At 41.3% G+C, this 58,418-nt stretch overlaps 1 protein-coding gene across 4 annotated transcripts; it reads right to left on the bottom strand.

Moving 5' to 3' along the window:
* Positions 1–1,159: 1,159 nt before the first annotated feature.
* On the bottom strand, positions 1,160–55,765 carry LOC113130291 (semaphorin-3F-like). 4 transcript variants are annotated; one of them, XM_026306780.1, is made up of 19 exons: positions 55,359–55,765; positions 53,260–53,426; positions 22,033–22,193; positions 21,642–21,704; positions 20,880–20,999; positions 19,812–19,901; positions 18,011–18,104; positions 15,820–15,939; positions 15,438–15,577; positions 14,194–14,308; positions 9,402–9,471; positions 9,153–9,297; positions 8,707–8,929; positions 7,542–7,630; positions 7,324–7,365; positions 6,253–6,410; positions 5,850–5,932; positions 5,561–5,694; positions 1,160–3,915 (listed from the first exon to the last, which is right to left on the bottom strand). In XM_026306780.1, exons 2-19 carry the CDS (start codon positions 53,375–53,377, stop codon positions 3,463–3,465), a joined length of 2,418 nt encoding a protein of 805 aa, XP_026162565.1. In that variant the 5' UTR covers positions 53,378–53,426; positions 55,359–55,765; the 3' UTR covers positions 1,160–3,462. The 4 variants fall into 4 exon arrangements, with proteins under 4 accessions (XP_026162565.1, XP_026162566.1, XP_026162567.1 ...); XM_026306781.1 differs by having other exon boundaries at positions 5,850–5,917; XM_026306782.1 differs by lacking the exon at positions 19,812–19,901.
* Between the last annotated feature and the right edge of the window lie 2,653 nt (positions 55,766–58,418).

The following is a 58,418-nucleotide window of genomic DNA, read 5'->3' as shown; positions in this document are numbered from 1 at the left end:
AATGAACAGGGAACAACAGCAACAAAGGAACAATCTGTAGATGGGCTGATCTCAGGCACAGTAGACACAACATACCGGTGCAAAATGACAGGTATAAATGCAATCACATGACCAGAACAGGGAAGTAAAGCTAGGGAAACACACTAAGGAGGCCAGAAAAAGCCTCAGAGATGACAGAATAATGACTTGGCCCCATTCCTCACCTGAATTCAACCCTACTGAGAAGTTGTGGGCCCTTCTTGAACATGGGATTTACAGTAAGGGAAGAAAGTACACCTCTTTGAACGCTGGAAGTAATTGAAAAGAAGGCTAGTATACTGGTCACTGGATATTTTTGACATACCAAAACTGTCTGTTCATTTGGAATTGTTTATTTTTTAGGCTTACTCTTAAAATTAAAAATAGACAAGTGAGATGAGAAAACTGCAGCTTTTCATTTAATTTTGCACACTAATAGTTTCCTAATTATTGTGCACACTTACTGTATATATTCCCCTGTGAAATCCAAAACTTACTTTTTTTAAATAATTTTTTTGATATGCTAGGCATAATTTGCATAATATGCAGAAACCTGCATGCATCATTTTCATCATATATTATCCTAAGGCATGATTTTCACCATAAGGATGCACTAATTGGGTTGACACTGGCACATGCACTGCTGTTCTTGTGCTAACTTATTTCATTTCCTGTTGATAACATGCTGTACCTACAAGTTAAAAAAAGATAATATGGCATAATATGTAATGAAAATTCTGACTTGATATTTTAAACTATGACTTTAAACTTGAAAACTATTCCTTAGCATATTATCTCACGAATGTTATGCCTTACTACATACAGTACGTAGTGAAAAGTCTTATTGTACGTCATGAACATAATGTCTTACTATAATGTGAAAAAAATATGACCTAGTATAGCATGTCATGAAATTTATGCATTACTAAAGCCTTTGGTGAAAATGAAATGAAAATATGAGAGGGTGTCTTTTTTAAAGTTACTATAGCACGTATTTGTATATTTAATAGAGATAATCCAGTCCTTTTAGGCCCAAAGGTAAAGAGCTTCATACATGTTCTTGTTACGAGATGTTTTACCTTCCAGTAGTTTCATTATGAACAAAAATGAAATGTATGTTTTACACAAATCGGCATACATATTTCTTTAACAGGTACAACTTTATTCCAAGGATCCAGGGGGTTGTGTGCAGAACATGGAAAACATCCAATATGAAGTCGATCACAATGAAGGGGTGAGGGAGGGGGGTGTTCCATTCTTATAAAATATAGAGCTTTAATTTATTAGTCAGCAACAACAATGGAACGGGAAGATAAGAGTAATTTACACAAGTCATAACATCACCTTTGTGCATTTAGTGTTTTTCTTTTTCATAAAGTCAGATGATGCAAAAAGTACAAAACAAACACTCAAAAACTAAAAGACACATTTTAAAAAAATACCACCAACAAATTGTACAACCTTTCTTTGCCTTTTTCTGCTGTAGAACCCCTGGTCTCATTCAGCGGAGACGATCAGGGGTGGTAGTGGATTCTGGGAATGCAGATAAATCCCAAATTGAGGATCAGACACAGATACCCCTGTATGAATTATGGATGCATCTTCCTAGAGGTGTAATATGGACTTCATATATCCAGAATACAAGCTAGATGAGGTTTATTAAAATCCTCCAAATATCAGAATGATATGAAAATATAGTTTCATTTATTATTTGCATCTCATTATTATGGTCATACAGTGTATTGTTATACAGGAAAACTCCATTAATTTACCTACTGGCATGTAATTGTACTACATTTTAGTAGACTGGTATACATAAAAATTCAAATCAATAGAACACTCACCGACGTTTTAATAACACCCCATCAGTAAATTTAAATTTCCTTTCTCTATGTAATTAACTTTTCAATTATATTCCTTCCCATTATGTGCTATACACACAGGCAAGAAAATTTCACTTTACACTTTGACAAATGTATGCCAGGAAAAAAATGCATCTGCTTTATGCAGGGGTATATTTCTACTAAGGGCATCTTTAAAGCATTTATTTTCCCCATTTTGCCCTCTGATCATACTGTACACCTGTGGAGATGAAAAACAAAGAAAGAAAAAAGACCACACAGTATCTTTTCAGAATTACAGTACAAATACAGGTGCATGCACACAATGAAAGCCAGCTTCCCAATATTTTGGTTAGTGTCACAACATTGTTATAATGCTCTGTATATGAGCATTTTTTTTCCACATATTAATGTCAAAGGAAGAAAGAACCAAAGCTAATAACTGCTGCCTGATCTGGGCACGTCTTTCATCTTAAACTGGATGTGTCGATTATACCTCGCCTGAGCGTGCTTGCTGCATTTGGCCCAGGCCAAATGCCCCTTGAAAGTGAAAGAATAATGCCCTTTGTGCAAGACCATGACCTGTTAGTGCACCTCACTCTCAGCTCTCTGGATGTTTGAAAAGGAGACAACTGTTATATTTTCTCACAGATGTCATTAAAAAAACTGGTCTGATAATTGCTTCTTTCATTTATGTCTCATTTTTAAACTTGAGTTCAGGGCCAAGAAGAAGATGGTGCCACTGAGAATTTTGTTATTCTTTTCCAAATCAACCATAAATAGAGAATTAGTGTCTGGACAGAAAAAAATAGCAAAGACGTTGCATCATTTCACAATCAATCCACCTATTAAGAAGGAAATAAAGGAAAAGAATAAAGGACAAGCACCAGTTTCCTGTTAAAAGGCCAATTACAACAGTGAGAATAATAACTGAAGAGTCATCTGTACGTCTGGGTTCCCATGGAGAGAGAACGCTTTCCACACAATAACTGGAACCATATGTCGATGTTCCCCCTGCAATAGAAAGTCTCTGTCCGTATGCAGCCATGTTGCATCACTGGCGTTTCTGGAGTGTCCAGAAATAAATGTGTCCTGGCATTGAGTCAAAGCAAGCAAGAAACAACAGAGATCCCATCACCCCTTATCAACAACTCATTTGCCCGTATGAGAGCTTCCTGTAGCTCACTGCTAACAGCTTACATGCCGGATAACACATTCCAGACATTCGCCAAGGTCATTTTATGCTGACAGAAGAGTTTTGTTATGACAGTAACAACAACAATAAAATTAACATCAATAATAACAATCATATTTGCCCCAAATGTACCTATACACAAAGAGCATGTTTTTTTCTGTAAGTACAAAGAAATCCACAGAATGATACTATATACAACCTACAATAAATACTGTGTATCATATATCTTACTGCTCGAGAGGATGTATGTGGGGTTTTGTTTGTAAGCCTCTTTTTTCTCAGTTTGTTTTTTTTTTTCCGGTTTGTGGAATTTTTTCATGTTGCTACTCTCATTTAGTCTCTCCCAGTTTTCACAGGGTGGGGGCATGGAAGGTGGTTGAGGGCGTTTCAAAGAGAAAACTGGGATCCTCATGTCTCTGCGTCCTCCTGCTCCTCATTCTCTTCCCCATCCCCGTGATGCCGGCGGTTGCGGGGCTTCTTCTGCTCCTTGAGCTCCTTCAGGTCTTTGGCCTTGATGGCACCCAGCAGTGGGTCTCCAAACTGCCAGTAGTCCTGGCAGTACTGATTGATCAGACTCATCTCTGGCTGGCTCAAGATGGTCAGCAGGTCCTTGTACTGGCCTGTGCTGGGGGTCCACTGGGTGCTGCTGGAGTGGAGAGAAGAGGGCACAAGTCCTCCCCCACCCTCCACCAGCAAGTTGTTGACAGCCCGGCTCGACAACACCACCAACTGCAGCTTTACCAATGTGTGTTTAAAGTTCTTCTCTGTGGCTGTGCATTGGTACATGCCAGAATCAGAGGGCTGCAGGGACCGCAGAAGCAGACCTTGCTCTGTCTTCAAAACCCGGCCATCAGATCGCATCTGCGGACAGAGAGGAGAAAAAAGCTTATGAACTGCTGCTGCCATGCTGGTGTAATGAAAAGTTACTATCTCTCTTTATATTTGACTAATTCATAAGTATATATGTATTTGTATCTGCATGTAGATTTATATGGATATGGACATGACCACTAAAATCATCTGCACTGTTAAATCACTTTCTACTGACATTAATACTCCTTTTAAGTATATTTTCCAAATACACTGACCACAAAATAAACAAAACAACATTTATAACATAATATTGGATTCATGATGTCCCACTGTCATATCTTGTATTTTGTGCCTTATAATGGGAGGAAGTCAAGATGAAATAATAATCTGGGCCTGCTAAAATAACGAAAAAGCATTTAACAAAGGTTGGGCCATATTACCATATTACTGCACGTAATATGGTAATATGTAACCAATCTATCCTTCAAAAAGAGAACACAAAATTAAACTGGTTTGAAAAAAAGAGGGAAAACTATTGACCAAAATCTCAAATGCTGTTTTGACCATTATGCATGTAGATTTGGAGACAGCGCCTTAGTTCAGCCCATCTACCAATAAGGTGCACAATGAGCCAGCTTCATTATCAGATCATAAGATAAAAATAACAGCTCTGAAATATCAATCGACTACATCAAAAACATGAAAGTTACTGATGAACCTCACTGAAGGAACCACAGCACTGCATCTTAGCCCACACCCTGCTTACACTTTGACAAATCTGTATCAGCTAGAGACAGTTTGTGTTCAAACTTTCATACTGAGGACAAAGTCTGAATCTGAAGTTATGAGGCATACCTTTTTCTGTAATTTCTAAATATAAAGATATCAGCAGTCCTGTGTGTAGGGCCTCTGGGTCTTTGATTTACAAAGAAGCAGTGTGATGTTTTTGTAGAAGATTATCATTTGAATGGTCAGTGGGACTAGGGCAGAAAAAATATTCTCACATATCTGTCTCCATTAATATCTAAAAAATATATTTGTATTAATTTACATCCCTTCTGTCATGGCCTACACTTTTCATATACTTTATTTAGAAAAAAGCTGATCACTTCAAATTGAATCAAACACTAACTGGTGACTAATGTGTGAGTCTGATGTGTAAGGCAGCAGGACAATCACCTCTGCCTATAGGAATAGAGACCATTGAATAGAACAGTCAATAAAAGCGAGATGGCAACACTACATAGCTTCACAATAAAACTTTAACTAGTGCCTCAGGGTTATATATTAAAGCAGAGGACTTTTTCACAGCTCCCCTTTATGTGTCCTTCCCCTGGGCCTGCGGACAGTAGGAGGTCTGTGTAAGAAATCAGGCATCATTCAGTCAGAGCCTGAATTACTTAATCATTTTAACAGATAATCAGAAAAAACTACACTGGGGTCATTTTTCAAATGTGTCATACTGCATATACATTGCTAACAAAGTAAGAAAATTAAATTAAATACTGTGGAGTATGTTGTCAAAATCAATTCTGAATTCTCATCTGTGGAAAGATTCATTTCTCACTACCCCATGGGAGGAAGGTTCAAGCTAATTCAATATTTCAGTATGTTTATGTGGGATAGCTATGCAATTGATAAAAAATGTTGATACAACCAGAAACTCTGAGAAATACACAGCGTGGTGGCTCACCTCTTTCCTGCGGTCGCTGTTATCTCTCTGCAGATGCCATTTGATGACGGCATGTGGAGAGCGGGCCTGACACTCCAGGAAGGTACTGCTTCCCTCCACCCCATACTGCACCATCTCCAGAGTGTTCTTATTGGCTGCAAGGCAGAGACACAGGGATTTCCATGGCAACCAAAACACTTACTGCTCTGACCTCCTTAGGACCAATGTGATGGTCCTTATTTCCAACCAGGTGAGCTAATCAATAAACAATAGAAGCAAAACTCAGGGGATAAAGGTTCACAGGTCTTACTGTTAGAATTGAAGCCTCTGCACTGGCGGATGGGGTTCCCGTACTTAACGTCCTGCCTCCGGCTACGTCTAAAGGGGTCAGACCAGTATTGCCGAATAAGGAGAGAAAAAATCATAAAGCAACTGCAAGCCATTCAAAGCCATTCAACAATATATAAAGCCATTTAAGTCTTAAATTCAAACCACCACCCAATTATGCCATTATGTCATTGCAACAAGTATATAATTATTAGTGTAGCATTAACCACAGCGTACCCAAACACCATGACGACCATATTAAAACAGGGTGCCATTAAAACAGCCATTCAGCCATCCAGGCAGACTGAACTTAACATAATTGAACACACCCAATGAGTCAGTCAGTTAGTTCTTGAGTTAGTTCTAACACTGCTGTTGGTGCTTACCTCTTCTGAGAGGCAGAGTAACGGGAGCACGACTTGCCATCCCAGGCACAGTATGGGTCTCTGGCCAGACAGCAGTCAGCACAGGCCTCCCCGTACACATCACACCGGTGAAGAGGCAGTTGGGTCAGTCCTACCACAGATGACACAAACAGCTGTTGCTGTTGAGAGAGGAGATGAGAGGATGGAAAATCGTGTTAACCACAACTTTGGGCTTAAATTACACTTAAATTGAAATAAGGAAAAGACTAGAGCCAAAGACATAGAGGCAAATAATAGGAGATAATAGAAATTTTGTCTTCAAAACACACATAAATGCGAAATACTCAAAATGGATATTGAAATTGCTATAATTTAACAGGATGAATTTGGATTTAAATACATCAAGTCAAAAGTCAAAATGGCTCAGGCACAAAAAATTAAACAGTAAGATTCAAACATCAGGGATCAATCGAGTCTATATACAGGAATTTTCGATTTGAATTTGTTATCCATAAAACATGCATATACTGGAAATAAAGCTTTTTGAAATTCCACAACGATGCATCGAGATGGTTTTAAAGTAAACTATTTCAGTGCTATAAATTCAGTGACATTTAAATTTGAAGTTTAAATAATCAGATTCAAATCTTTATGGCCTTTATTTTGCTTCCATACAAAGATTCCACAAACCAGCATGGATGTAATAAGTTAAGTGTAAAATCTAGCACTACATTGCACTGTTCTGAAACACATCTGGTGTAATATTGAGCTCATGTCTATCATGTTGCCATCATAATTTATGATCAGCTGTTTAAAATTCATCTGTCTGGCAGGCTGTGTGTAAAACTAACACTGTGTCTGCAGAATGATATCATGACCTATAGAGGAAGCCAAGTATTCCATCACTTTGAAAGACAACACTAAACTTTGATGTCTTTTCCATATTTCTTTTTCAGTGTCCTCTCTAGACATGCATGTGTTATAAGAATTATAAAGGAAAACACACTTCTATCATTGTAGTTTGTGACATTTTATTAATTTCCATTCATTGTGAACAAAATATGAGAAAATCTGCTGGGTAGACATGCTTACCCTTTTAGATGAGATCTTCATTGTTGTGATTGGAGTAGGGACCTAGAAACAGAAAATAATTTGGTATGAGCACAGTGTGTATCTTTAATGCAGATAAACCAACACATTTATTAAGGGGGAGTGTAGAACAAGCAAAATAGAGGAAAAAATATGGCAGTGGACAGAGTTAAGATTAAATATATGTAGAAGAAGATGAGGCAACAGAGAAAAGTGCCCACCTTAAACACCTCTACCTCCTCCAAGACAAGCTCCTCGGTTTGTAGGTCATCTCGGGGTAGGACTATGACTTTCTGAACTGTCCCTTTGTCTGTGGAGCACAGCACACACACCTGTCAACTATGTACATTTCTACAACCTCACACCTCCTCCACTTGTCAGCAGCCCCTTAGATTCCCATTTTCTCAGCCATATCCAACAAGGGGTAATCCTCAAATCAACAGGCGGCACTGGACTCTTCACCTCCGTCACGTGTTTCTCCTCAGTTTAACCTTTACTCTGTGACGTGAGGTTTAGTGTACTCACTGTCACCAACCATGAAAAACCTCTTCTGTCATTCTCAGCCTCATTCTTACCTTGTCATAAGACATTCCCTGGCCTTATCTGGGCATGTTTCATTTCTGTACTGGGTTGGGCATTCAAAAATGAGATTTATTATGACTTCTGCATTGAACTGCATAGCTGAATGGCTGCCATTGACAACATAAAAGAATACACATTCCTCCACACTGGACACAAACATATTAATTGCCCTCCACAAAATGCACAGATTAACAAAGTCAGTTGAACAGTTGTCATATGCAACATGAGAGGGCTGCATACAATGCAGTGGCCGTCATATCAGGGCCTAGTTAAAAGATAAAAGTTCAAGGCATGCAGTCAAATGGATAATCACTCCTAAGCTAATGGGAAAGATTAAGTTGATGGATATACTAACTGCACCCACCCCCTTAACTCCTCCTTCTTTTCTTATCCCCCATTTCTTTTTTCTCCCTCCTGCTTCTGATCCACCCCTGCCCTCCAGGTACAAACCTTCTTGTTTACTTCATGTGAATAGAGTGAGGTACAAGACCTTTCATTGGTTATGTTTCCACTCAAGCACCAAAGGCAAGAATGCTTTTCTGTTAGTGATAAATGACTGCAGTGGCGACAAACCCTCCACTTACATGGGATTTATTTCCAGAGCTTTTTTGTTACCCTCCATTATTTAACTTACCACTGACACTGTCACTCACTGCTCTGATTCTGATCAAAGGGTTCACAGGTTCAGACTAACGTCAAGTACATGTTAACCAATTAAAAATAACCATAAAAAAGCTGTGATGATTTTATAAGCAAAGAGAAAGTTCATATTTGGTGTATTTGCTCGTTTCACAAAACACTCACCAGTTCCTAGGAAGAGCACTTCATAGTTTCCATCTGCAGCTGTCACCTGGTCCACTGTGATGGTGGTGAACTCATAGTCCACGTTGGTCCGGACCACCAGGGGGCGCTTGTGTACTGGGTACACGGCATTGTACATGACAGGGTGATTCCTCATAAAATTAATCACTTCATCTGGGTAGTCCTTAGTGGACTTCATGTTGGGGGTGAATGTACCTCCAGGGCACTGAGAGAGAATCAGAAGTATTAACATACCATGAATTTAAAACCAATCACACATAATGTGAATGAAACACATATGTGAAAGGCTTGCTTGCAGCTGAGCTGATGCAATAATTTTCTTCAGATGTTTTTTTTTTTATTATTTGAGCTGAAAGTCAAGCAGAAGTCCCTGTTATGCCAGCTTGCTGTGGGAGTCATGTGCGGGGTCGGTACGAGGTGAGGCTCACCGTGCCGGGGCGGGGGTAGGGAATCTTCCCAGTGTAGGCCACCCACTGGTAATTGGGACCCTCCTTGTGGGCAAAGGGTCCATTGAAGACCATGCGGATGTCAGCCATGGAGTAGACACAAACTGCTGAGCCTTTGAAGACAGAGCTGAGAGGTGGAATAAGAGGAGACAGAAAAGCAAATCAGAAAGATTTACCTCACAGAGGAACAGAAACAGCTAACATTGTACAGTATGTTTGTAGTTCACTAACCCAGAGACAGAGAAGACTCCATATATCACAGGATTTTTTGTGTCCTGTGTTGGTTGTATGTAAACATCTCCTGTAATAGATAAGAGAGAAATCACATCAGAATAAAGAGGACGGGTGAAGGAAACATCACACTGCACAACCCTTATAAATCTTTACACACACAATCTCACTGCTCTAAACTAGAAAGCTGAATAGGCTACACCTACCCAGAAGGAGTGATGCACTAACACGGAAGCTGAACCTTCATTTTAGCTAAAAACACACAGTAGGATACCCAGTACTGCATTTTAACAAAGAGCAAAAGTGGGATGTGGGGTTGTGTCTTCACAATATTGTGAGTCTCTCAAATCCATAATTACTGTATACCAGAAAACTAAAGTCCTGGGGTTCACGTCAGAGTTTCTGTGCTGTTCATTAAGTGTTAGTGTTAATGTGTGTCTAGTTTAGCCACAGCTAAACCCAATGCTATTAAATGAAATTCTAATGTCAGTAATATTTTCATAATGACAATGCTAACATACAGAAGTTTTCCATGTTAACCATCATAGTTTATTGAGTTTGAGTTCCCCAGGCGTTGAAGTCTCTCCAGAAGAGAGGCTCATTATTTCTGTAGAAATAAGGTTTTTACAGGGATGGGCAGCTCACCCAACACCCAACCCTTTGCAAACAGCACCTGGTATTTTGAGGTGGTGTCCCATCCAGGTACTACCCAGGCCCGACCCCGCCTGCCCCCCAAGGACCGACAACATCGACTGTGGGCCTCATAGTTTAGCATTCTCAATTATTGTAAAAAGGGAGGTGCATGAAGTGCAAGACTAGCTAAGTGGCTAGAGCCATGCCAGACATTCTGTGTGGCTGTGTTTGAGAACAGTCCAACTCTACACCTCACATGTGGGGGCGCCCAGGGCTGCAAAGCAGTGGGAGGGGACTTAGCTGAATAAAAACTATAAAATCAAACACATTTATGGTTAATTTTAATACTATAAAACATAACTATAACTGTAACTATATACTCTTTGTAAAAATACTCTATAGCATGAATGAGATCACTTCTGTTAAAATGGCTTTTAGAGATGTTCCCCACATCTGCCTTCCCAGTCTAATAGAAATAACAATAGGAAGTCTATAGGTCTATCAGACAGCCCTCTTTTCTTTCCCATAGCCTGCTGACGGAAACTGTAGGTGTGAATGACCTCAGGGAGGATACATGAGGTAAAAGACTTTATTGACAAGACAAAAACACTTGAGAGTCTAATCCAAGCATCCTAAACCAATAAACCCACCTGAAGCACCAACTACACAACAATGATATTTAACAGTAGGGCTGTCCATGCAAACAGTCTGGATTTCTACAGTCTAGACTGGACCAATGCGACTGCTGAACTATCTGAGACTTCTCCTGATGAGACCAAAAAACATGATGTGAAGGGATTCTCCGTCTCACAGTTTATGTCTTCCACTTAGAGGGAAAGAAAACATTGCTCCTCTCCCAAAGGAGAACTGAATCATGTACTCTTATGCCAGTTCTGGAGGTCCGTAAATCATGATAGTCACATATTGTGTCCTACAGAGCTCAGACATCAGACACTTCCTGATTTAGATCACCCTTTTCTCGATACAAATGAAAGGTCCACTGCAACAAATAAAGAAGAGCTAAACACGTGATAGGTGATAAGTCTCTCTCCTGTTCAGTACCTGACCTAAATACTATTCTCAGGAGGCATGTTCACTGCCTACAATAGAACAAAAGCCTTCGGCAGAAAACAGAGAATCACTGGCTGTGCACAGGGAGATCACCGTGGAACACAGACACAGACACAATTGGTTTGAAAGTCAAGAAGTGAGAGATAGACAAAGAAAAGTTAAAAATGACTATTCATGCTTGGGAAGTGTGGAAACAGAAGGAGAACTTATCAGACGCAAAACACCGCAAATATCCCAGTGTCAGATTTATGTGCTCGCAGTCCCATATAGAGCAGCATGAGAAATGAGCTGCCGGGCAGATAGAAGGATACATGAATGGCGTAAGCATTGTTTCTGAATCTGCTCTGATATCATTGCCAAAGAAAAGGATAACGTTAAAGAATGATAGCAGGTACAATGTGCTTCTTTCACACCCTCACACACATAAGACACTCACACCACAATGCCATCTTCCACAGCTGTCACAGCCAAAGTAGTGGAATGGTCATGGGTTAGCGTGCACGCAGCAGGACAGCCTATCATGGGTGTCACGCAACAAATGATCCTTGTCATGACATCCAGCTGTTACGCTGAAGATATGAGTGATGTGCACCCAATAAGAAGTGCACAAGTGAGCACGTGTATAGAAAAAAATACTGCTGAGGCTCAGATGTCGTGCCATGGATGGCCTCTCACATAGTCATGAGAAACATGTCACAGCTTTAGGGAGACATGGGGAAAATAAATGGTTGCTAAATTATTTGCAGTAAACACCATCCTGACAAGGAAGTGGTGACTTAGCTCCAGGGAAACTAGTGTGTTAATGAAAGTGAGGAAGGGATCCAGACTCCACAACCACCTTTCCCAGGTTTGTATGACAATAAAGTCTCAGAAGACATACAGCCCATTTCTTTGAAAAATGTCCATTTCTGCTGGATCAACTTTTGGGTTGCTCACATTTATCTATGTATGTAAGTTAATTTTACATTAGCGTTGTTTTGAAACGTCACTTTATGCATGAATAAAAGCAAGATAATGACCTTCCAGGTGCTGGGAAGTGGATTATGTTTTCAAAGCCTGGATAGTTGTTCCATCCAGTTTCCAGTCATCACCCTAAACCAAGATCACTGGCTGCTAGCTGAGATGGTTATAAGAGAAGTATCAGTCTTCTCTCATGTAACTCTCAATAAAAACAGCAAATAAGTGTCTTGGCAAATTGGTAAAACTATTCATTTGATGTCCTGCATTAATGTGCCCATTTATCCTTGTGAAACCCTAAAATCTCTACTTTCCCGTGTATAGACAAACTCTCCAGCCACAGAGCTTTATAAACATTTACACACGACAGTAAATGTGAAGCTATTAGCACAAAACTCAATCATAGCCAATTTACTGTGCCCTCTAGGAGTCCTTGGCAGGGACAGCTACTCCGCAAACTGTCGTGTGCATATGTCGTTCCTTCTCTATGGGCATGTCTGTGCTGTCATGCCATGTCCTTGTTCATTCACCAGCCTGCTCCGCTACACGTTTACAGCCTTGTTCAAGCAATATCCTGAAAATCATCATCAGCGCCAAGCAGTGACAACTCTCCAATCCTCTCACAGAACCACTCTGCATGCCTGTGTCAACACTGAGCTGACCAGTAAACACAGAACACTCATTTGAAAAGGCGAAGCAAGCCCATTCCCACTCAGAACTACTTTCACGTCATTTAGCTGAAGTGGCTGCACACACGAAAAGGCCGGAGTTTTCAAGTGTGTGTCACCTTTGCAGTTGTTCTAAGAGGGATAAAATAAATTTCACCTGTAAAAACAAAAGAGCTTTTAGAAGTGCAGGCAGGTTGAGATAAACGTAAGGAATGTGTCAGTGAGATAAAGACATACACACAAGAAAAACGATCATTGGATTTAACAGGCATAGCACTTTTCATTCTTGAGATTAGTTCAAGAGCAACAGTAGTCTCACGCATCAGCCCCCTATCACTCTGTGGATCTATTTTAAAGCAGTGAGACAGAAAGAGACAGAGTTTCCCCTGGAGAGACTAATCGTCTCACAGTCACAGTTTGGTGATCTGATCTGCCTTTCATTAGCCGCACTGTCCCCACACACAATAACGAAAATAAAAAAAAAAAACAACTACAGTGGAGAGATTGTGTGTGCCATTCACATTACAGTATTACTGCATGGGCTATATAATGGGAGAAGGCTGCCATATGGGCCAAGGAATGAGCTCTGATGTGTGTGTGTGTGTGTGTGTGTGTGTTTGCACAAGTATGCTCTTGCCAGGTGCTGCAGTAGAAACAGATTGCAGTGACTTTTCTATACTTTATATTTCAGATGTGATCATACATGACAGGAACCTGAAAATGAATATATCTGAAATAAATTCAGTCGTGTCATTTTTGTCATTTTCTTTGCCATTCGATACCCACTGTCAAAATGATTAACTGCACAACGAAGCGACTTGGTTTTCTTTGAAAAGAGCAGCGTGTAACAAAGCTTCATGGCTGTGTTAGTAATACTAGTCTTTTCAGAGAAAGTGGTGTTTCCATGTTAAAAGGTACAATTTAACTATTCTGTTTGTGTCTGCAATATATATGTAGAAGCTCTTTCATTAGTATTTCTGAACAGAAAGAAAATGATTTGTAAACAATTTTCATAATCAATTAGTTGTCGGGTTCTGCCTTCTCCAGTATGAGCAATAGATTATGCTTTTTTAGTCATATACGGTAACATAAAATATGTAATTAGACGAAAAGGAATTAAAATGGCCATTGTTTAATTATTTCTTGACATTTTTTGACCAAATGATTGATCATTAATAATGTCAATAGTCTGTAGTTTAATCAATAGTGATAAAAATCATTTGCTGCAGCCATAGTTGTGTGGGATGTAATCTGGCAGAAAACAGTAATAGCGACCTTGGCCGAACTGGCAAAGAAAGCACCACCTACAGAAAAATCAAAGGAAACAGGTTTGATTGACAAAGAAATCTATACAACACCCCCCACCCACACCAAGTAGCCTAGATATTACAATTCCAACTGAGCACAGTGAGAGAAACCACAGAATGATCTCAGTTTTCAGGTGCAGATGTCTTTGCACTCACGGAGCTCATCGAAGTGTGTCTCCATGCCGTCGGCCCCCGGCACCGAGCAGATGAGCCTGGCCTTCAGGAAGGTGCTCCACTTGTTTACCAGACAGCAGTGGCCTCCGTCATCATTCTGTATTTGAGAGGGTGGAGCAGACACACAACAGATTGTCCATCATTCACTCGTACTCAAATCCTCCTCTGTCCTTCCACTAAAAACAAATCCAGGTGGAGCCACCCACACAACCCACCACACACACACACACACACGCGCACACGCACACGCACACGCACACACACACACGGTCCATGTTGATTGCAAAGCCAGGAAGCTAAAAGGAAGGAATGGGGAAGGAGATGGTAAACATTGTCTCCTCCTATTTAGACACTTCCATCTGTGGTGGACTGAGGCCAGAATCAATCCCAGTAAGGAAGAGATAAAACCAGTATGTGCTTCCAGAACCAGCATCTTTAGAGAACGTCACAATTTGATGCAATAAATGTGTATTTTAGGATTTGTTTTTAAAGGGTGGTTGGTGTATTTTGGTTGTGGAATTGTAGTATATGGATGAGTGAATGTTTGTTGGTGTGCAGGGTGCAGAGAAGAGCAGTGAGAGTATCCAGATGTATGTTGGCATAAGAATGACAGGACTGGGTCTCTGGAGGCCAATGGCAGAGCTCACCGAGAGGGGGATGAGTGTTTGTGTGTCAGCTCAGCGCCTCACCCCCTCAAATAAATACAACGGTGAACAGCTGAGGCAACGAGGACACATACGGCACATTTTCTCACTCATACCTGTACTCATACACCCACTGTAATGACTTCACATGCATGCAAACCCATAAGAGAACACATACATTCACATTGCATAAACACCAAAGGCTCAGAAAGATGCCCTACAAGTCAATCATTTTTTTTTTTTTTAAAGGTAGTGAGTTACTCATTGCCATGTACACTAAAGGGTTCAAAAGTGTTTCAGGACTACCGGAGGACTACCGGGGTGAAGAGGTCAGGAGATCACAGGGTCAGAGGTCAGAGGGTAACCTCACAGACAGGGATGTATTGTAGACAAAAAGGTTAAAGACACATGTGGATTCCAGCACATCAGCGTTGGCCAAATACTTATTGCTGTGCCCGTAAACATTCAAACGCAGTGGGCGACTTGCCTTGGGAGACTCAAGCCTGTTTTTCATATGGATACAGGTTTTCTTTTCATTATGTTTACACCCTAAAATAAACACGCTTCTCACTGTGTACACACCAGGCAGATGCGTCCTATACGTGACTGGGTCACAGGACTCTGGCCCATCTCGGAGGACTTCTCCCGGAAGAAGAAATACAGCTTGTCGTCATTTCTTTCCGCACTGTCTGGGATAAGGTGTACATGGATGAAAGTGGGGTCTGTGTGGAGAAGATAGGGAGATGTTTAGGTGGAGGGAGAAAAACATCTGGTTGAAATCTTTTATAAACTTTTAGTACTTCCTGTTTATAACTTGTTGAATGACTCTAAACATTTGCGAACATCTGAATTTTTACTTTTCAACAATACATTTGGAATCCTGTTTAGACTGTATAATGAAAAGTCATACAAGAAAACTGTATAAACTGGATGAAACCTCTTATAGGCGAAGTAGAACATTTACCATTCAACCATCTGGAGTTATACTGGTCTGTTCGCATGGCAGTCTTTGTCCCCAAAGTACGGAAAATGGCAGAGTCTGTTCCCATAAAGTCAACATAAACTCCAGCATATAGTTCGCCATCTAAGAGAGAAAAAATGTTGGGTTTAGTGAAATTCCTTGAGTCTGACATTATACCAGCACCACCCTTGGCACAAAGAACCAGGAGCTTTTATTTCGAAAAGTATATTTAGAACCAAATATTTCTGGATTCTTCATTCCCCAGTATAGCAGCTCAGCATATACACATTTATTTTCATTTAGACATAAAGTCTAACAATACCATAACTCAAGATGCAAGTAATTAAACCACAAAAAGCTGCAACGCAGGATAATACTTTATTACACGAAATATGATAGGTATTGTAACTTTTGTAAGACAATACTACATTATTAGTACAGTATTAGGAAGGCTAACATGCTAACTTAAATTAGGAGCATTTTATAATCAGTTCTTTACACTTTGCTGGAGCACTGTTAATGTTATTAATCCTACCTGTGGATTTTCTGCTCAGTTTCATAATATTATGCTTCCAATAATAAATGACTATTTTATTGAGATAAGATGTTATTAGTTTTTTTTCTGTTATTAAGGTATTAGCATTTCCCCCTGTGGAACTCAGCAAAAACTTGTGAACTGGATGTGTTCTTTAAAATCAAATCAAATCAAATAAAAATGTTATATTTTTAGTTTTATTTTTTATGCAACTAGTCTGAATGTATGTAGTTCTTTCAGGGAAATGTCAGAAGAAATTGTTTAAAGACAAAAAAAAAACAGAACCAAACTTCCTTAAACAGCCTTCACACACTCTCCATAAAGCCATAAATTATGAGCAAATCCACATATGCAGACTGACTAATGTATGCAACAGCCTTGTTAAGGCACAGGAAGACAAAGTGTTGGTCTTCAAGCTGCTGTAAGGGCCCCACTGGAGAACAGGTGTGACTGTCAGAGTGGGGTAGAGCAGAGGAAACAAAAATCACTGTCCGATCATCAATATATTCAATGTCATGGCCCTTGGCAGTGTCATACGGAGATTTATGGTACATCATTAAAATGTCCATGCATGGTAGGATGTCTAATGTGGTGGAGAGCTGAGTCTTTAGTGGTCAATAGTAAATCTATTGCTGTGGTAAAGGACTCTTAATCCTTATCAGCACTAACAACAGTGTCCCTTGTATAATGCTAACTGGTGGAGGTGGGAGGTAAATCCATCTTGGATGACAGCACTGGTTCCATACTGCTCAGCTGGCACTGTGCTAATGTGGGAAAGCAGTGCCAGTGATTTACACTCACTGTCTCACCCTGCAGAGTAAAGATCACCTTTCACTGGTGGCAACTGTGTGGTCTGGACCTGTCTTAGTGACCTTGGGCAAAGGGACAGAGGACACTGCCATCATGAGTGCTACAAAAGATAATGGGTTACAGTACCCAGACTGAACCATGTTCAGAGAAATTGTGAAACTGTTCACAAATTCACTCTACTACAGTAAAGGAGATGATCATTTTTATTGTTGATATTGTAGTCCACTGAGTTTATGGGACACTGAGTATGTGTCAATTCTTTCAAAAGGCCAGCTGGGTTAAGATCTGATACCTGACCTTAATGGAAGTATCTACTGTGATTTTCCACTTAATTAATTTGTCATTAATTATAGTTTGTAGGTTTGTGAAAACAAACTTCTGGCTGCAAGTGATGTAAGATTGCATGGCCTCTGTTAAATAAGGAAATAAAGTACATTTTCAAATGTTAATATAATCACTGCAAATTTTTCCCAACATGTCATAAATACTTAGATTGGAAATCATTCATTCCCCAATGAGGGATTCACATATTAATAGGCACATATTTCTGTGCCCATCACTAACAAGGAAAAAACCCTTAGGGTTTAATGATTAGACTGATTACACTGAGTGTGGGAAATGGCACAGAGTGAAAAAGAATACTTGGCTTGGCCTTTCTGGGCATCAATGGCAGATGATAAATATGTTCTGTTTGTCAAAAACATAAACTAGGAGCAGAGAGAAGGACATATAAAGAAACAGGAGAAAAAAGACGAAGAATCCATATTGGATGAGACTAAAAGTAGCTGGACTGGACTGTACCCATGCCTATGTCCTCATGTGACCAAACTCACCCCAAATGATACTCACTGATCAAAGCTGACACGCTGTTGAGCTTCGGGTCATAGGCGCACTTTCCCTTCCCAGATTCTATTTTGCCTGGTTCCAAATGGAAGATTTCTTCCTGAAATGGAAAAATCATATGGAGACAGCAATAAATTCAGCATTCTCCATCTTGTCACTGTTATTCCCTAGTGTAGGGAAAATGAGGCAGCGTACATGCTCCCTCTGACTCCTGTGGGACCTATATGGCCTGTTGGAAGATGAAGTCTTAGAATAATGAGCATGTGTTCGTACAGAAAAATACACGCGGAGAAAGCGAGGAATTTCTAATCCATCTCCATGCCCCTCTACTGTGGAAAACAATGTGTCATAGGCTGCACCTCTTGGCATAATAAGGTGCATGCCAGATATCTCTCAGCTTTTTGGTGCCTATGGGTGTGCAGGCCTACTGCTGACACCTGTAATCCGGCACAGTGAAAACAAGCCTGGGATGGAGGCTGAATGACTGATGCTCACAACACTTGGCATCCCTACACGCAAGCACTGAAAGGTGATTGGCAGGAATTTGCTTTTGAAAATTGGGGAAAATGAATCAGTGGCATGTGGTGGCATGTCCTGTAGCCATGCCTCACAGAACAGGGCATGTCCAACCCCCATTTTTCACTCCCAAAGGCGACAGAGATGGAGACATCGCTGCCATTGTCCATCAGCACTAAAGCAGGGGAGTAAATATGGCAGTTTGCCAAACTCACTTCACTGGATCACACATGCCCCCCTTTGCAATTCGCTACTCATTTTTGATTAAAATCACCACATGCAAATGAGAAGGTGCTGGCAGCTCACTCCCAGTCTTGCCAGATGTGGACATGTAGAGTAAGGTCACAAACATTTATGTGTACCAGAGGGAAACTGTGGCCTGAACATGTTTTTATAACCCTGCTGTAAAATATAACCCTTCAGAAAAGTTTTTGAAAAAAAAAAAAAGTCTGTCTAGGAAAAAATGCTGCGACATTTTCAAAGTGTCCCACTTCACCTAAAGCCCTTGTGTCCTTCAAAAGTCCATTTCTGTGTTTCAAGTGCTTGGAGAGCTCAAACAGTGCAGACATTTTAAAGTATGCGGCTCTTTTCTTTCCTTTGCTGCACAGCTAGTTGGCTACAGATGGCTGGTGTTTGCTCTAGGCTAACAGAGCTTGCTGAGGGAGTGGGATAGATGCTGACTAGTCTTGCCGCCTCTGTGGGAGAGACTGCACCACATTCCTACAGAAGCTGGAGAGCTCAGTGGGGTGAAGGACTGATGGGTGGGACATCCTGCATTGTCAGAGATAAGTGGGATGAATGACTGGGCTGTCTGTTGTTAATGGGCGCTGATAAATATATGCTAAATAAAAATGAGTATGCCATGCGCTGAAAAGGAGTGAAAGCCTGTTTAATTAAATGTGTGCAATAGTCAACAGATTTTTTTAGCAGCCTGAGAAGCCATTTCCACTTGCTATCCCAGCTCTCATGCAAAATATGGCATTTTGTGCAAAAAGGACAATTATGGACAAGAAAGGGTGATCAGACAATGAGGCTCACACAAAGAAAATGAGTGAAACATGGCAACAATATGACATCAAATTAATTACGTTTCGACATTACACAAAACTTGAAGATTGTGCACGAACTGGAAAAAATGCATGCGAAATGTTACTGAGATATACAGATGATGATCACATTAAAGACGATGTTTACAAAATGCGCTCAGACGCAAAGAGAGTGAGCATGCTGCTGGTGACCACGAGCCCAGGTAGTATGCAGGGCTGTGGTGCAGACAGGGCCCACATCGCACCTTCAATCCAAGTGTCTCGTGCACCGCGCTGGGTTCAGCTGCGCGACTAGCCCTTCCTCTGGCCTGGGCCATCTGCAGATACATGGACGTCTAAAACAGGAGACAGCAACACAGTCTGGATGTTATGCCACTGATGAGGAAGAAGTAAGGACCATCTTGATCTCCTATCTCGACCAGATAGGACCAAAAACTCTCCAAACCAATACGATGCAAGTGCATGAGGTAAATAAAGGTGTGTGTGCAACACTGTGCAGGGAATGTGTGCAGGTTTATTTAACCAGATGCATTGTCATGGATGTGTGTTCATGTTACTGCAGTCATAGCAGAGAAAGATACCCATGGGGGGACAACACAGACCTGTCTTCCAGCATGACAAAAGAAAATAACAGCCTTCTCTTTAATGGACTAAAGCTGGAACATTCCACTAGCACCCCATAATGGGAGCTCCCACTTCCAATTACCCACCATCTTTCATGGTAGAGGCTGGCCCATGGCCTGGATGTATGTACAAAAGAATGTATGGATAGGTCAGCGAATGGATTGAAGCCCTTCATTAGTAAGGGCTCACGATATGCAGTGTGGGACTCATGCAAGTGCTGCAGTGGCTGGTGATCATGAGGGAGAGTCCAGTGGGAAATTTCTTTTTTATTTACCCTCTTTTTTAAAACTCCCCTGGTCATCATTAGGAAACAAGTGTGATATTTAAAGAAAAGTGAAGTGTTAAAGGGGAGTATGGCGAGGTAGTGATGCCTGGCTTGGTTTAGGAAATTCAAGAGGTCCCATTAAAGGCTGAGACTTAAACAGAATGGCTTTAACAGCTCACTGGGGACAACAGCTGTGTGCTGGTGAAGCTGTGCTGGTTGCTGTGCTGGTTGCTGTGCCAAACATGGACACATTGTACTTTAATAGATGAGAAAACTCATCAAAACCTAGAGTAAGGTCGATGGAGAGACGTTTGTAAGAGAACATGAGATGCCGGTCTATGGTGGTCACTGTGGAAATGGAGAAAGCTGTTGATAAACAGAGCGATCACCTTCTTGGCCTCTATTTTCATTCTTTAAACCTAACCTGAGGTTTGCGTCCACGGTTGACAAAGGTGCAGACTGGATTGTAAGCTCCCGTCCCACAGACATACAGTTGTGTCCGGTTCCATGGTTCAATCAGACGAATGAAGTTTGCACACTCCTCCTGGAAACCCAAAACACCACACATGAGCAGGAATTAGGGGCGTAAATAGATAGGTACATTTACACAGCTACTCTATTTAATTACAATTCAGAATTAGCTGGAGTTTGTTCAATTATTTTCATTTTTTCCTTAATGTTATATATGTACTCCTCAACATCAGTATATTACAGAAAGAAATACTACTGTTTATTCCTCTACATTTAGGAGTCAACATGACTGCAATACATATTCACATGAAAAGCAATTCATAGATGTATTTTACTAGTACACTTCCTGAAGATTTACAGTATGCTAAATGTGAATGACTCTCATTTTAAAACATACAGTATCAATGTGCTTCTATATATATTTGGACAATATTTCAAACTATCAACCAGTAGTGTTGTGTTCCAGACTCTGAACCGGCTAAGTGGGGAGCAGACTGACTGGGGTTCTTTGCTCCAAACCATGTCTGTCTTCTTGGCCAGACAGAGGGGAACCAGCTTTTTTACTGGGCCAAGTCTGAACTCCACAGGTGAGTGCCATTTTAACAGGTTCCTTACATTAAAACCAATAGGCATAATAGAGGGAGGCATATGCTTTCAATGCAAAGAATTAAAAACTCGTGCTGAGGCTGTGTGTGCTGTCAACACGTTTACTTACATTGGCGTCCTTCCCACTCACAAGGCACTCCATCCTTCTTCGTTCTGACACTGGCCAATGAATCTGTGAGGGGTGGGGGGCAGAAGACATTTTATAGTCACAGTCCAACGTGTTATACATCACTGGCATTTATGAGATTCTGAGGCTAAATATGCAAAAGGAATATCCACCCATGCTAATATTAGTGCAGCTGGGACTGCCAAACAGCAGAAAAACTGCAATTCAACAAAAACTAGATCTGAGCTAACCAAAATGGCTACTGCTAATGTTTTGCCCTTAGGGAAGTTGCTATGGGTGCCGAGGTAAAGACGCTCCCTTTAACCCAGTGTAACTGCTTATTTGAGGTGCCAAAGTTGGGGAGATGAGAGATGTAGCATGGGAATGGTCTTACGATATGTGGGTCGTTGTTGATGTCATGGAGATCCAGGGACAGGATGTGGTCCTTGCTGCCGACATACATGCGGTCATGGTCCTCATCCATACGGAGGATCCGGTAGTCAGATGTGTTGAGGGGGTAGGAAAAGTGATGAGCAGTACCGGTCGATCTCAATTCTGTTTGGAGACAGAAACATATACACCAGTGACTGTTGTGCACATGCACATTTTGCACACATAAAGCGACAGATTCCCTGTGCACCTCCTGCATACCTGTGTAGAGTTATCTGATTGTTTTCCACCAACACTGTTGTAACTTAACACTGCACATTAGAGACAAGTGCTAGTGAGTGTGTGTCTCACTGTGTTGATGGCTTAATACCTCCTGAGTGGATCAGGAGATCTAGTAAGTCTTACTGGCTGTGTGTGGCACCCAGTCAGAAGTCAGAAGAGACAGACTAAGTAGTTTGAAAGTTATAAATGATATTTAGTGCACATTTATACCATATATAATGTAGGAGAAGATGGATATATTGAGTGTCAGTGGGTTTAAATTCCTACATCTCATTCTGGACACCACTCTCTGATGGTCAGATAAGTGTGCCTTTGGTAATGCAGTGTAGTCAACACGTCCCCTCATGTCAAGGGTAACCCAATCTTCTTTCAGCTCTGTGCTGGGAGCATTTGTTTGATATGTTCTTCTAGGTTCAGCAACCATGTATAGGCAGGGCAGAGAGGCCACTGCTAAGACAGCAAAGGCCCCATGCCACACCATAGACAAACATTCTCCCTCACAATCTGTAGGGAAGAGGCATCCGAGGGTGGCTCTCACATATTGTTAAGACAGAGGTTTCACTCTAACAGCAGGAAAGGCCTGTTTCACTGTTTAGCTTTATTCTACAAGCAGCAGACCACAGGAGAGCTGAAACAGAGAACCTTGCTTTAAGCTGAAAACTGAGGTGTTGATTTAACCGCCAAAATATGGTGGCGGGAAACCAGAATAAACTGTCATACATAGTTGGCTGGGTTTGACTGTTTATATATGATATACCAGAACAGAGATGTGCCAGTGTATAATTGAAGGAAGGAAGTGGGACCTGCAGTCAAGACGGGGTGTCAACTCACTAGACTTAAAAAACAGAAATCATTTCAAGGTTTGAAAATGTTTTAGACTTAACATAATTTTTGTATGTTCTGTGCAGTCATGTACGCCATGTTTGAGGTTACTGAGAAACAATGTGGTGAAGTAAGGTGGTTCTGAGGAAGCATGCGAAGCCATCAGCATGCCCACCATTCAGCCTTAAAATAAACACCCAACTAGAGACCTTTTTAAACAGACTCCCTGTGGAATCTGATATTACCAGTCTTTCCAGCCAGATCTAAATTTAACACCGGGTTACATCAATAAGCAAAGATTAATAGCATTAGATTTGCTATATTTGTACAGTTTGATTTAATAACTTTGCCCACCTAAGGAATGTTTACGGGGTCAGGAAGGTGATTGACAGCTGTCAGAGCCCTGCCCAGAAACGCTGCAACATATGGTCAGACCCTGTGATTATTTGTGTTGGACACCCAAGTTGAATGATGAGTCCCCATACACTAACTGTGCGGGTAGAGTGAAACACACCGGATAAGAACGCATTGTATACACTTGCACACACATTCTGCAGACCAGCCGAAGCCCTTCCTGAAGCAGGTTGTCAGCGACTCTTCAGTGTGTGTTTGTTGTTAGAGAGTAGATGGACGGGACTGTCTGTCAGCTGAGGAGGGAATGTGAGCTGTGCATAGCAACAACACACATTATAAAGAGCGGCATGTTAAGAAACAAACATATGAAATGTAATCTCACAATTGCCTGATAAATATGGCCTGCTATAACGAACTCTAATGGAACGTCTATCATCACACCTTATCCTCCATATCTAATTGTAACATAGGCTACACCACAGAGAGTGACTCTTATAACATGATGGTGCTCTTGAAGAAATTACAGCCAGCAGAAACCTCCTTGTCTTTTATTATGACTGAAGTGCTGAGTCTGAAGTTAAATCTGCTGTACTCGATAGGGTTAATACTATACAGCATTACATTTGGAGGTAATGCTAAAGCCTGAAGGCCATTTCTCAGAGCAAACAAATGAAACTGTTGAAACTTCAAAAGTTAAAAAATGAAAAAAAGAAGAAAAAAAGAAAAAGAGACAAAAACGAATGAAGTCATTCCAGCTACTAGACATTATTCGCTGTTCTGTCAGGCTTTCTCAGCACAGGCCCAAAGACAACCTTCGCCCCAGGCAGGGACACATGGTATTGTGTTCATGTGAAATGTTGATATAATGGTAGCAGACTGAGCTTGGTTGCAGTAGTGCTCCAGAGGTCAGGCCACCTGTGGAAACAAGCCCAGGAGGTCCCTGGACTGAGTTTGGTGCAGGGCAAATACCCAGTCATAATCAGCTTGGGAAGACATGCAGAGAGAGGCTTTTACACAGTGTCTGTAGAAGGAGCATGTTTTTACTGCATTAATAACAAACCTGAAGAACTGGTATTAAGCTATATTTCAAATGACAAACGTAAGAGTCATGTGGAAAAGATCCCTGATCTGTTCAACCAGTTACATTTTATTTAGCTTAGATATATTCAATGGCATGCTCAAATGTTTCCCAGACACAACTACATACTCACAGTAGGAGATTACAATTTCAAACCGGAAAGGCTCAGAGAGGCTGAACCACTGCGCTCTTTGTCAGCCACATTAGGGCATGACAGAATTTTCTTTACACACAGACTTATCCAGGAGATTTAGATACTAGGAATAGTGTACAAGTGTGTCCAAGAGAGCCAGATAAACTCTTAAAGAAGCCCATTACTGCGTGAATGGGTTAGCTTCACTCAGGGGGGTCTCCACGCACACAGCAAGGGCTTTGTTTAAGGACTGCTTCCTCTGTTTGGAATGGCAGTAACTCTATTACAGGTGAAAGTAAGATGGTGAGGGAACCTGATCCTCATACTCAGGGTCAATCTGTTACGTAGTGGCATGCTTGCACATGCACACAAACAACCAATCAGCTGATTGGAACCTTTCATTTTTGAAATCTTTCTTTTTTTTTTCTCACATTCATTCTTTCTCCATCATGTGCACAAGCAGTGGGTGATTAATCAGGAGTGGGTGCTCAGAACTCTGAGTCCACTAGTGAGAGGTAAGGCGGTCCACTTTCCTCAGTCTGCTGATCACAAATAATCCTCTCCTCTCTCCCAGCATCCCAAGGTGATGCTAGCTGACACAGCCCGCCACCAGTTCCCATAACACAACACTCTGTCCTGGCTGTAACAAAGGTCTTTGGTGTCTGCTGTGTGAGGGAGCTAAGTAAGATGAGATAGAAAAACATATTTTGATGTTTATTTTGATGCTAGAATTAATGCCAACACCAAAACAAAAAAAAAATCATTACACAAAGCTGTGTGAGAGAACACATGATCATGATGTGTTGCATAGTTGCAGGAATTAGGGGCAGAAATAGATAGGTACATTTACACAGCTACTCTATTTAATTACAATTCAGAATTAGCTGGAGTTTGTTCAATTATTTTCATTTTTTTCCTTAATGTTATATATGTACTCCTCAACATCAGTATATTACAGAAAGAAATACTACTGTTTATTCCTCTACATTTAGGTTGCACTTATAGTTTCGCTTCTTAAACCTCTTAGATGGTTTTATTTGAATAAAAGGTTTGAAACAGTGTGCTGCGACTGGGCATTTGAGTTTATTCACTGTACAGAACAAACACTGTCCTTCAGTACATACTGGCTACATATACGTTTGCAGCTTTGTGCAAGAATGTTTTAGCTCAGCTACTGCAGTGGAGCTGGTCAGTTTGTAATACAATACAGTGGTTGTACTGGGAACTGCTGGATGTGGTCCACCATCCATAGTCAGACCATTATAAATGAGAATAGACTCTTGTAAGCTTGCCTGGTAAAAATGAAGTATAGACATATAGAAGAGAGACATGGCTCTCCTCCTCCTGTGAGAATACTTGGCTGCTGATGGTGATCTCTGGGGCAGCAGGCCTGCAAGTTATAGCATATCTCTCCATCTTAGATTAATAGCCAACGGGGCTGAGTTTACTTTGGAAATATGTTTAGACAGGAAAAGTTCACTGGCATGCAGCACAGTCTCAAGATCTCCAGAAATAAGAAAGCTCACGGGTTAATGCTGTTTTATATGAAACGGTTTCCAACCATGCTGTCACACAAGAGAAAATGAAGGCTGGGTTTTATGTATCATATTCAGCTGTTAATGCATCCTACTCCATCCCATGTGTTTTGGTAACATTATGGAATGATTACTGCATCCTTAACTTAACTTAACAGTACACAGCCCACCCTACTCGTAAGTTTCCTGGCAAATTCACAAGAAGCATTGGGTAAGTGATTGGATTGTGGAAAACTTCAGCATGTGTGTTTAAACAAAACAGAAAGAGTGAATTGAGAGGGATAAAGTACATGTCCTGGCACTTGACAGCATAGTGCACACTCACCTCATGACACTGATATGGGTGTTCAACCCCACTGCATATTTCTCTGGTTTCAAATTGGGGAAATTAAAAGCGCAGGCTGCTGCCAGCGACAGTACAGAACATGTTGCCGCTTGAATGCCGCTTCGGTAGAGAACCAGTGAAGGTAAAGAGGAGGATGGGGGATGGTGATGGTGATGAAGTTTGCAGTCCGTTGCTTCGACATTGAACAGGAAGGCAGTGACAGGTAATGTGTAGAAATCACCAGCTCAATTCACGGGTCTCTTGGAACATGTGGCTCATAATCAGAACGTGCAACCGGTGCACCAACCCATCCTATTGACTAAGGAGCACCGCAAGATCCGAGTGATCATTAGAGCTGGAACACACATGCTATGATGCATGAAACTAAACTGAAAATTGCAGTGTTAAATAAAGTTTGATTTAATGTTTTTAGGTAGTGTAATAAAAGGACAGAAATATCCCTGTAGCCCCTGGCACTTCACAAACAAGCTACACTACCTGAGCAGTGCCTTGAGGCAGTTTCCAACTCATCAGAAAAAGGTGTGTTAGTTCACACACATCAGAGTGGCAGGAGTGATAATTAGGGTGTTTAAGAGGGGGCGGGAGAGGTGGCATGCTCTCACACATCAAAGGCAGCACTTGTCAGGAATCCTGGCCAAATATTTTGATTGCTGTCAATGGAGAGGAGGAAAACTCCAGTTAAGACAGTCTTATTACACTTCACAAGGCTTCATTTCACCTGCACTGATGGAGCTCTGCACAAAACAGTTTCAGTTTTCTTTTTTTTTTTTTTGGGAAAATGAATGCAAAGTTGCCTAGTTGGCAGTTGGGTCTTTTTTTAACTTTTAACAAGGTGCAGTAATGCGTTGAGGCACCACAGGCAACAGTACTGCAGGTTTAAGAGACTTGCTCAACAGGACAGGCTTTCTCATTTACCTGTATGTGTCTGAGTCGCTAAAATATTCATAAGTGTCTGTTGCCAGTGTCCCTGTATAAAGGTGCATTTGTTCTCTTGGGAAGAACTAGTGTTTGTTATGTTTGCCAAGAAAGTGGAGACAGAATCAGGGTGAGACTGAGCACATGGACACTTGCTATCTGCTGCGTGACCTAGGACAAATGTGTCAGTCTGTCTTCATCCTACTGATCATGCCAGTTATTGGCAGGCAGAGAAAATCCCTGGCTTTTATGTGGGTGATGTTTTGGTTTGATTACAACAAGTTATACGCTATTTAGTAACCACAGTTTTTTTTTTTTGGAGCAATTAGCTCTTTAAGTTTCAACTTACATGTTTAAGCATTGACATGCTGTGTGGTATTTAACTGCTTGGTGTAAATGAATTCACGCCTTCTTACAATATGTCCTCACAAAACTGTGAAAAGCATAAAAAGTACAAGTGTGTTCTTGTACACAAGCTTCATCTTTGTACATTTCACAGAATGTGACAAAGCGTTTTTCAGACGAGTTCTTTGTATATTGTGTTACATATAAAATCAGAGGCTTTACTGATTTTACACAGTAGGAGTGGAGTTGGCTTATGTCCAGACGCCTGTATTTGAAGTGGGCTGTGGTTCTCTCTTATCTTAATCTAGCTCAACTTTCTCACAGTGATTTCCTGTATCTGTAGGATAAGGAAGTGCCTGATATAGGGGCAATCACTGAGCTTACAAAGATGAAGATTAAAGCCCTCTCCTGAATTTGGACAAATGTGTGGCCGCTGGAAGGATGAACTGGCACCTGCCCTGCTATCTTGTTTGCAGTCACTTCTAATCAGTGACTCTCATGGGCCCACAGTGCGTTCCTTCTCTCTCCTTCAGCATCCTCTTTCAACACAACTTGTCCTCATGTCAAACATTTACATGAGTTATTTGGGTTTGTGTAAGCTGCACGCTTCAGAGCCAGTAGAGAAGTGACACAGTTGTTGAAGAATGCCTGTATGATTACTGGAGAGTGGGTATGAAGTTAGCTGTGCTGCTAAATGAAAAGGAATGAAAACAGCATGTGAACGCAGCAGCTGCACGGCTTAGTCACTCTCTGGGATTGAGGAGAATAAAAGTGGCCAGAGGGTCGGTCTCTGTGTCACATCAGATAGGACGCATCATTCAGCAGATAATAAATATGCAATGGCACCGGATCAGGCGATATGATCTGACCCACCGGTAATGCCAAAGAGCCAGGCCCAGAGAGGAATGGCAATCTTTTGTGTTGTGCTCTCAGCGATGTGGTCAAGCTTCACTGCATCCTCTGTATGTGTGTGTCAGTGTGCTGGTGGAGAGACAAACTCTGCAGCTTGCTTTGAGGAGAGAAAACAGATTTAACAGGCCTATACAAACACCTGCCTCATACATGAAAAGCATCAACAGCTACCTTTGCTTCCCTTCGTCTTACTTCAAACTTGATGAAATTAATAGGGCGTGAAACCAAGCATGGTATTACAACATAAGTTTAACTTTATTTTCCCATGATCAATATTACAGCTCATGACTAAACCTCAATTTAAGAACAACAGAATTTATCAAATTTCAACAATATATGTCTTGAGCACTGTAGTTACTACCTTAAAGGTCAGGGTATGCACAGAATGAACCAAGTGTTGATCGACTACACCTAAAGGCAGGAGTTTACATAGGTTTTTGGGACAGGTACACAAGAGTGTGTGGCTAAAGGTCTGCCATCATGCAGACAGTCAAAATGGGCCAAAGCAAAAGCATAATGGTCATAGTTGCACACATTAATGAACAAATTACTTCAAAAGCATTCTGAAGCAGACTGAAGCCTGATCAGACTATATCCCTGTGTGTTGTCGGGTTAAGCATGGCAGTTGAGAATCCACACTTAGGACCTAAAACTAAAAGGAGTTCCATGTTAAGACTTTCCAAGGGTTCACTTTGATTCCAATTGAGTCTTTACCAGCAATTAAACCACAATAAAGTGAAGCTACTTGACTATTCTTGTCATGTTGTTTGTATTCTGTTGCTGTGAGAACCCTCACAAGGGAAAAGGTGTGACCCTCTCTTGTCTCAGCACATGTTGAATGTGATCCATTATAATGGATACACACTAAAAGTCTTCTCATGTCTAATTATTTATAGCTCCTGATCTCAGAGTATCCACAAGTTGCAGCATGATGATCTGTGTGTGTGTGTGTGTGTGTGATGTGACACCTTACAGTTTACCGCCATCACCACCTTGTTACCACTGCAGTCCCCCCCCCCCAACCCCCTGACATCCCCCAACTCCCTACCTACCTACCTGGGGGGTTCATCCACTCTATAATTAAGAGCCAGGGTAGTGCCCCACCCCTCCTCTATCCTCCCACCCCTCCTCTTGCTAATGGTACCAATTTGTATTCACTGTCAGTTCTGATGAGCTCTCATGCAGAGAAATGGCCTTATCACAGCCTCTGGCTCCTATCACCTAAGCCCCTGTTCTGTTGCCTGCCAAGCCCAGCGCATTGATGGACAGGCAGAGAGGGTGAGGGGGTTGGGGTGGCTGTGGAGGAGAGGTCCATATTTGTCTCAATTTTCATGTAAACTCTTGTAACAGACACATTTGCTCTGGTACAGAGTGTCAAACAACACATGCAAGAAGCAATGAAGAAGCTCAGAATAAAACCTGCAGCACTCATACTATCGCTGCCTCTTCTTTGAATCTCCAACACATTTGCCCTGATGCATTTTAAGCTGATAATTTACTCTGGTTGATCTGCAGTGCATCCTCTTTCTAAACACATTAGCACCTTTTCTCTGAGTCTAGTAGAAACATATAAACATGGAGTTCCAGCTGGAGGCTGCAAAATATGGAGAACTAGTAGGGAAGGAGATCCTCCCAAGAGAGGTTTGATCTAATCGTACACATCTGCACAAACATGGCTCTGTTTTAACGGACATGTGTTTTATTAATAGTCAACAGTGACACATCTTGTCCCATTCCCATCCCACATGTCAACTCCTGCAATCCCGCTGCAGTCTCCATGCACTGATTGTTATTGTGACTAAAATGGTTCCTGTTTTGAGTCAGAGAAGGCTCTTCCAAAAGGTGACTGGTTGTTACGTCTGTCTAAAGCAATCTGAGCTCTGTGGATAATTTTAAATGGCACAAATGTCCTAACTTGCTCTGGTCTGTGCTTAGACAAATCCTGCTGGTCAGCAGGGCTGCTGTGGCCTGAGCCAGGAGACACACAGAGGTCAGAGGTCGCTGGGCAGCACTTGCAGTGCTTTATGCTCTGGTTTAATCTGGGATTAGCTCAGGGTCAGGGTTATCTCTCCTCAGCCTGAGAGGAATCAGGAAACAGGGATTGCCTGGGGTAAAGTGGCATTACTGGATGGCCTGTCCAGAATTGCAATGAGCCTGTGTTCAACAGGGTTGAAAGAGAGAGGGAGAGTGTATGTTGAGCATATCTCACTGGGCTCTGGGTTATAACCTCTCTGCCATCACTCTAACACTTCCAAGCTCTGAGTTCCAGGTCAGCGGAGACCCACATGCGTTACGAGTATGAATTACTACACCCTGTAAACCAATGAATCAGGGGTATGCGGTATCTGTCTAGCCACAGTTATGCGCATACCTCCTGGTTTCCTGACTACATTTAGCATGGTAAATTCATTTTAATGCTGATTTAGTACAGTAAGTGAGAGGAGGCAGCAGACAAGCATGCACTCATGTGTTTGGATCAGAAGAACAAAGACACCGCACTTCAGAATTAGCAGAAAAACTTTTAGAGTATACAAAGCCTGAGCATAAAGTCCTGTCTAAAAGAGCCCTGCTACCTTTAGCCTTCCTTATCCTACCCTGGCACGTCTCAGCTTCATGTCCAACCTTAATCCCTGCACACTCTAAGGCAGACACTCTTCTCTCTGGTTCCAGCAGGCGTTTGCACCTGGAAAACTATGAGACCAGAACAGTTTTGGTTGTAATGATGATGAATCTCCCTCAGTCTCCCACTCCCTGTGAAATATTGAAGCTAAAAAAAATGGAGAGGTTTTAAACTGGGGCTCTATCTGTATTTGAGACAATGCTATGCTTAACTAAAAACAGAAGTAGGAAAATTCTAAAAAAACCCCACCAAAAATATGTCTTAGAATCACAAATTCAGATGCAACTGGATTTAGACTTACTGAAAGCTACTGTCACATTTCGAAGACAAAATGATTTGTAAAAAGCTGTACTACAGTGAAACTGTCACTTCTATGAGAATCTGCTCAAGGGGTTCCATTAAAAATATTTACTTCCATCGTGAATGACACTCCAGCTCATAAATATTAATTGTTTGTGAAATTTCTGGTATGGTAGAGAAACTTTGGTTAATGTTAACTTCCAGACACAACAACATTCCTCAAAAGACATCAAAAAGGCGAGTTTAAGCTAAGACAAGCTGACCTCCAGCTGAGGTTTCCAGTATTCTTTTTTTCATTAACTTCATGTCAGCTGTTTTCCATGTTGTGCTTTGGTAAAATAAGGCTGCATCCTCTGCAGTTCAAGTAGGTTACATCCAAAGGGTGGTAACGTCTTCTGCTTGAAAAGTGTGAATTTGAAGGAAATTTCTTTGTTGGCAGTGGGAATCCACCACTGGGAAAACTATGTCAGGCACCGCTGAAAAAATGTCTCACACTGACAATATATCTCTAGGTCTCTCAGGTGCATCCTGACAGATCAGTGGAAGATTTACAATTGAGCAGACACAGGATATAGCAACCTAATGTATGTGACACCGGCGACACACTATCATGCCCTGTGGCTATGAATGCCTGATTTGTTGAGCCGGTGTGGGGTCACAGCGCGGGGGGCCAGTTGTTCCAACCCCTTCCTGAGAATGAGAGGAACACAGAATGGATTGTGACAGCAGCCATTGTGACTCTGCTTCAGGTCTCTTCCTCCCACCAGTCTCCCACTGCTCCTTCACCCTGGGTAAGTGCACATGATGCCACATCAGCGCTTATCTTTCTGTTACTTGGGTGGCGGTGGGGGGTAGGGTGAAGTAGAAGCTGTGGGCTGGGGTAGAAAGGCCTTAGCCAATTTTTTTTGCCATGTGGAGCTTCTTTGGCTAATAATATGTGATGTGAGGCAGATGAGGCGTATGACAGCAGTAGGCTGATGGGACATCCCTCTCATTCATCCCCTCTTTCAACAGAGGCAGATTTCCGATGCACCCCTGATTCCCAGGCTTTGGGGACAGGAAATGGGATTAGAGGACAAATCCCATTTTTCAGCAGCATCATTGCATTTTGCCTCACCACTTACTTTCTCTATTCAAAGAGCACTCATCTGAAATGAAGATGATTAGCCTTTATTGAAGACCTTTGTGTTTTTCAGCTGCTGCTACCTCACTAGGCCCAGTCAGCCAGGGTACACAGAAATTAACTGAAACCATAATACATGTGAAAAGAGTGTGACAGACCTAAAACATCCAGTGTGATTCTTCACAAGTGCTTGATGAATGGTCAAATAACATTGAAAAACCCCTCCATCCGATACCTTACTGACTATCGAATATGGGGTCTTTGTTGGACCATTTCGGTCACTTTCCAAGGGCTATGATCCAACATTCACACCCACTCTGTTGGATGATGTGCAGATGTGCAGAAGTGACAAAAGAGCCAGGGTTTGAACTTCTGTCTTCAGCTTTTTTTCTTGGCATCAATATACATGTGAATTGTCTGAAAATGCTGAATGATATCCCCATATTTAAATGATACTGCCTTGCTGCCTTTATGATGGGCAGCTTTTTAGTGGCTTTTTAGAACAGCAATTAATAATAATTAATAATTTGATTTCTGGCATACAGTATCCTAACCCTCTTCTGAACCAGTACAGTTCAGCAGCCATGATATAAGACCCGTCCAGAGGGTAGAAGACAGCAAAGAGCAAGCATCACTGACTCCATGTAAGCCTGCTCGTTGTAAACCGTGGTAGTTTTAAAGGGCCTTCCAAGGCTCGGCCCTCTTATCCTCTTTCTGAGCTAGAACGAGATAATAGCTTCCCTTAAGACATGAGAAATCAATCTTGTGGGAGATGTCCCCAGCTGACCAATTTATCTTTCTGCATAATTTCAGCAGTTCTATTTTGGTTGTTGTCAAAACATAGTTTAACAGTACATATTTATATTTACATGTTTGACATACCCCAACTCCCTAACCCTTGCCCATGTTTAGAAGTGGCTATCAACAAAGTCCATTTCATTTCAACTATTCATCAAAGTAATTTCCCCTGTATGGGGGAATAATATAGTCTGATTGGGTGTTTTTTGGGTGTTCTTTGTTAAAATTCAGTCTTCATCTAGATTCTTCCTCAGAGCATTATCTGTGTTAAGATTGTTATTTTGGAAGACCAGACTCTATAGCCATGTAAGGTGGTGTTAAGAAGATAGTGGCTCAGGAGGGGGTGGTTTGCGGGGTCAGTGCATTTACCGAGCGGATTTAGCCATCCCAGTTTGTCATTGGTAATCTCCTGCTGCTAACAGGCTGGCAAAATCAGACTGATAACTGCAGGAGATGGAGAGACAGCAAAGCAGACAGAGTGGGTGAGAGAGACGTGTGTATGTGTGCATGTCTTCTTGGCAATCATCCCTGCCTCTGTCTGTCTCTCTCTCTCTCACACACACACACACTGATATTATGTATAGCACATGTACACATGTCAGTTAAGTACCCATTCACAAAGTGTGACCCCATATGGTTCAGACATGCAGCAGCTGGAAAAATTTAAACACAATGTAGTCATTAACTGCAACATTGCTGCAAAGGACACAAACTAGAAGCGCCCATTACACATGTAATACCAGCAGGGAAACTGAGTAGAAATGAGGTAAGTCCAGATGGAAGGTTCAGAAGAAGAGAAAGCAAGAAGCGTGTGAAAGGTTCACATTGGTTCCTCTGAGGTGGAGTATGGAGGTGTTTGTTTTGGCAGTGCTGACCTAAACCTCAGCCCTTTGAGAGACAGACAGCCAAAGCATCCCTGTTCTCTTCCCTCAAACACCCTGACTATGGCCTCACTATGGCCCCAGCATCACTTTAGATCTTCCCCCAAATCAAGCAATATGCTTTCTAAATCAGGGGGAGAATTCTCTCTTTTCCTCACTTTCCGAGCCCAGGTGAACCCTTTATGAACAGAACTCCGCTTCATATAACAGGAAGAAAACGGAAATGTAATCTTTAAATAAGGAACTCATAAGTGGTGACGGGGCTTACGTTTCACTAACAGCCCAGTAGGACATCATTTAGCTACCAGCTTTAATTTCAACACATTACAAGGAAATGTGCGTGTCAAAATGTATTTAGTGACTTCAAGTACCAGGTTTAACCAGGTTAAACAGTGACAAGTAGTACAGTTTGTGGGCAACATTTAACTCTACAGGTGTCTTGGCTAGAACTCTACTTAGCTATAAATGCAATGCAGGACTCAAATGACTAAGCATAACATACTCAAATGTATAATTTACACATTTAGACTGAATTTAACTGCACAAAAAGTTCTTTATAGCTGTGTCCCAGTTGAGCTGTAATGGCAGACTGAAACAGTCTGTCCAAGCAGCATTACCTTTAGCTGGGTGCAGATATGCCAGTGGCATAAAGCTCAATTTTCACAGTCTCTTCATTCAGCCATGTTCTTTCCTACTCTTGGAAGTGAGGAACAGCTGTGATTGAAAGTCATTCTCTCAGCTTGACCTTCCTCTGGTACTTCAAAATTTAAAGAGCCCAAACAAGCCCTCTGTCTCACTCATCACTTGATTGCCCTGCAACTCTGCTATGCACTGAAATTGGCAAAGTGACCTTGATGAGAGAAATATCCAACTGTCAATCATTGATTGCCAGGACTTTTTACACATTCACTTAAGGGCTCCCCTTTCACATTAGATCAATATCAGTCAAAATGCAGTCAGAGTAACACAGGGGAGTGGCTATTAAGGGTAGCCTCAGGGACTGGGCAGTCAATCCAGGAGAACTGGACAAGGGAGGGGTCTCAGTACACACAGCATGACAAGATCCACCACCGGATTCCTAATAAAAACACATTTTGAGTGTCTATCTTTCCTGTTTCAGCCCTAAACAATGAAGCAACACCAGAAGAGGTCAACAATGGTCTACCAGTATGTCGTACCGCAGGCAGAGCTTGATTAAGGACAGCTTCAGTTTATTACAATTTATAGGTTTAGATTTGTAAAACGTGTTGCAGCAATGTTGTTAAAAAGAAGAGAGGCAAAATGCGGGAAGCCAGGCAGTCACATTTGCGTTAAACAAACTCTAAACTCAGCCAAACTTATTTAGAAAGGAAATAAAACATAGGGTAAAATTATTCCAAACACTGAGCTACATTAGTCACACTATAGACTGTTAAGACTACTCTTGAATTTTCTTTGCAATAAGGGATTATTGCCAATATTGTGCGTGGACCCACAATCTGTTCTACCCCCTTAACTGGTTGGGATTATGTATCTACACTGTTACAGCTTGTCTGACGAGGCTAACTATTCATTTCCTACTGTCAAATGTTGTCAAAACCCTTCTCCCGGATCTCAGCAATTACTTGAGCAAAATGTCATCATAACTTACAGCAATGAAACTATGAAGATAAGATCTAAGTAGTAATAAACCAGAATTATCCTATAAAACCTTTTAAACAGTGTTCTCTGCTGGGTGAAAAGACCTGTTAAGCACCAGCTACTTTTCTTTTCAATAGAAACTAAATCCTCTTTTCAAATGAAAGAACACCTGAGACCAGGGGGGGAAAGAAGAGAGCCAATCCTTACATGCAACCACTGCATTCCACAGAAAAACAGAATCCATAAATGGGCAGTAAAGTAAACCACATCAGGGCACATAAACCTACTGACTATTCTGGCAGTCTGCAAAGTGTCAGGTGAAAAGGTTGCTGCCCCGTCCCATTTATTCCTGGATAGCATATTTGACATGGACTCAACTGTTAATCCAGACAAAATCCTACTGGGTTTCTCTACCAGGATGGACTTAGTTGACTGGAGGCGGCTGAGGGATTGCAGGGCTACGTTGCCGCTTAGCCACGACTGTAAGCATCACGCTCTGGTTGCGTTTTCTGCCAGAGCTCTGCACTCCCCATAATGACTCATTGATCTGAGCTTCTCAATCTCTGCCCGTCTTATCTCAGCTAATGGGGCGGCATCATGGTCTGTCACCATCTGCAGTCTCTCTGACTGAGTGCACTTAGAGGTCAACGCTGTTGCTCTCAAACAGCGCTGCACTACAATCAGGCAAAAGAAAGCTCTATGTATCTCTCTATCTCTCGCCCTTTTTTGACACTCCCTCTGACAACCTATGGGGCTGTTTTTTTGGAGTGCTGTGATATAGTTACTTTCCTCCAGGACTTCCTTTTATCATTTCAATAACAAACTCACACTTCACACATCCATAATTCTTCTCAGTGCATGATAGCCTTGCTTTGACCCCAAACATATCAAGCTCACAAAGGGCCTCCTCTGCACATACCCATGAAAGGCTCTCGAACCCACAGTCATCTGTAACTTTTGAGGCTGGCACGACAGCAGAATGCAGCAGGGAGTACATTGGGAGGGGAGGAGAGGGCAGATGGGAAGTAGAGACTAAATAAAAAGTCTGAATTGTACAAACAAGTTCACTGTACAACAATGCACGTCCCTCAGCAGGCGCACTCACTCTGCTTTCCCTGTTGGCCAGTATTACTGAAGTTATGAGAAGAAAGAATTTTTACAAAGAAATGCAACTGCAAAAAACTTTAGTCCATGTTATGTGGGTTTTCATTAAAAATCTGCCCTACAGTGAGGGAGATTTTTCAACCAGTTTAATGCCACCTAAATCACTCTGATCTTCTGTTTTCTATATCCCTGACTGAGAAGAGGAGGTGTGTAGCCACACCATGAATTTCCTTGAAAACCATCCTAAATCATTTTGTGGATTTAATATGGGGGAGGAAATTGTACATTTAATCAAATTCTTCTGCTCCCATCCACTGGACACAATATTAATCCCATATGACCTGGGGTCATTTCTCTGGGACACAAGCCGGCAAGAGTCTACAAAAAGAAAACACTTTCAGAAAAGAAGAGCTCATCCCATCTAGCCCACACATCCTAATCTGTCCCCCCATCATCTCTCTTCCTCATTAACCAAGAGGAAACCTGCCTCTCTTGACTCGGCCATGCCTGAGGTGACAGCCACACATGACAGCAGACATACAGGCAGCTTGACAGCCGTGGAAATAACCCGAGCTTTGGCAAAAATATAAACTCGGCCTCCCTGCGAGATTTTAATGACCAGTCAGTCTTTCCCCACTTGGGTTTAAATTCACCACGGCGAGACACACCTCACAGCCCTGACATTTGACTGACAGGCAGGATATCCTACTCTGTGACCCTGTAGCCCTCTGCTTCAGCAGTTCTGGCAGTAGGTAATGAGCTATGGAGGAGGTCGGAAGTATGGATTGCAAAGTGGCTATAAGAACAGCTTTTGTTTTGAGTAAATTCCAAGCTGGTAAAGACTAAAAAACAGCAGGGAGGAGGCATCTCAGGCCTAAAAGACTTTCACTGACTTTCTCACTGCTATACAGTGAAGGCTGTACAACACTGGAAATTATTTATCCATTTATCAAGTGAGCCACAAATGATAGACAAATAAGGGCTAGAAGAAGACAATCGAGAAATATCAGGAGAGGGAATAAGCTGAACTTTATACCAGCTTTTGAAAATGTCCACCTTTAATGGACCTTTACGGCTCCTCTTTGGAGTTTAGTTCTTTAGTGGGTGTTCAGACCAAAAAACAACATTAGCATGAAAAGACTGTTGGTGAGGCTGTGTTGCTACATATACAAAGAAGGTTATATATGATCTAAGAAGTTCAGATTGAAGCATCATGGCCAAAAACCCTTTTGTGGCTTAGGCCAGTTGGCCACTACGTCCCACTTAAGGAATGCAAGAGATGCAGTAACCAGGTTATGGAAAGTTATCCATTCAGTTTACCATCCATCATGATGTACTTAAGTGGACAACACAGTGTGCTGCTGTGTCTCAGCAGAAGTTCAGCCAGGTTAAACATTTTTGGTGGACGACCCTGTGCTTTCCTGTATCGTGCTTTAATTATATTCCTTCAGAAACTGTGTTTGTATTCTTTCAATATTTTCTGACAGGAGTGTCAGACTTGTTTTATTACAAAATATAAGAATATTCCCTAATCATTTTTAAGTTACGGTTTATTTATTCTGATAGGGAATGATTGCAGTGAGCAGGAGGTTTGCAGGAAATGTGGCATTACTAGTTGTGTGTTTCTTATTAGAAGAATGTAATGGTGCCTTTTTAAAAACAGCTCTGGAGCTACTCCATAACCCTCTACAAGCAAATTTAAATCGTTTCTTTTTTACCAACAGCAAACTGTGGACAGAACAGTCTCATTCTCACACTCTTTCATGGCCCTGCAGCACCCAGCAATTAACTGTCAATTTTATATGAAACCCAGCATGCACTGAGCCTTTCATGTCCCAAAAGACAACATTATTCAATTTCTTACACTTTGCCAAGCTCAGTTCTAATGTGTTAGCAGTTAACATGGCATGTTATCTTTGGCTGCACATATGCACAGTAGATACAGCCGTGGTGATAACATTAACTTTTTTCATGTAATTTGTAATAAGAAAGCTTCAACTTAGATTGGGAAGGCAACTACCAAATACTTTCTTTCTAATTAAGTGACTTCATCTGTTCGTTTCATTATCAACTTGACAAAAATGGTTCTATTACAAACATTTTCATGACCATAGATCTACACTCTGTAAATCAGGATGACATGCAGCTGTAAGCTTTATCTCGGACTGTATACACTTTGCATTTAAATCTTGATAAAGCTGCCTCTCGGTTACTGCTATCTCAGAGTTATATGTTAATCTGATCTGGAAAGGAACACACACCTAACGCCATATTTTGGCTGCACCCCAACCTTTCTTTCTCTTACTCTCTCTGTATCAACACTGCAGGCACTGCACAGCTGTGAACATGACAGAGCCTCTTGCCCCACCTGCATGATGTTTCTGAAAAACATCTTAATTGACACAGCAATTAAGCTAGACAAGTCAAAACAGAGCTCTTCTGGAAACACCTTGTGAGGAGAGAGTAATCTGCCTCCCAGGGCAAGTTTATATTGAGTACGTGGAGTGTTCATCAGAGATGTATGGCTTGTATCTCAGCCACAGAGAGTTCACTGCAAAGAAAATATTTGGGAATAACATGTGATTAATTGCAGTATGTCAGCACTGGGAACGGTGGGAGATTAATTGGTGTACATCGTCATTAAAGGGTCACGTATGAGCCCATTTACAACTGATTATGTATGTGTTAGATAACTGCCAATGTTCCAATCCACAAACAGGTTATTAGATTTCTGTATCCTGTTTGTCTCCTTCTAAGAAGGTTTGTATTAAACTGAAATTAAACAAACTAAATCGGATAGCCTCTTGCAGTAAAATGGTTGCTTTTACTAGTTAACCTATATCTGTCAAATGTTTTTACATGCAATGATCATTTTGATCAAAATCAAAGCTAATGTGACCTGTTTCCGGGTTGTGCAAGTTGATTTTCATACCACACTAATGCTGGTCTGACAGGTACATCATTACAAACACATTCAGAACTATGGTTTGGATTATGGTCAGCAATAATGTGCATGCAATTTATAGTTAAGGGAGCAAGACCGACTATAAAGGACTGGTGCTTTAAAGACATTAGCAGTATAATGTTTCACTGGGTGTATAAATCACTCCTGGTTTGGCAGCAGTACAATGTGGGTGAGCTGCTATGTACAAGCAAACAAAAGACCTAGAAATACCCTTAGTATTATCATGCAAACAATTAGTGCAAAACATCCCTATGTGTTCTTATTGTTATATATTCACTTTACTCTTGTGTTGTAGATTAGAAAGTGCAAAGCTTTTGTAGCAGCAGTTTTATCAAGTGGTTTGCCTGATATGAAGGAGAGATAAGTCCTAAATATCCTCCTCACTGCACAGCCTGGTGAGGTTAACAGTGATGTATTGCTGGCAAGGTCTCATTTTTCAAATGATATTCATCACAATCAACCTCCAAGGCCTTTTAATTTCCGAATGAGCATGTGAAAGATGAAGTTGGAACCAAGCTTTAGGTTCCATGAAAAAAAAAAAAAAAAGCATTTAACAGTAGCACTTCTCTTGATAATATTTATCACTTGCCACTCCTAAATTCTGACGGAATCAATTGTATGCCACATTAAAGAAAGTAAGGATGAAATGCAATACTGGCACAGGCTGGTATCTTACACCTGTGGAAATAGCATTTAATTGGACTGGATTACTTTGTAAATATTAGTTACAAAGGACCTCGTGTGAGACACAAAGCATTGAACAAAAGTATGACCATATCCACAGGCATATCAACACACATTTAAAATCACATGAAAGCATCCATCACAACAAATTCACAAATTATAATAGAAGATTAAAAAGGAGAGGAAACAAGTTGACAGGTAAACTACCAGGTGTGTCAGATGCTGTCCATGGTCGTGACAGCTGTTTTCATGGGTGGATCAGACTTCCCCTCTGATTAACGCATATAAGTGAGTTTCTTGACATCTCAAGAGGCAACAATTGAGAAGCAGTTGAGGCATGTTGCTGAGAGAGACAGAACTGGTCACGTTACAGTAACAAAAATGAAAAGACCCTAGCTGAAAAAAACAAAAAAACAAAACAAAAAAACACATCACTGCAATTGTTAGTAGGAGGCCATGGACACATATGGGACAGTTATCACATCAGTAGTATTCACACAGCAGCTTCACCTCTCTGTATAACCTGACCATACACACTCCACACACACAAATTGCATTCAATTTCATGTCCAATGCAGCACTCCACCTATGAAAAAAACACATTTGGAAACTAAGTGCGGCTCCAAAACAGCTCAGAAGTTATGTCGTAATTTGCGAATAATTTCCACCCACTCTCCAGTGAAGCCAGTGAGTCTTATGGTGCCCTGGAGATTAACCCACAAACACAAACACATGACTGAGCTTCACCGTGGGCGCGCAACCTCGAGAGAATGAAGAGTTAATTCCACTGTGCATTCCATCCTCTCGGTGTGTCATTAAAAGCGGCACATCTCACCTAACCATCGTTTATCTCTCTACTGATAATTAGTTCAGATCAATTACCCTTACTCAGTGCCGCTTCCACATTAAGAAAGCAGGAAGGGCCACTTATTCATTACTGCTCTTTTTGCCAGTCTTTTAAATACTCCCACGGGTTGGTTCCACTAGCGTTTTTTTTTTTTTTCCTGCTGGAAGGCCTCCATTAAAAAACCATCGTTCACCACAGGGTCCAGCGCGTGACAGAGGTGGGCGCTGGGACCCCCTGGAAACCCCTCTCTGGTTGCACACTGTGGCAGAAAACGGAGGTTAACTGGCTTAATTACAGGCTTTAAAACAGCAAACACTTGTCACAGTTGAGTTGCATTACTGAGCTCGGTCCGACAGAGTTATGAGCAGAAACAGAGAAACACTGCAAAGGTGTGTGATGACATCAATCATTACCCACCTGAAGTGGAGTTAGGAAGTTTGCTCTAGTCGTGAAGGCGGCAGAAATACAACCACAGCGGTGACAAATGTATGGATGATTGCCTGATAACACACCAGCGGAGCTGAATTCCACTTAAGTGAGAGAATATGGGCACATCCAACAGTCCACAATTACTGACTTTCTGTGGGCGCAACTTTGTACCCTGGAAAGTTCATCCAACAAAATTCTACACTTTCTGCAACTCTATTCCTCACTGAGTATCCTGGCTGGCTGTCTTGTATTTCAACCCTGCATGAAAAAACATAAGCATGTCAAAACTGGAAGGGCGGGAGAAGGCAAGTGAGGGTAAAACCTGATCCACATTGTAGCCCATGAGAGAGACTTTGGCCTGATTCAGAACTTGGAGGGAAAGAAGTAGGAGTGAAATCCTATCCTGCACTCTGCCTGCCTCTCTTCCTCCTCTTCCTCCTCTTCCTCCTCTTTCCTCTGTCTCGCCCTCCCTCTCTCAGAGAGCTTCATCTTGGACTCCAGGCCTGTTTGTCTTTTCACAGAAAGGAAATGCAAAGTAGGCTGCACCGAAACTCTGGGAAACACCACAGGACGTCCCTAGGGGGGAAATTAAATACAGCCACTAAGATCCACACAGTAAAGTGGCAATAAAGTATTCATTAACCCTCCATTGAAGGGTAAGCAGGGAAACAAGCAAATGAGTTAAGAAGTCAAACAGGGACTTAGAGCACACAGCAACACCACCCCCTCTCATCTGAAGATTTACAAAACAATGACAGGACTTGCAGAGCTCAAGAGCATGTACACGCCGCTCAGACAAGCAGGGTGATCAGAGAATCAATTGAGTTAGAGAACAAAGTGAGCAAAATCACCATAGTTTCACAAACTTTCCCCCACCCGATACTTAGAATCCTCTGTGATTTTATATTGCAACATTTCGCCCACTGTGGGTTTGGCAAAGCGCCTGGCTGGAGTGGAGGATGTAAACAATCCCTTTTGCTCCTCTTGATGTTCATTTTCCCTCCAATTTAAAGACCTCATTTTTCATCTCCATTCTAAACTGCTGTCCGCTCTCCACAGAGCCGCTCCTTGGACCTGGACTGAGGAATCTATAGGCAGCGGAGAGAAAGGCATGCGGGATGCTGTGCGTTGTATTCATTGACAGAAAAGGCCTGATGCCAGTTTGACACCCACCCCCAGGTCTCCCAGAATGTGAATGAACTTCTGTGAATAAGAGGCAAACCTACACAGACGCCCCTGCAGCTATAGGACCATCAGCGAGAGAAGAGTGTGTGGGCGATGCCAAACAACAACAACAACAACAAGAGGAGCTGCATGCTAGGGTTCCTCTTTTAACACTTCTTCACCAATAAAGAGGAGGCACCAGCACTGTAGGGTGCCTGAAAGGATGTGTCGTTGACAAAAACAGCCTGTCGGAGGGTCACCGCTGGCCCCGGCCCAGCCTCAATGGATGTGATCAAGACTCCGTCCCTACACGTTGCAATTAACACCTACTCCACCAACATGCAGGAGGCAGCAATAGGGAAATCTCCACATCAGCATTTCAAAACCATGGCACTACAAAAGCATCAAAGTGCATGCATTCTATTATCCCTGAGTGCTCTTGTGAGCTAAACTCTTTAGTGTGTCTTCCAAACAGCCTCAGTTCCCCTTTCCAAAGTCAAATACTGTATGACCTCATCACTGACAAGATGAGGAGGTAGGAGGCAGTGAGCAAACATGCTGAAAGGACTGGATGGGAGGTTTGGGTGAAATGCTGACTACAATTTACTCTCAACATGCTTGAGTGAACTTGAAAACAATGATCAATATGGAAGCCTGTTTCTGCAAACTAATTTCACTCTGACTTGCTAACAAAATGGCCTGATACTGAGTGGAAGAGGTCCATAATATAAAACCAAATTAAAGCAGCCAAATTCCAGTCAGCCCCTGTTTGATCTTTTGATCTGATACCTAACTCAATCTAATCAGTGCAGCCATCTTCGCTGATTAACCACTGATTAACAGCAACCACACACATCATACTTGGAGAACACGGTGCATTTGAAGAGTTTAGTTAACTTATTCATGGCTTCTATTCTTGCACACTAGGCATTCATAGCTCTTAATGTTAAACACACTCAGCCATTTTAATATGTACTCAATCCCAGTGTCAGCAAACCACTGCACCATCATTGGTATGACGTAATGTTTATATAACTTTTGTAATGAGTAGTTCTGCAACCACTAGCAAGATTATCACGAAACAAAGATGATGTGCCAATGAAGTGAAATCAGTTTATTTACAAGCTTTTTTTCCCAGTGCATGCCTGAGAACCTATGTCTCTTTCTTTTCAAGCCCGCCCATTACTCTAGCTATGACTGAATTCACGTGTTACATAGTATATTATGCAGTGGTGGAGAGTAACTAGATACATTTGTTCTTCTGTTGTACTGTTCTTAAGCACAAACTTGATGTACTTCTGTTTGCAGGAGTAAATATATAAGAATTTATATTTATATGTGAGAATTTGCTATTTTCTTTAATTAGTCCAACAATTGTAATTTAGTTGAATAATTCTGCATTGTTTGGATTGTTGGTTGGTCAAAATCAGCACTGTGAAAATGTTACTTTGTGCATTTGTCACTATTTTATAATACTATACTACTATAATACTTTTTTTTTTTTGCTAATTTATTCATGCCCAACATGTCAGCTGTACATGTCATGTTCTGATCTGTACATGACACACAATTGTGATCTGCTTCATTTTAGCGTTATAGTGCAATGCACTCTCCCAGTCACGGTGTATTTACTGTATAGCTCAGAGAAGAGAGGTCACATCAGGGGTTACAAATTTCAGCACAGAGGAAATGATACACATGTGAAAGTCAAACTGCTACTGACAGAGGGTGAGAAATTATGTAGAGCTTGAAGTTCAGGAGGGGAGGAGGTGAGTCACAGTGGCCTTGACCTGCCCAGTCAGGGTCACGCTCTCCCACTTGACCTTTCTGAGAAACTCCCATATACTTAATGTCATCAGAGAATAACACATGTATTGAGGCTTTAAGAAAACATTTGTTAGGACTCCTATTGATACACCATCCAAAGGCAAGATGCCTATAATTGATATATCATACAGTACAATATGTGCTATGCCAAGATCATAAAAACTGCAGCCAACAAGTGGTAAAAACCGTAACAATCTGATGTCTGAAATCTGACCAAAAGACACAGAAACAAAACCTTCCAGAGCAACTAGTTGAGCAAAAGAGAGTGGCTGTGATTCAGCGATTTCAGGGTGATATGAGGTGCTTCTTAACAATGTATTTAAAGCCTGTGACAGCAAAAAGGGCGTGACTCTGTGAGGTAACCATTTGGAAGCAATAAGGAATGAACAAGATTGAACAAGTAATGGTGTTTAGTAGCAAAAAGCAAGCCATGCATCTTTTTGCATCTTAGCACAGAGCAGGGACAGGACATGTTGTGTGCAGGGCTGCAGCCACAGGCACTGGGGTTCGCATCCCAAAGGCTGGTTTGACAGCACTTGGCTTCAAACTAGATAAGCGTAATGACAGACAAGAAGACAGAGAGGTGGAGGAAGGCAATATGGGAGAATTTGCAGAGGCCAAAGACGAGGTCATGTGCAGCATTCTCAATGAGTTGTACAGCAGCGGAAAGAAGTACCTGGATAGACTCCAAGGGAACTGCTGAAACCCAGACAATGGATGACTAAAATCTGAGTATCACCTACATTTCATGCACCATATATAAATAGCAATGTCTTGTCTGCTGATCTAAGATAAAACAGTTCGTCAGTGAGCTGTAAAGGGAGTCAACCATGTCTGTGTAAAGATGACCAGATAAAGAACCACTTCACAATAATAAATGAATTTAGAGTTGTTCACCTGTGTGGCAGTTGAATTCATTTTCCCTCACATGTTCTTACCAAACTTTTACTACTTTCTTATCTTATTTTGCACCTGATTCACAGGGTATCAACATGTCATTGTGAACCCTTTGTGGAACTTGGGTCCAGTTTTGAGCTATATCCATGAAAGCATGTAAATCCACTGAACCATTACTCTACCTGACACCTTAATCTGCCACAAGACAAACACTAGTGCTAAGAATATACAGTCCCAGCGGCAGCTCAAAGACAAAGCCAGTCTGAGCCCTCAACCTGTTTATCCAGTCTCCACCAATGTCCTGTTTTCATGGGTGAGAAAAGACACCAAATCCCTCAGGAAGTCTTTATTATGCCACCTAGAAAAGAGGACCAACCATGAAGTTTGGCAGGTGTGCCCAGTACCTGGTCGTAGACTCAGGTGAACCTGGGCTGAGTGCATGGTTATACTAATACATCAAGCCAAAGAACAATACGTCATTATCTGTTAGCAAATTCCTCAACAAAGGGGTACAACAAAAACAAAACATAATGACTGACAAGTTTCTTCACATCACTGAATATTTGAGCAGGGCTCTCACGAAGTGACTGACTGAGAGAAAAACCTTGCTCTGACAGCTTTTGTAATTGCAGGAAATAACCAAACACTGTCTTTACATATGGAACTATTTACAGCTCCAACATGACAGCCCATATTCTGCATAGGTATAAAACACATAATTGCATGACCTCTCATCTGTTTGTAATGGTTGCTCTAATTCTGTATTTCTGGCTATATAATGAAATGTTGAGGGGAACAATAGTTATATGAACAAAAAAACACATGGCAGATGATGCTGCACTGCTGGAAAGAAATTGATTCACAGTATTTGGAGAATTTTTGGTGCTGTTTTCCAGTCTGATGAGGAGGTGTCAGGGGTGGGGGAAACAGATGCAACAACATGTCCATGAAAGACAAGACAGACCGACAACGCTAGGTCCTCCATCTGAGAGACGATATTAGTTTCACAGGAGGCGAGGCACTGACAGAGCCTGCAACCCGACTCAGGAGGCATTCCCATGCCAGGGGAAGAAAAATGAGTAGGAAAGGGAAGACAGACAAAACTGCAGCAGGAAACCAAGCATTCACCAATGAGGTAGACTATATTTAGATGCCACTCTGTCACCTTCAGCTTCCCCTGCCCACAAGAATCCCCTGGAGATGTATGAGAGCCTTGTTACCTCCTAGGAGTTCACTGCACACACACAATGCATCCAGCAACCACTGGTCAGATGTTGGAGAAATAGAATCCAAGCACTGATATCATTCCTTCTTTTATCATTAACATTAGGACCACCCAAGCAGCCTGCACTATACTTTACAAGCTTGCTGGGATATTGCATGAGAATCAAGTAGAGCAAGGTGCCAAGTGGCCATATTCTAAGACATTCAAATACAATGACTCAATTCATGGAGCATCATAAAGAAAGGCCTGTGTGTGTTTAACAAAAAGAGAATATAACAGATATTCCAGGGACTGCAGTGTCATCACTGGGTGGGAGGTGCAGACAGTGCTGACGGTTGGCTATGAGATGACATTGTGACCGCAATTTTATTTGCAGTGGGAAATTGGCACCAAGACTACTGCTGGATTCAGGGGCAATGTGCTGAAAGCTGCCAACAGACTCATCTTGTTGTGAAGACTATCACACATCTGTCCCACACATACACCTGCTAAGAAGTAGGTGAAAATGGTACAGGACCATTTTCTATAATTCTAATGCACATTAACCAACAAATGTAATAGTTTAGGTTAAGTGCAAAGCTTAATGGGGATTAAACTGTGCCACATTTAAATGCAATCATGCAATATACACATAACATTCATTTTAATCACTGAGGTGTATAAAACTAATTGATAATTGATCATTAATTTATTCATCAAGATACCAAAAAAAATCCAGCTTCTAAATCATGAGAATAAATTGCTTTTTATTCTCCTAAACTGTAGTAAATTGGATATCCTTGGGTTTAAAACATCTGATGCAATCAGGCTATTGATGCAGTTTTACCTTTAATTTAATGTGTTACACACCAAACAGCTAATGTATACCAACAAAGGTGTGCCTTCAAGGCAATTAATGCAGAATTTGAAAATATGCCATATGAGCCATATGAAAATCAAACAGAAATATATTTATTGTGTGCCTCTGGTGCTGTGTTGTAAATCTGACTAAACCCTATACAAAGTGCCCTGTTACTATTGTTCTCCAGCTGTCACCATCATGTTCACTGCATTCCAATGAAAGTGATGTAGCAACTGATCCAGAAATAAAGTGTAATCACGGTCCTATCAGTCATGCACCAAATAGGGGGCTTAGTTCAGGTTATAGCAGCTCACTGACAGGCATCTAATCGATCCCTGATTCCTGACCTGTCAGGGCATTAGACATATATACCATTTAACGATTACCTTCTAAGAGATAATCACCTGGGCTTCAAGTTAAGATGAGGACTGTGACTGGCCAGCTGTCGCATTTTATTTTATCAAAATTGCTGCGTTACCTTTATATAACACATTACTTTTTAATTCTTAGAAAAAATCCTCACGAATTCAAAAACAGAGATAAAGTGTTGTGAAGTCTATATATGAACACACAAACACACACACACCCCCACACACACCTTAGGTAGCAGGAATTCTTCAGTCATGTGCACCACAGTGGAGGATTAACACAGTTTCTGGAACACTGTGCTCAGACCAGACCTCAACATGCACTCAATCAAATTTCAAATGCTTTGCACCGTTAAGAATGGCTTTTTGCCAAACAGGACCTAACAATTAAGTGATGCTTCTGACAGCTGGATCACAGCAGAGGCCAAGCATGGCCGGATCAAGCTGCGTTTGCACTTAGACCACCGTCACCACCCTGCCGACTGTGTTCAATGGTTAACCATGGTGCTACGAATGACTGCTGTGTGTAGAGGGGAGTTTTACACTAAATATAACCTGGCTTAGCTGCTGTGGAGACAAGCTGAGGTCTGGGACATGGCCAAAGTAATAGTGGTTTTCATTGCTTTGTCAGTCCTTACTTTGCTGCCGTGGGGATATATGGACTCAGCCCTCACAAACAGTAATTAGAGATCACAGCCAAACATCAGCAGCAGTGCCAGACTACTGGGGCAGTGGTTTCATGGTTTTTACATGTGGTTTAACAATACTGCAATATTACAGTTAGGATGAAGGTGTGCCAATGTGCTTGAGGTATCCTGAAAATTAAATTGGCAAAAGAAACGGCAAGAGGCAGCTGAACAGGAAGTTATCAGCAATAATCCCCTTGAGCTAATATACCAGTCACACTGCATTTACTTCATAATGCAGGAAAGTGGAATTTGCATCCAATTATGCCAAAGAAATTAAACTTTCGTCAAATACTGAATAGTGAATAAACACTCAGCTCCAACCCTTAAAATGCATTAAGACCTAGTGATAAAGGCATGAGATGTTTTGGACCACTACAGCTGTGAACAGTTTAAACATTTACTAGTGTAAGTGAGAGGGTAGCAGTAAAAAGGGCAAGCCCAGAAATGAACTGATAGCAAACTGTTGACTTATCAAAAACAACTATTCGCTGTAAAGATAAGCTGCTTTCTAGCTCACGTTTTCAGATTTAACGCTTACCACTGTTTATTCTCAGGCAACCATCAGGTCATGCATTAGATACATAACTAAGGCGTAACAAGGGCCGACACATACCACAATGCCTGGCATTTAACCCCAAAGGAGAGTTTCTAACCCTTCACACCGCCACCCACCCACACAGACACTCACACCCGATATAGACTAAAGATTTTGCTGAGGAGTAAAAATAGGAGCCTGCTGTTAGCTGTTCACAGCAAAGTATGTAGGGAAATATTTGGAATAATGAGGAGCCAGAGCTGCCTGCTTTTACTGCCACCTGCATTGCCAGCGGTGAGTGTGTGTTGTGGAAATGTTGACCCACATTCTGGTGTCATCCCTGTGGATTTGGCCTTGTGTGCACTCAGAGGACGGGGATGGGTGGGGGTGGGGGTGGGGGTGCTGTAATCCTCATGATGTTATGGTATTTAAAGGACTTTTCCTTTGTAGAGTCAGAGTATAACTCCATTGCTGTAGTTTTCAGAGCAGCCGTTACAAATTTCATTAACACCATCAGAGGAAAGGTGAGAGTGGCACTGTGTTAATTCTCACATGCTCTTTTTGGTGCATGACACGGCTCCACCCTTGGCAGCGCATTACAACTACACAGCCTTTCAAAGTGGAAATTTAGAATAATGGTGATTCTTGACCCTGTGACTCTGTTTATTCTGATCTAATGTTTACCACAGTCTGTTCATCCAAGCAGACTGACAAAGCTCTTTAAAACAGTACTAAAGGCTTTTAGTCACCAGTTACACCTTCTATGTAAACAACAGCATATAAAACTTAGACTGTGCCTTTCTTTGATTTAGCACAGACTGTGAAATGTTGCTTTGTGACTGAATGAAGCTGTGGCAGCCCAGATTTATGTGCGCTGCAAGGTCTGAAACATGCGGAGACATAAGCATGGATTTAGATTTGTATCTGCACGAACTCAAATATGGGAATGTCGACTCACAGCAGTAATGTTACGTTCTTTGCGAAGCATGGCACAGGGAAAGCTCCCTAAGGCACTCTGCCCATTCAGAAAATCTAGTGTTTTCTGTACATCGCAGTCTAAAAAAAAAACTGCACATATAAATCAGCTGACCTCTTAATGGATTTACGGCCATGACTCACAGAGAGGCGACGCTCTCACACAATCCTTTCACATGTTAATTCAGTAGTTCACTTCAGCGATGGGTAGCTTTACAAAATGGGTGATTTAACTGCGATAGATTCTAATAAATCTAGAGTGATGATGTCACCGTACAAAAACTCCACAACTCAAGAAGACAAAGGTAGTCACTAAATTAAAAATTACATGGCTCCTAAGAACTAACAGTAGTAAATAAACTTCAAAAGACGACTGATTTAGTGAAATTTAGTGAGCTCCACAAATGTCAGCAACAGAAAATGCTAAAAAAAAAAAAAAAATTTGAGTTTGTACTTGATCCCCGTAAGATCAATAATTATAGTTGACTGTATCAGGATAAACAGCCAGAAGTACCAGATCAGTGCCATTAAACTATTACAGAAGAAGATGATCACCAGTGAAATTTCAAATTGGTGGAAAACAAAGTAAAAAGCAAGAGGTAAATGTGAAATTTATGTTTGTTTCATGTATTTAACTTAGGAAAGATGCAGTCTGCTCCAGGCTAAGATTTAACAAAGCATGCTTCCAAGGTTTATTGCTTTATAAACTCTAATTTGACTAAAATGTGCATAAGTAGGTACACATTCTGTCGTCTGGGCATTTTGAGACTGTTTTGGCTGTATTCACTACCAAAAAAGGTGCTCGCCCTTTCATAAAAAATGCTGTGCACATTACATGAAGCCAAAGCTAAGCGATTAGGTCCCATGATTTATTCAACCTGCTTTTAATAGGGAAGTGAGGGCCTCCCAGTCTGATGGAGGTCATGGTTCTTAACCTCGCTCCTCAGCTACTGAGTTAATAAGTTTGGAACATGTGTTTAGTTCAGCACAAAGCAAAAGATTCAGTTTTATAGCTGCAATTTGAGCTCTTTTCACAGTGCGACACACTGCTATAATCATCAACAATTATAAACAGGGAACTGATAATTAACATGCTCTTTTCCTTTGACCCATACTAAAAAACGGCATAATGTCCACACTTTCGGTTCTGTTGTGTTCCATTAAAGTTGCTGCTCAGAGGCAAACTGCCTTTCCAAACAGCTCAAGCAAAAACTTAACACATCACGATGCATCAGGGGAAGTGCAGCCAGCTTGCCAAGGTAAGGACTACATGGGCCTCTCAAAAAGCAATTAAGGGCGAGAGTCATAATATTGAATAGAGAGGGGGGTGCATTCCTCTGAGAGAGGCAGCAGCAGTAGACTGTGAAATTCATATTGACTGGAGAGGCAAACACACACACAGGTAAGCAGGAGAGCTGAGCATTTTCCATCCAGCTTGTCAGCCAAAGAACAGTGCCTGTATTCTACTGCTTTCAAACATGAGTGAGTTCAGCCATCTAAAGATGCACCTACACAAAAGCTTGTCTGCTCACAGAAAAACCTGCATAGCAAAAAAAAAAAAAAAACCAAACACACAATTTAGAAAGTTTTCTAAAAACAACAAACCCTCTGTGTAAAGTAGAGTTTAAAATGATATTTGGAAAATGAAGAAATTGCTGAGCTCTGGATGTGTGCTCACTGATGTGTTAAATCCTACTTGATTAAAGCAGGAAAACGCCTTCAACAATGAACTGTGCCAGTCCACTTAATTAAGTCAACTTGTAGTATGGAGCGCTGGGAAATGGAAAGCAAAGCAAACAGGGGCGCTGCTGCTTGCTCCTTCGTCTTTTCTCTGGATGCTAATCAAAGGCTTGATCTCTGAGCAGGACAGGCCTCAGGGACGTTGCTCTGCTTGGCTGATCCTGGCAATTTGCCCTTGATAATACCCACGCTCTCTCTTTCTGCACCCCTCAGAACCCAGCAACCCATCTCAGCTAATCTGTACAGCTGCTGAAACACACAAACACAGTCGCCTAAAGTACACATCTACCTCACCAGGGAATAATCACATAATAGCCACAGGGTTATTACATGCTCCTTATGATCCTGTCTCCCTTTGTGGCTCCAATTTAGGGATTCCATAATAAAGATGATTGAAGATAAAGACGTTGCATTTGATTGACTAAAACAATCATCATGTATATTATTTCAAAATGCAAATGAACAAAGCATACATTATGAATATGTGCATCTGCCCACTCAGTGTTTGTGTTTTTAATTGTTTGTACAGCATAAGCTGGTGGAATCATCTGGTGGTTATTACAGTGCCTGGAGGTTTGAGGAGGGGGCAGCAAATGAGAGCTGCATGATTTGTTTGCGGTCTGCTCTGCGGTGTAACATGAGCGTCTGGTGATGCTGTAGGTTCTTCCTCTGTAAAAACCTTCAGCACTTACCAGAGCTACAGTCGCTCTGATTGTACAACTATCTTGTCTTCTGTCAGACAATGAGCAAACACATGGCAGAGTTTAAGAAACCAGCACAGAATGAGAAGCGTCTGAAATATTATGACGCCAGCTGCAAACCAGGAAAGAGAAGCAGGTGTGGACGGGAGGGTGGAGGATGAGTTTCAGGTTCCTACCTTTGAAGGAGATGAAAACGCGAGGTGCAGCCAGCAGGTCACTGCTCACTGGGTTCCCGAGAGCGAAGCTGGACAGTGCCAGGAGGGCGTGGACTGTCCACAGACCGTCCAGCTGCATGGTCGACCAGCCTCCAGCAGCACGCAAAGTGTTTCTAGGAAGAAAATCTCTGCAGAGACAAAAAGAAACATGTTAGAAGAGAAGATGCATTCACAACTATACACAGCAAAAAAAAAAAAAAAAAAAAAAAAGCATAAATTAATACATTTCAAAAATGATGCTGCAATAACTGCTTTTGGTTATTAATTTATATGACATGTCAAATATATTGCTCCTAAGGGCCTGCATGTTTTGGCGACACAGAATCGAAGTGTGGAGCTTACACCCAGATCTCTGCGAGCATCACTAAACTGATGAGTCCTGATGGGGATGAGCCAAGCTTTTACAGATGTGTGTACCCACTTCCATTTGGTAAAAATTATGGTTGTTTTTCAGTGTGTGATGAACTGATGGGAAGATCATGCTGTCTGCAGTCAGAGACGCTTGTCCTCTGCTGTTCTTCAAGCACCCAAAACACATTCCTGCTTCATGACACCATATGTGTCTGCTGCTCTCTAATTATGGCTTCACCTAACACCAGGTTATACCACATCCTCACACTCATTATTGAAACAGATATAATTTGTGGTGTCTAAAATAAAATTTTGCTAAAAACCTTGCTAACGGGGTTACAAATGATCACTGGAACAGTTTCACAAGCACTCCCCCCAAATAATATTGGTGGTGGCCATCTAATAAGACTGCAGCTCATTAATAGACGACACCAGGGAGCAACCACAGTGATCCGTTCAGTCATATATCAGGGATCATCAGAAACACCTAACAGCACATCCTTTGCCACCACTTTCCATTTAATGGTGGTGTGTCTGCATTCTGACGAGGTCCAGTCAAATCTTTTCTCACCACACTCATTTTCCAGAACAAAATCCAGAGCTCACTCCCTTCATGTTCACAGCGAGATCACTTCAATCTCTGAATCTCATCTGCCCATGTTTTTATTTCAGACACTGCACCAGATCACCATCTCATGCACACCTTCTGAAACATCAGAGGAGCCGAAGAGTCCTCAGGCTGCACGGCTGGAGTGCATTTATGAGCATAAGCAGCTGTTTAAACCTCGGCTGTTTACTGACAATTTGTTAACCATCCAGCTGTTTATTCTGAGACAGAGGCCAAGTCCTTCACACAAGCAGATGAACTCAAACAGGACGCTGCTCACAAATGAGACTGGAATTGTGGGGCACACACACACACTCACACATTATATTATAGAGCTAAATATATCCACATACGTTCAAGTTTACAAAAGGAGGGTTTATGAAAGCATACAACTGTCCATCACACTGGCCCACATAGATTGAAGAATCACATCCACTGATGCTTTCAGCTTCTACATTGTTTATGTCTGCAAGTTATTAACTGCCATATGCTGGACAAATGCAATACCATTCACTATTACAGCTTACACAGCAGTCAATAAACACAAGTTGGCTTAGGGCTCAGTGAGTAAAGTGACAACATAACCCACATCCTCAATCCCGCTGGTTTATTCAGAGAAGGTCATTACAGAAACATTTTCATATTTCACCATAATAAAAAAAAAACTTATTCTCCACTATGAACGATAAAGAATATGGCAAAATAAAGAATATTAAAGTTTATTCATATAAATTGTTATTCTTCGGCAAGGAGGACTACAAAATATATGCAAGAAACGACAATGTTGATGAAACATGAAATAGAGTAAGATCTGCATGTAACAGACGGGCAGCCTTGGCTACACATGGACGACAAAACTGTAAACAGTCTGGTGTGGTATTAGAGCGCACAGTAAACTGAACAGCAATTAAATAAAATAAATACGTCATTAAAAAGAATTAAGATTATAATCAGTCGGAAATCTGATATAAAAGTATAGCCCTAACCACTATAATAACACACACACACACATATATGTATATATATATATATATATATATATATATATATATATATATATATATATATAATAATGCAATAAAACGTTCTAAATCAGGCTTACCTTATTAATACAGCGTTCCGCCTATAACTCCAGATCCAACCTTGTAAGTCATTAAAGAAACCTATTCCAACAGATCGGTCACTTTCGCCTCCAACTTGGAATTAAAAACAACAACATTAATAATAATAATGAAAATCCCGAAAGTCCCTGTTCAGGAGAGCGGTCTATACCTGTGCGCACTGCGCGGTTATTGGCCCCGGAGTTTTAAGTGCACAGTATAATAAAATGTCAGTTTAAAAAAAAAAAAAGAGGAGAAAATATTTCTCTAGTTTAATCGTGTGCGAGACCGCGAGGCGAGAAGATGTTGTCGCTGCACGACCACAATCAACATCTCGTGGGAAAAAGCAGCTGGAAACAAAGTCCCCGTGGTGTAGAGAGGTCCAGGCACGCACCGAGTGCTCCTCAGGAAAGTTGGGCGCTCCTGTCTGTAGGGAGGCAGGGCGCTAGCAGGTGGATGCAGAGGCCCATTTGCCTTAAACACACCCACAGGGCGGGCAGCGCCGCCCATCAGCCTGCTTGGAGGGGAGACATGATTTACTACCGTATTACACCACAGTGTGCAGTCAGAGAAGCTGTGGCTGGCACGAAGGATGTTCACTACTCATCCGATTTTTTTTTTTTCATAATCTTTGTTATACTGTGTGCAAAAAGTGTCTACCTTTATGAACCAGCCTTTCTGGGTTTATAAGATGTTTAACTAGTGCCTATATAATTTTTAAGGCATTATTGAGAACAAAAAGTGGTGTTGCCAAACTAGTTGATGTTAAAAAGTAAGAAACTGGTTTGATTGGTTTCTCATTTTGTAATAAGTCATGGGGTTCTAAAAGAAGAAAATCATTAAATAAAGGGCTTTAATAACAATGTTTACAGCTGTAAATGTTAAAATATATTCAATGAAATATTACTGTCAGAAGCACTTTTCCAGTGATAATAGTCCAGCCCATGAATAGGATGTTTTCACAACCTGACAACCCAAAGGTTATTCTTAACTGATCTATACAGCATGACTAAATACTTTATGTGGAAAGTCAATGCGGTGTTTTCAATCCTTCTGCAACTTCTTGAGCTTCTTTCACAACAGACATGTTTGCTGGTTTTGAGTCAGTCATCTGTAGCTCTGTCTTCTTTTGCTGTGCCACCCACACGAGGCGTGGAGGGAAAACATTCAACAAGATTTAGCTATAGATCTTTTTGATACTTTTACCTTTACCTATACTTTTAAACGTGTGTGTTATAAAGGGAGAAACAACTTATATTAACTTTACCATTCGCTGGGAAAAAGTTTCCTTCCTTCATCCAAGTTTCCTACACAGTTACTCTGACTTTATTCGACTGGATATTTGACCTGCCAAGTCAATTTTAGACTTAGAGCACAGCCAATTTAATGACTGTTAGCTCCAACTTATCAGAAATTAAAAGCCTTATCTTGGTTATGTACCCGACGATTTGAAAAAGGCTGAGAAATGTAATTCATTTGATGGTACACAGAAAATGACGATTAAAATGCTTAATTTGTTCGCCTATTCAAACACTCAAAGTCAGTGAGTTACTGCCTGGGACGATTTTCTAAAGCTCATTGAGAAAATTAAACATTTTCCCATTTTTAATCATATTCCATTTAGTCGCCTTTCACACCTGCATTATCTGCCCCTCATTCAAAGCTTTAAATTGCGTGCACTGGAATCACCATTAAGCTTGTGGAGGACTTAGACAGAAAGTTTGTAAGGTGTTCATCCGTCTGCTCAATGGAGTCAAAAGAAGCTGTCCCGCTCAACTTTTTCTTCCAAATGAAGCCAGGACGTTGGCTCTGTAGCCTTCACTCCAAGCTCTGACCAAAATAATGGTTCTTTTTTAAAGTGACTTGGCAGAGGTCAAATAGAAAAGAATCAGTCTGAAGAATCCAAGCAGACTTCTTCCTCCTGAAGACAACTTATCTATTCAATGAAGACACGGCAGATTTTCTGAGATGCTGGGCCTTCAGCTTCTCCAAAGCCACATCGATACACATTGCTCACCCAGTCAGTTTTCTGAAAGCACAAGACACTCAGCTGTCAACCCTGATTCCACAGTGTTAGTGTTCATATACACTTTACAGCTCGACGGGAGTCCGAGTAGAACTGTGTACACTACCTGGAAGGACTTGTTGCTCCTAAGTGGGCCTGAACTGTAATATTTATGATAAAAATCTCGCCAGTGCATGATCCCCAGCTGCTGCTGACATCTATCTAAGTGGTGTATGAAGCTGTTTAAACGCTCTGCCAGAAGAACCTGCATTCCAGGTGAGAAAAGTGCTTTCTGAGGGGCTCTGCCTTCAGGGCATGAACAGATGTCAGGTGTTATATCAGCATTTGTAATTCTTACACAGTTCAAGGGATCATTTGAACACAATCCCAGCGTTAATGTGTGAGGAGAGATATGGCACATAGCTTTGCAGTTTTGTGTTGTGCAGAACCATGAAAGATGTCAGGTTCTGTCAGAGGTAAGAAGGTGAGATTTTTCTGTTGCTGTATTTTGTTCACTTTTTCTGATCATCCCTGTTTCTTTTGTGCTTACTGAAATATTTATCACAACCAAAACAAAAGCAAAAAAAAAACATACTTACTTAGATTCAATATTTCTTATACTCTTTTGACTTTTTGTTTGCAACATTTAAAAGCTAACTTAGAAATACAGACCAGGATTAAGAAAACACATTATTTTACATTTCTCTGGATGCAAAAAAATAACTGTCAAGAACAATTTTAGCTTCTTCTTCTTCATTTACTTTTTAGTATGTGAAGCTCATTATATATTCCGTACCCACCATTAGTTTAGTCCCTGTGCCGAGATTAGTGTGTGTAACACTGAATTTCTAATTGTAGTCCGTAGTTCTTGCAGAAACAGAGTAATCCCATTTTAATGTGTTGCTAAGTAGAGTTTATCCGGTAACAACCCAAGTTACTGTTTCAAGGAAAGACTTTAGTCCACTCTTAAAAAAAAAAAAGAGTGAATTTAAATCACAATGTGCTCTTTGTTTTGTACTGGCTACAATGACCTCATTGCCAGGCAATTGAACATGCA

Source organism: Mastacembelus armatus, chromosome 5 (assembly GCF_900324485.2).
Source record: "Mastacembelus armatus chromosome 5, fMasArm1.2, whole genome shotgun sequence".
Classification (NCBI taxonomy): domain Eukaryota; kingdom Metazoa; phylum Chordata; class Actinopteri; order Synbranchiformes; family Mastacembelidae; genus Mastacembelus; species Mastacembelus armatus.
This window is presented reverse-complemented; position numbering and strand designations above follow the sequence as displayed.

Coding starts and splice junctions, on each gene's coding strand:
- LOC113130291 (XM_026306780.1), bottom strand. CDS start 53,377: ATGCAGCTGGACGGTCTGTGGACAGTCCACGCCCTCCTGGCACTGTCC. Junction 19,902..20,879: donor ACCGTGGACGCAAACCTCAG/GTTAGGTTTAAA, acceptor CTCCTGTTTTAG/ACGTCCATGTATCTGCAGAT. Junction 6,411..7,323: donor TGAAGATCTCATCTAAAAGG/GTAAGCATGTCT, acceptor CTCTCTCAACAG/CAACAGCTGTTTGTGTCATC.